This window comes from Manis pentadactyla, chromosome 13 (assembly GCF_030020395.1).
Source record: "Manis pentadactyla isolate mManPen7 chromosome 13, mManPen7.hap1, whole genome shotgun sequence".
NCBI lineage: Eukaryota > Metazoa > Chordata > Mammalia > Pholidota > Manidae > Manis > Manis pentadactyla.
In genome coordinates this window covers 91,182,948-91,255,036 of record NC_080031.1, presented here as the reverse complement: position 1 = coordinate 91,255,036, position 72,089 = coordinate 91,182,948, and the positions used below count along the sequence as shown (strand labels likewise).

At 41.6% G+C, this 72,089-nt stretch overlaps 1 protein-coding gene across 4 annotated transcripts; it reads right to left on the bottom strand.

Moving 5' to 3' along the window:
• Window positions 1-30,726: 30,726 nt before the first annotated feature.
• Window positions 30,727-71,044, bottom strand: TRIM36 (tripartite motif containing 36). 4 transcript variants are annotated; one of them, XM_057490762.1, is made up of 12 exons: window positions 70,698-71,044; window positions 59,683-59,917; window positions 55,477-55,506; window positions 51,087-51,412; window positions 48,774-48,920; window positions 42,865-42,960; window positions 39,899-40,152; window positions 39,556-39,680; window positions 36,421-36,711; window positions 33,823-34,120; window positions 32,141-32,528; window positions 30,727-31,923 (listed from the first exon to the last, which is right to left on the bottom strand). In XM_057490762.1, the coding sequence occupies exons 1-11, from the start codon at window positions 70,758-70,760 to the stop codon at window positions 32,174-32,176; spliced, it is 2,220 nt and encodes a 739-aa protein (XP_057346745.1). In that variant the 5' UTR covers window positions 70,761-71,044; the 3' UTR covers window positions 30,727-31,923; window positions 32,141-32,173. The 4 variants fall into 4 exon arrangements, with proteins under 4 accessions (XP_057346745.1, XP_036788415.1, XP_036788417.1 ...); XM_036932520.2 differs by having other exon boundaries at window positions 30,727-32,528; XM_036932522.2 differs by lacking the exon at window positions 70,698-71,044 and adding an exon at window positions 61,797-62,723 and having other exon boundaries at window positions 30,727-32,528.
• Window positions 71,045-72,089: the final 1,045 nt, after the last annotated feature.

The following is a 72,089-nucleotide window of genomic DNA, read 5'->3' as shown; positions in this document are numbered from 1 at the left end:
CATCATAACAAGAAAGTCAAAAGCTAAACACTAAACTGGAAAAAACTGTACTATAGATGGCAAAGGGTTAATATCCTTAATAAAGAAAAATAGGAGACAGATGGTGAATAATCTTTATTCATAAGCTTCATCAACATATTTGCCCCAAAGAGATTGTCAGCTCACAGCAGCAATTTGAAATTGCATGCTGATTTAAGAGAAAAATTTAAATGTTTTACGGATAAAAAAGAAGTCAGTATTTATCAATGGCAGTGGAATTGCTAGAAATTGTGGTGGAATCCGGGAAAAGCATAGGTTCATTTCCATGGCTTTCTACTGAGCAAAATAAGGAAAGGGAAGTATTATGTTGAGCCTGAAGTAGCATATTTAACTCCAGAACAATGCACACCCTGTGATCTAGGGCTTCCTATGAGGTCACAAGGACCTAGCAAGCTAGGGAGAAAACAAATAATGAGGGAATCATTCAACAGCAGCTCTATTTTTAATGAGCTAATTTGTTTTGACAATTCTATAGGTTTGCTTGTTTGTTTTGTCAAGCTTGGAAATAAATAATCACCAAATAAAATATGAGACCATTATTCTGATACAAATAAAATACTGATGACAGACGGTAGCTAGACTTCCTGTGGTAACTATTTCATAATGCACATACATATTGAATCACTGTGTTGTATACCTGAAACAAATACTATGTTGAATGCCAGTTATTCAATTTTAAAAAATTTAAGAAGTAAAATTAAAAACAATAAAACCCAAAATTCCACATGGAACAAAGGAAATCAATGATCTTGCATTGCTCAGGGACTGAGACCCACACAGAATCAGATTACTCAAACTGTCCCTTGAGGGACCCTTGAAAGGTTCCAGCAGAGATCATCTCCCCAGTTTCCTCCACTGAAATTTAACCTTTGAAACCGAATTCACTGAGCTGGCAAAGGCCATCGGTTTCTTATGCAAATAGCAACAAAGCTATCAGTCCAAGTCATTCCCAACTACCACCTTTTTGAGGAGGGTGTTCTTCTTAGAGTCAGGCCCCAAGGGAAGGAAAATTGAGACTGGAGGGGGAGGTGAGACCCCTAAAAAGGGAAGGCTGGCCGGGGCACCAGTGAGCCTTCCTGCTGGGGATGTGCACGCAGAGGCATACAGCCAGGAAGCGTCCCAAAAAAGCTGGTTGCCAGTGTGTGACTCACTGGCTTGGATGAAGGCCACGTAATGGGCAGAATGTCTTCATAGCCCTTGTCCCTCACCCTCTGAGCATTCGGGGCCTCTCCAGAATTTCTCAAACCTGCCCTTTTTTCTTTCTTTCTTTCTTTCTTTTTTTTTTTATGTTTTGGTATCATTAATCTACAATTACATGAAGGACATTATGTTCACTAGGCTCCCCCCCTCGCCAAGTCCCCCCGACATACCCGTTCACAGTCACTGTCCATCAACATAGTAAGATGCTGTAAAATCACTACTTGTCTTCGCTGTGTTGCACAGCCCTCCCCATGCACCCCCCACACTTGACATGCTAATCGTAATGCCCCCTTTCTTTTTTCCCGCCCTTATCCCTCCCTTCCCACCCGTCCTCCCCAGTCCCTTTCCCTTTGGTAACTGTTAGTCCATTCTTGGGTTCTGTGCTTCTGCTGCTGTTTTGTTCCTTCAGTTTTCTTTTGTTCTTATACTCCACATATGAGTGAAATCATTTGGTACTTGTGTTTCTCTGCCTGGCTTATTTCACTGAGCACAATACCCTCTAGCTCCATCCATGTTGTTGCAAATGGTAGGATCTGTTTTTTTCTTATAGCTGCGTAATATTCCATTGTGTATATGTACCACCTCTTCTTTATCCATTTATCTACTGATGGACACTTAGGTTGCTTCCATATCTTGGCTATTGTAAATAGTGCAGCGATAAACATAGGGGTGCATCTGTCTTTTTCAAACCGGGCTGCTGCATTCTTAGGGTAAATTCCTAGAAGTGGAATTCCTGGGTCAAATGGTATTTCTATTATCAAACCTGCCCTTTTAAGGAAGATGAATAAACTTCCCCAGGGTGGGTTTCCATCCCCACCAGAGCCACTGCATGCCCTTCTCTGCACCATACTTTCCTGGGTTTTAACAGCAAAACAGTCGGTCACAGATGAGTTAACACTTCAGGAAAGGCAAGAAAGCTTTTCTAAGAAAAAGAGATGCTTGAGACCCTCCAGCTGCTGAACACCTGCTTTGAACTGAGCATTCTCAGATAAGAACCTGCCTCATCTAAGCCACCTTCCCCCAGCCCTGGGCCTTCTGGGGATATCACCATTGCTCAGGAAAACAAGAACACAGAATTTGAAAGAAGACATTCTTTCACATCTGCCAGGGTCACGCATGGGAACTTACATGTATTTAATCTTCAATTGCCCTCTTTTTTGGGGAGTAGGTATAATGGCCCATTTCACCAGAAAAGGAACTGGTACTCATCTGGTCAAACTTCTGCCCAAAGTCAGCAACTGGGGCAAAGCCAGAGAGTAAAGGAAAAAAAAGCTACTACATTAAAGCTGGGGCCTTGTCCACTTTATCAGTCGACTCTTAGGTTCATAGATGGTGAAAACAAACTGCTCATAAACTGGGAAAAGGTCCACAAAGATCAGCTTAGTAGAAGAACTAGGTGTATGTGTGTGAGAGAGAGAGACTTGAGAAGTGGCTCTTCCAGTGATTCAATATGATCAGTACATGCACGCATTCAACACGTACTCACCAAGCTCCTACTACAAATATCTGGGTGCTGGTATAGCCCAGATAAGGAAAGACAAAAACCCCTACCCTCATAGAGCTTATATATTTTACTAGGACAGAGAGTAAATACATAAAATACATCATGACAGGTGACAAGGGCTATGAAGAAAATAAGCAATGCTAGGGAAGGGGGAGAGGGAGAGGGATTTGGGAAAGGGTGGCCAGGAAAGCCCTCCGACTGATGCCGGGCAGTCCCATGTGAGGAGGTCCCCCAGGGCACTAGGTGAGACCTCAACCCAGGACAGGGTTCTTGAATCAGATTGAAAAACTACTCGCGAGAAAGAGAGAGAGGTCTGGAGATGCCACCCCACTGTCTGTGACAGAGGAGGAGAGGGCTCTGAGCTAAGGAGTGCGTGGATAAAATGAAGGTTCCTGTGGCCAGGAGTCTCACCTGGCCTTGGTCAGCTAGCTCACGACACACAAGTGGCAATATGTTGCTATTGACTCTATATAAAGAGCTCTGTCCTGTACTCTGAGCGTGACACGGTGGCACGGCTGCAAGGCTGCAGGAGAGCAGAGCAGAGGCTGGAGTGGTGTCAGCACTGAAGACAGAGGCCCAGAGGATGGCTATGCGGGCAGAGGGGCCCAGAGGCAGAGCCTGGCTTGCTGCATGCAGACTCACTCTGAGTGGATGGGATGTTAGTGATTGACCTGCCACCATGGAAATACAGTTGGGTATACCTTTTTCATGCCCCCCCAAAAAATAAAGAAAAAGAAAAAGAACTCATGAGCAGGTCTAACAAGTACAGCGAGATGGATTTTAAAGCAGATAGTACACATTGAAGGTGAGGTGGGTGTGGAGCAGGCACCTCAGAGAAAAAGTGCCAAGTAGGTTTTAAAGAGAAAGTAAGGTTTTATTTAAAGGGACAGTACACAGGAGGGCAGGCAACCTTGGAGAGAGAAGAGGTGTGTTTAAAGGGTTTAGGGTTTGAGTTTTCATGGAGTCTTTTGGGTAAGTGTGAGTATAAGGTATGACATATTTAGGTCTTTATCTTAAGAATAGGGTTGTCCAGGTAACCATGTTGATGTGTGTCCTGATATTCTTTATCTAACAAAGTTGACAATTTCATGTTGTCAGGAAATGCTCTGGAGGCCTGTTCCTTGTCTTGGACACAGACATTATTTAATGGAAGTAAGTTGAGAGAAAAATAAAGTTAAAGGTTACGTTTAAGAAAGACCTGGCCTTTGTTTAGAAGCTAAACGTATTTTATAATGGCATGATGCTTATCCCATGTCCCTGCTCTACCCTGTCACTCCCTAACAGATTTCCACTCCCAGTTCTTCAGGGATGCTGAAGGGACATGGTCAGTCTTCTGCAGCTTCTTCTGGCTGTGGAGGGGTTGTTGATCTCCTATACCACTATGGGGATAGAAATCTCTGGCCATCTGATCCAGGAAGCCCAGGGATAAGTCGTGCGTTTGAATAGTGGTGTTGATTCTCCTACTAGCATAAGGATGAAGTTTTATTTTAGAAGTGCAGCAAGAACAGCAAAGGCATATTAATTTGATAATGAAACACAGTCCTAGTATTATTAATAAGATTGTCAGTCCCATCTTTAATAATCCTGTTAATACTGAACAAATTCCCAAAGGAATCCACACAAACAAGGTAGTGAACCAATCCCAACCTTTCTGTCCAAAAAGAGAGGTGTGATGCTTGAGAGTTTACTGAAGCCAAGTGGCCTGTTGGCGGATTTTACTGACATTGGTTTCTACTTGTCAAGAGATGTTGCTATAAGCACAGCAATGATACAGACTCCACCCTGTTCAGCCAGAAGGTAGTCTAAGGCCATTTGGTTATCCAACACCACTTTGGTGAGAGAGTCCAGAGACCTTTGTAAAGTTGCCATGCCTTGCGCAGTTTCACGGGCTATGATGATAAGAGTGTGATAAATTTCTCAGCACACACTCATGTCCCCACCAGGGTGGTAGGGTGTAACCAAAGTAAAAATACTCATCACCAGCTGGAAAGCCCCCTAGAAGATCTCCGGGGAGTCTGGGGAAAAGCTGCAGTGAACTAACTCAGAGATAAGTTTCAGGCTTATGATGAATAGACACAGGTATGACCAATTGTCCTAAGAGGCATGTACCACTTAAACACCAACTGTCCATGCAGTCATAGGCCCAGGAAGTTCCCTGGCTGCCTCCACAAACAAAAAGATACCCTGATGGGGCACATAATACTCCACCAGCAGTATGTACATTTATATCAGGACCTAGAGGCAGACTAAGCAAGGCTGATTCATACCATGGGTCTGAATAGGCTGTTTGCCTTGGTTTTGGAATAATGGGTGATTTTAATATCTGGTCAGCCTGTTCTTGTAAGTGTTTCCATAATTCACATGATATGGGGGATATGGGAGTAGGAGGTGTATATGGGACAGTAACCCGTGGTCTTCAGACAGACTTAAGAAGTAGCTCAATTTGTTGAGGTTCTAAATAAAAAGAAGTAATAGTGTCATTTACAGAACATATTTTAAGAGCTGAAGCAAATGGGTTATAAGAGCCTTTTGTCATGATGTAAGTAAACATTTGGCATATGGCAGGATTGGTATTTGGATCTCAACACAAGTGGAGGGAGATATATTCCAAAGCCAATGGGTTCTTAAACTAGAAAAGCGTTTTTGCACACCATAAATCATTAGGATTAAAATACGTGGGCAGTCCTGTTAAGACAACAACTACAGTTCCAGTAATAGGATGGGAGCAATTGCCCCCATGGATAAGAATTTTGATTCTTATCTAATCATTCTTATCTAATCATGGACCATGATTTTGATTGTTGGTGGGCTTATAAAAAACAAGGTAAGGAAGAATAAAATGGGGGGGATTCCACTCCCCAACTTCAAGCTCTACTACAAAGCCACACTAATCAAGACAATTTGGTACTGGCACAAGAACTGAGCCACAGACCAGTGGAACAGAATAGAGACTCCAAACATGAACCCAAACATATATGGCCAATTAATATTCGATAAAGGAGCCATGGACATACAATGGCGAAATGACAGTCTCTTCAACAGATGGTGTGGGCAAAACTGGACAACTACATGTAAGAGAATGGAACTGGATCACTGTCTGACCCCATACACAAAAGTAAATTCAAAATGGATCAAAGACCTAAATGTAAGTCATGAAACTATAAAACTCTTAGAGAAAAACATAGGCAAACATCTCTTAGACATAAACATGAGTGACTTCTTCATGAACATATCTCCCTGGGCAAGGGAAACAAAAGCAAAAATGAACAGGTGGGCCTATATCAAGCTGAAAAGCTTCTTTCTATACAGCAAAGGACACCATCAATAGAACAAAAAGGTACCCTACAGTGTGGGAGAATATATTCATAAATGACAGATCCGATAAAGGGTTGACATCCAAGATATATAAAGAGCTCACACGCCTCAACAAACAAAAAACAAATAATCCAATTAAAAAATGGGCAGAGGAGCTGAATAGACAGTTCTCTAAAGAAGAAATTCAGGTGGCCAACAGACACATGAAAAGATGCTCCACATTGCTTGTCATCAGAGATATGCAAATTAAAACCACAATGAGATATCACCTTACACCAGTAAGGATCGCCACCATCCAAAAGACAAACAATAACAAATGTTGGCAAGGTTGTGGAGAAAGGGGAACCCTCCTACACTGTTGGTGGGAATGTAAATTAGTTCAACCATTGTGGAAAGAAGTATGGAGGTTCCTCAAAATGCTTAAAATAGAAATACCATTTGACCCAGGAATTCCACTTCTAGGAATTTACCCTAAGAATGCAGCAGCCCAGTTTGAAAAAGACTATGTTTATCGCAGAACTATTTACAATAGCCAAGATATGGAAGCAACCTAAATGTCCGTCAGTAGATGAATGGATAAAGAAGATGTGGTACATATACTCAATGGAATATTATTCAGCCATAAGAAGAAAACAAATCCTACCATTTGCAACAACATGGGTGGAGCTAGAGGGGATTATGCTCAGTGAAACAAGCCAGGTAGAGAAAGACAAGTATCAAATGATTTTACTCATATGTGGAATATAAGAATAAAGAAAAACTGAAGGGACAAAACAGCAGCAGAATCACAGAACCCAAGAATGGACTAACAGTTACTAAAGGGAAAGGACTGGGGAGGATGGGTGGAAAGGGAGGGATAAAGGGGGGAGGAAAGAAAGGGGGTATTAGGATTAGCATGTATAATTAGCATGTAGGGGCGGCATGGGAAGGGCTGTGCAACACAGGGAAGACAAGTAGTGATTCTACACTGATGGACAGTGACTGTAATGGGGTGTGGGGGGGTACTTGGTGAAGGGGGGAGCCTAGTAAACAGAATGCTCTTCATGTAATTGTAGATTAATGATAACAAAAAAATAGCATATCCATTGTGAAATTACATATACATATAATTAATACAACAAAATGTTAACCTTAAAAAAATAAAATAAACTGAAAAAAAAACAAGGAACACAGAGGATTAAAGATGGTGGTATGAGACAAGAGACAGAGGCGGCCTCCTCCCAAAACCACATATAATATGAAAATATAATTAATACAACTAATCCTGAAAGAGCAACAGGAAAGAAGGCTGCACCAGACTCCATACACCTGGAGAACAGAGCAGACCTCACAGAACAGGGTAACATAACAAAACTGATCCAGCAGGACCCAAGCCCTTCCTGCACCCCAGCTCACCAGCAAAAGGAAGAGAAACAGAGCAGGGAGGGAGTGGAGGCCTGGGACTGCTGGACACCCAGCCCTGGAGATCTGCTCTGGGAGCATGGACCTAATTGCATGGTGCTCTGGAGACTAGTGGGGTTGGAAAGTTAAGACAGGTGGAATACGTGAAAACACTGAGACTCTAGCTGATTGTGGAAAACAGGCATCCATATCCAGCCACTCTGGGACAAAAGAAAGGCAGGCAGTCTGAGAAACTTCTAACAGTGAGAAGGCTGCTAAAGGGGCAGGGATTGCACAGAGCTTAATGCTCAAGAGAAAGGGCAGGTCAACAAAATTGTCCAGGCACATTTTGCCCAGCAAGTTGGGAACTCTCAGTATCTTCAGGCACTCCAGGCCCCTGGCTGGCTACACAGCTCCAAGGCCCCCCCACTGTGATATACAGCCTGTTGCGCCTGCCTCCTGGCCACCCCACACTGGCTTGCAAACTGGCATCCCCTGCCCTTGTGTCAGGCCAGACAGAGGCAAGCCCCACCTATAGCAGCTACAAACACAAAGCATACAGGTTTACAACCGTGTGCTCGGCCCACTGGTTCTGGCAGTGGAGACAGACATACTAGCCAGGAAGCAGGAAACAACTCTTTCCTCCCCCCAGGCATCAGCATTGCTCTCCTGAAATCCCTGACATTGATCCAGGGGCTGAGCCGATCAAGAAAGTAGAGCTTCTGGGCACTAGAAGGCACCACATACAAATATGAAACATCAAAGGAACCTGGTTCACGGGATGTAATGTATAGCATAAGGAATATAGTCAAAATATTGTAACAACTTGGTATGGCGATAGCTGGTACCTAGAATTATCATGTATATAAATGTTGAATCACTGTGTTGTACACCTGAAACTAATGTAATCTAATACTGTGTGTCAACTACCCTTCAATAAAAAATAATTATCTACAGAAAAAAAAAAGAAAAAAAAAAAAAGGAACCTGGTTCAAACCAAAATCCCACAAATACCTGAAAAAGCATCAAATGATACTGAACTTATGAATCTTACTGAAAGAGATTTCAAAATCAAAATCATAAATACACTCATGGAGGTACAGAATAATATTCAATAACTCAGGGAAGAACTCCGGATGGAGATTCAATCATTACAGAACACAGTATCAGAAAGAAAACATGCAATGGAGAGATTTAAAAGCAGATTAGATATAGGGGAGGAGATGGTAAATAGAATAGAAATTAGAGAAGAGGAATAAATGAAGCTGAGGCACAGAGAGAAAAAAGGATCTCTAGGAATGAAAGAATACTGAGAGAACTATGTGACCAATCCAAATGGAACAATATTCACATTATAGGGGCACCAGAAGAAGGAGAGAAAAAGAAATAGAAAGTGTCTTTGAGGAAGTAATTGCTGAAAACTTCCCCAATCTGGGTAAAGAGATAGTCTCTCAGGCCATAGAGGTGCACAGATCTCCCAACACAAGGGACCCAAGGAGGACAACACCAAGACATATAATAACTACAATGACAAAGATTAAGGTAAGGACAGACTTTTAAAAGCAGCTAGAGAGGGAAAAAAGATCACATACAAAGGAAAACCCATCAGGCTAACATCAGACTTCTCAGCAGAAACCTTACAGGCCAGAAAGGAGTGGCATGATGTATTTAATAGAATGAAGCAAAAGGCCCTCGAACTAAGAATATGCTACCTGGCAAGATAATCATTTAAATTTGAAGGAGGGATTAAACGATTTTCAGATAAGCAAAAGCTGAGAGAACTTACCTCCCACAAACTATCTCTACAGTGTATTTTGGAGGGACTGCTTCAGTTGGAAGTGTTCCTAAGGCTAAATAGTTGACACCAGAGGAAATAAAACCACAGGAAAGAAAGTAGAACAATTAATTACTAAGCAGATGCAAAATTAAATCAACTACCCCCAAAGTCAGTCAAGGGATAGACAAAGAGTACAGGATATGATACCTAATATATAAAGAATGGAGGAGGAAGAAAACAGAGGGAAAAAAATTAACTTTTAGCTTGTGTTTGTAATGACATACTGAGTTAAGTTAGACTGTTAGATAGTAGGGAAGTTACCCTTGAACCTTTGGTAACCATGAATCTAAAGCCTGAAATAGCAATAGGTATATACCTATCGATAATCACCCTAAATGTAAATGGACTGAATGCACCAATCAAAAGACACAGAGTCACTGAATGGATAAAAAAACAACAGCTATCTATATGCTGCTTACAAGAGACTCACTTCAAACATAAAGATATACACAAACTAAAAGTGAAGGGATGGAAAAATATATTTCATGCAACTAAAAGGGAGCAAAAAGCAGGAGTTGCAGTACTTGTGTCAGACAAAATAGACTTCAAAACAAAGAAAGTCACAAGAGACAAAGAAGGGCATTACATAACGACAAAGGGGTCAGTCCAGCAAGAGGATATAACCATTATAAATATCTATGCACCCAACACAGAAGCACGTACATATGTGAAACAAATACTAACAGAATTAAAGGGGGAAATAGAATGCAATGTATTCATTTTAGGAGACTTCAACACACCACTCACTGCAAAGGACAGATCAACCAGACAGAAAATAAGTAAGGTGATAGAGGCACTGAACAAAACATTAGAACAGATGGACCTAACAGACATCTTCAGTACACTCCACCCAAAAGCAGCAGGATACACATTCTTCTCAAGTGCACGTGGAACATTTTCAAGAATAGATCATATACTAGAGCCTCAGTAAATTCAAAAAGACTGAAATTGTACCAACCAGCTTCTCAGACCACAAAGGTATGAAACTAGAAATAAATTGCACAAAGAAAACAAAAAAGCCCACAAACTCATGGAGGCTTAACAACATGCTACTAAAAAACGAATGGATCAATGACCAAATAGCAACAGAGATCAAGCAATATATGGAGACAAATGACAACAATATTATCAACACTGCAAAATCTGTGGGACACAACAAAGGCCATGGTAAGAGGGAACTTATATTGCAATATAGCCCTACCTCAGAAAAAAGAACAATCCTATATGAACAGTCTAAAATAACAATTAATGAAACTAGAAAAAGAAGAACAAATGAGACCCAAAGTCAGTAGAAGGAGAGACATAATAAAGATTAGAGCAGAAATAAATAAAATCAAGAAGAATAAAACAAAGAGAGAGTCTACACACATAAACAGAATCAGAAATGAGAAAGGAAAAGTCACCTTGGACACCACAGGAATATAAAGAATTATTAAAGAATACTATGAAAAATTATATGGTAACAAACTGGATAACCTAGAAGAAATGGACAACTTTCTAGAAAAATACAACATCCCAAGGCTGAAACAGGAAGAAACAGAATATCTGAGCAGACCAATTACGAGCAATGAAATTGAATTGGTAATCAAAAAACTATCTAAGAACAAAATTCCTGTACCAGATGGCTTCACCACTGAATTTTATCAAACATTTAGTGAAGACCTAAAACCCATCCACCATAAAGTTTTCCAAACAGTAGAAGAGAAGGGAATACTTCCAAACTAATTCTATGAGGTCAGCATCACTCTAATACCAAAACCAGGCAAAGACAGCACAAAAAAAGAAAATTACAGACCAATATCCCTGATGAACATAGATGCAAAAATATTCAACAAAATGTCAGCAAACAGAATACAGAAATACATCAAAAAGATCATCCATCATGATCAAGCAGGATTTATTCCAGGGATGCAGGGATGGTACAGTATTAGAAAATCCATCAACATCATCCACCAAATCAACAAAAAGAAGGACAAAAACCACATGATCCTCTCCATAGATGCTGAAAAAGCATTTGACAAAATTCAACATCCATTCATGATAAAAACTCTCAACAAAATGGGTATAGAGGGCAAGTACCTCAACATAATAAAGGCCATATATGATAAACCCACAGCCAAAATCATACATAACAGGAAGAAGTTGAAAGCCTTTCCTTTGAGATCAGGAACAAGACAAGGATGCCCACTCCACTTTTATTCAACATAGTTCTGGAGGTCCTAGCCACAGCAATCGGACACCACTAAGAAATAAAAGGCATCCAGATTGGTAAAGAAGAAGTTAAATTGTCACTGTTCACAGACGACATGATATTGTACATAAAAAAACCTAAAGAATCTACCCCAAAACTACTAGATCTAATATCTGAATTCAGCAAAATTGCAGGATACAAAATTAATACACAGAAATCTGTTGCACTCCTATACACTAACAGTGAACTAACAGAAAGAGAAATCAGGAAAACAATTCCATTCACAATTGCATCAAAGAGAATAAAATACCTAAGAATAAACCTAATGAAGGAAGTGAAAAACCTATACCCTGAAAACTACAAGACACTCATGAGAGAAATTAAAGAAGATACCAATAAATGGAAACACATCCCATGCTCATGGATAGGAAGAACTGATATTGTCAAAATGGCCATCCTGCCTAAAGCAACTACAGATTCAATGCAATCCCTATCAAAATACCAACAGCATTCTTCAACGAACTAGAGCAAATAGATCTAAAATTCATATAGAATTACAAAAGACCCTGAACCATTAGTTCAACCATTGTGGAAAGCAATATGGAGGTTCCTCAAAAATCTCAAAATAGAAATACCATTTGACCCAGGAATTCCACTCCAAGGAATTTATCCAAAGAAAATAAGTTCTCAGATTCAAAAAGACATATGCACCCCTGTGTTTATTGCAGTACTATTTACAATAGCCAAGATATGGAAGCAACCTAAGTGTCCATCAGTAGATGAATGGATAAAGAAAAGGTAGTACATATACACAATGGAATACTATTCAGCCATAAGAAAAAAACAAATCCTACCATTTGCAACAACATGGGTGAGCTAGAGGGTATTATGCCCAGTGAAATAATCCAGGCAGAGAAAGACAAGTACTAAATGATTTCCCTCATTTGTGGAGTATAACAATGAAGCAAAACTGAAGGAACAAAACAGCAGCAGGCTCCCAGACTCCCAGAAGGGACTAGCGGTTACCAAAGGGAAGGGGGTGTAAAGGATGAATGGGGAGGGAGGGAGAAGGGGATTGAAGGGTATTATGATTAGTATAGGTGGTATGGGGGGTCACAGGAAAGACAGTGTAGCACGGAGAAGGCAAATAGTGACTCTGTGGCATCTTACTGATGGACTGTGACTACAATAGGGTATGGGGGAGTTGATAATATGGGTGAATTTAATAACTACATTGTTTACCATGTGAAACCTTCATAGGAGTGTATATCAATGATACCTTAATAAAAAAATAATAGACTAAAAAAAAAACAAAACAAGGAACACTAGGTGTACAAAGAAGTTGGACCCAATATATAACTTGTGGAGGTTTTCTATCATAGCTTATCTGACATCTCAGAAGTCCAGAAAAATCCTGGATGAGCATTACCAGCGGATGTGAGTGGTCTGACACAGATGGTAGTTTGGGGTGACATACCCAGCAATCAGTGACATTGCTACTAGAGGCCGAGATCTGAGTTACTCTAACCGAAGCATTATCCCTCCATCCCTAGCCTAGTATTTATGGGCTCCTTAGTATTCTCTGGCTCCTGAGCAAGAGTTTCCTTAAGAATTTGAGTCCCTCCAGTGGGTCTCAGGAGTAGGCTGCTGAGGGCAGCAGTGTTGACCTCAGATAGATGAGCTTCTCGGTCCTGTAGAGACTCAAAGGAAAACAGGCTTTAAGTGTGCTGCAAGGACATAATGAGGGGCTAAGCCTTTGGCTCTAATGGTCATTGCGTCTTGTGGGGAAATTGGGTGGGGTCTTTAAGAAAAACAACCAAAGCTAGCATTACTTGGCCCTTCTAGGAATGCCTTGATCCCAGACCTCAGGCTAACCTGAGCCGAGACGCTGGCCAGAGTCTGAGGGGGTGGTCTTCACTCACTCCTGGAGGCCAATGTCAGCAGTAAGTGTTTGGGGGGGCCCTTGAAGGTGTAAGTTTGCCCAAAGAGGCTAGGAAGACTTGTCCCAGTGAGGGAGTGGGGCACTGAGGTGTGATAAGGAACTGATGGGTAAAAATTTGGTCTAAAAACTGACAATTAAGAGGGAGTATAAAAAATCGAGTAGCTGGTGTTCCATTTATTCCAGTTACCATATTGGCTGAGGAGGACAAAGTGACTCTTGTATAGTCAAAAAATCAATGTCTACCTGCAACATCTAGGACTACCCATGGCTCCTCCGAGGTGATGAGTACTGTCCTATGGGAGCTGTCAGACGCCCCGGGCTCCTTCACTAGTCAAGGGTTTGCACCATTCCCTTCAGAACAGGGGATAGTCCCTCCTCCAGTGCCCTTCATGCTTGCAGTTAGGACATGGTCCGGGTGGTGCAAACAGAGGCTATTCCAACAGGGATGTGGGCATTTGCTCCTTCAATGCTGTGTCTCCCCAGTTAAAGCAGGACTTGACTGATAGCCCGGGATATTGCCTCTTTGGGTAACCCTGAGGCTGTAGGGCATTACTGAGAGTGACAGCTATCACTGGGGCCTGTTCCCTATTATTTCACCTACCATGCTGGGTCCTTTCATCTTCCTCAGTCTGATCCCTATTGAAGACCTTAAAAACCTCATTCAATTCATTCATGGGGGTCTGTGGACCAACAGCTAGTTTTGTAATCTGCGTGGCATCTCGAGCCGACTGACTGAGGAAGTATGTTCCCAACAACACAGAAGACTTAGTTTTTATGTTGGTGTATTTTTTAAGGGCTTCAACCAACCTCTCTTGAAAAAGGGCAGGGTTTTCAACCTCTGAGATTGCCTGCACCACCCCACCTTGAGTGTGTATTTTTGCTTTAATGAATATTTCCTTGCTTGTACTTTTCACCCTGCTTGTGAATTCATTCTCTATCAGAGTCAAGAGTCGTGTCCTGGGCTGAGGTCTCACCTAGCATGCAGGGAGACCTCCCCAGGTGGGACCGCCCGACAACAGGATGACATTTAAGCAGAGGTCTGAAGTGAGCACTGGGCCATCCACATAGCTGGGGGAAGAGGGTGTAGGCTGAGGGAATGCAATGCCAAATCTCAAAGGATCTCACATGTCCTGTTCCATGAGCAGCCAGGCCGGTGAGACAGGAGGTGAGCAGGGACAGTGCCAGGAGACGAGGCCAGAGAGCCAGCCAAGGGCCACCCGTACAGACCATGGAGCCTGTCTCAGAATCACCCAGACGATGAGAGTACAGGTTACTCCACCCAGAGTCACTGCTTCAATAGGTGCGGCCTACCAAGTTCCTTGAGTATTAAATACTGTTATTTTTCTGGATTCTGTAATGCTTGTGGATATTTATCAGCTTTTTAAAATGTGTAATTTGTTGTGACTTATTTTCTCAGTCCATATATTTATTTCATGCCGAGTGTTGTATTCTTAATTTGATGCTCTTCTTTTACAGAGGCTTCCCCACCAACAGATTTTATAAACTTCACATCCACAAAACCTTCATCCATCTACAAACGCGGTGATGAAAGCCAGAATGGAGTATGTTCCAGAAATAGTACAAAGAAAAGAAGTCAAGAGAGTAGTACAAAGCTCTTTAGCAGTATATATGCTAGGAGTCAGAGTGGGGAAACGGAGGAGGGAGATTAAAGAAAAGTTCAAAGAGGGCAAATAGAAAATGATACCGATAGAATGTTTCATGCCATTTATCCAGAGATCCTTGGCTATCACATCTTCTAGAATTTTCAGTGGTGGATAATAAGGGCATGGGGAGGTTGCAAAATACACCAAATGTAATGGAGCCGCACAGAAGAGCCTGTACCTTCCCTTAAGAGTCTCTCCTGGTGCTAGTTGTACCCTGACCTCATGTGGGCACCAGACCGAAAGGAAGGGTCACCAGGGGTTGCATTTTAATCACTCAGGGCACAATTGTAATGGTTTCTTAGCCATTAAACGTTAAATAGCATTTGTTTTTTAAGTGGACGAGCCCGTTCAATCAAAATCTTATAGGCAAACCCACTGGATACCAGAGATGGAAACACGCAGATCAGGGAGCTGCCAGGTTCGGCGCCTAGCCCGGGCGGCCATCCTCGTGCTGTGTTCTCGCCTGGTGGGGGCGCTGCGGGAGCGCTCCGGGGCCTTTCTCATAAGGTCACTGATCCCATTCGTGGGGGCTTTGTCCTCATAGCCTAATCACTTCTCAAAGGCCCCACCTGCGCGTTAGGATTTCAACGTATGGATGGGGGTGGGGAGTGGACACAGATGTTCAGACAGAACATCCCTTTCAGGCGTCATGCCTTCCAGCCTGAGTGAAGTACTGGTCATTCTCCTGGTCAATTTAACCTCCTCACTTTCACGTGTCGTTCCCACTGGCCAGGTTTCCCAGACCTCATTCCTGCCAGTGGACATGCCAAGGCCCAGATTAGTTACTCACTGAGGGGCTGTTCTCCCCGAGGCACCTGAGGCCCAAGTCAGGGAATGCTTTATTCTTGTTGAAGACTGAGTGCCCCACCCCAGTGCTATAGCTGGGGCAATGGGGCAAAGGGAGGGTGTGATGATACTGCAAGGACAGGGATCCCTCCGAATGCTTTCTAACACTGGGCAGTGTAGGAAATGCCACTTACCAGTGTATTGGCTCTGAGGTGCAGAGCCACGCTTCAATGCCTGCTCCATGAGAAGGCAGAAGGAACCTGCACCCGTCCTTTGCCCGCTGGCGCAATGTGCAGCTTCCGCACTAGATGGCGCGGGAGGAACACAGGAGGCGGGGAGTTTCCTTCCTGCTTCAGTTCTGCTACTCTCAGCAACCTCGGGTATGTGCTCACCCAGCCAGCAGCCTACAGCACCTGCCAGCTTCCACTGACACCCCCTTGGAACCCAAGGCAGGGCACCTCCTCTGAACAGCTTCCCTGAAGCTCCCCGGTCTCCACCTGGGAGCGGGTCATGGCTGCACACACTCCAGCGAGGGCGGCCTCTCGGCCCAGAGACCCAACAAGGGGGTACGTTTGCCAGAGGGGGCTCTTTCTCAGCCCTAGGGGCAATAGCTTCTCTACAGTTGCCAGGCCTGTTTACTGCTCCCAAGTAGAAGCCAGTCTCTTTACTCCTGGCTGGCCAGTCCTGTTACCTCAATCCCTGGTAATAGTTAATATTTATGCTTAACTTTTCCTCTTCAAATTGCTGTGTGGTTTTGTCTCCTGGTTGGACCCTGACCGACACAAATGGTCAGAGGGAGGAGCCATTTTAACACAATTGCTCCCACTGATAACAAAACCCAGATAAACCTTTTGTCTGGCTTGCTTATTGAATTAGAGAACTGAATCCAATAAACTGACATTGTATACAGAATTTAACAGCAGCAATATTTAACACAAAGTACATGAGAAGTGTCAGAAGATTATCTTCTGGGAAGGGCAGTGTTCCATATCCTAGTGGCAAGATTCATACAGCAAAGCAAGACACCCCTTACCACAAATGCAAAAGAAAACTAACAAGCCAAAACACCACTGAAATGAGCTGCTGCCATGCCTGGGCATGACACTTACAGATCTCCATCCCTGGAAACGCCCACATTTCTCTCCCAAGCAGTACCCAAAAGGGCAATTGTTGCTGGTAATTGCAGGTTTCTCTGACACTGTGCAACTATCATTAATTTCTTAAGCACCCACAAATAAATCACAATTCAGGGCAATAATTGGGGTCTTTTGGGCACACATGAAAAGCTGAAGGGCTTAGATGTGCTGTGAAGTGGTGGTGCCCCTGGCGGGGCCACCATTTCACACAGGGGGACAATATCCTTCTTTAGAATCTACTTGCACGCACCTGACAAATTGTTTATTCTTCCCAATCACAGGATCTGTCCAATTAAAGGGAAGAATCGAAAGGGTACATAAAAGAAAAAGCTACCCAGAATTCACTTGGGAGTTAGAGACTTGCTCTCAAACTATTTTGAAAACCCCCAGAAGTAGTCCCTTAAATCTGATTTTTACTTGGGCCACTAGAACTTCATTTAAATGGGATTTCCAGTGTGCCTGACCATAAGCAAAGCCCAAGCCCCCCGTCACCCTTATCTGCCTATCAACCAGCCATCAAAACAAAATGTTGTTTCAAGAGCGAATTTCACCCAGTGTGAATTTAAAAGCAGAGCGGTAAAGTGTGTGAGGAACACTCTCACTGGTCTGACCAAGAGAACGGCGGAGAGGGGCTTTAATGGTGGTCTTGCAGGACCACGTGTCTGGGGAGCAGGCACACTCGGGGGCGACAACAAGCTATTTATTCCTTAGCACGCGAGTCCCACCCCTGGTTTCTCACTGGCTGAGTACTATGGGGTTCACATTCCCTCCCAGACGTTGCCTAAGCAGGTTATGTCCATATTAGGCTTTCTTTACATTTGTCTTAATTTTATTGGCTGGCTTAAAACTTCTTCTTTCTCCCCCACCCCACTGCACAGCCTATTCCTCCTCAATTTCCTTCCCCCTTCCAGGCTGAGACTTCCAGGCTTGTATTTCACCATGTGGGCTTTTTGTCAATACCTTATTGTTTGAACATTTAAACCCCCTGGTGGGAATAAATCACATTTAGGTGTTACGCTTTTTCTAACAAGTGAAATTTCTCCCAAAATGATTCTCCCAGAACCATCCTGTGGAACGGAAGCTGGAGGTCAGGGGGTTTGCTAATTAATTCGTTAATGTTAATTAACCATTACAGGAATCACAGGAAAAGTCTTCCAGTTTCCCAATGATTAAGAACATATTGCCATTTTTCAAGGGTAGCCGGCCGTTCTCTGTCGAAAACGGCCTAAGGTACAGGTCACCTGGCACATCACTGAACGAGACCAGATTGCTCTTTAGGAAACCTCTATCTTGGGAGAATAAGTACAAGGTTTATGGAAAATCAAAATTTTTGATGCAAGGATCTATACAATGCTCCATTAAAATTAACCCTTCCTGCACATTTCTTTTCCTGCTAAACATTTTACATATTTTACCTTCACAGCAACACTAAATTCCAGGAGGTAGTAACTTGCTCAAGTCATTCAGTTGGAGCAGAGAAGTGTGTAGTGCTGTCTGACACCCCAATGCACCTGTTTTCTCTATGCAGTGCTGCCTTCCAGGTGCCTGAAGAGTCAGAGAATGTTAGAGGAAGAGGGGCTTTTAAGCGCCTCATCCAGCCCAATGAAACCTTGTCTTCAAATTGTTCTTATGCAGAATTTCAAATTTTAGAAACAATTAAAGGGTATTGTCTTTAGTTGGCTGGGGTAAGAGAGAGACCACCAGGTCTGCCCCGTTCAGCACCCCCACCCTAAATCCGTCCTTCTCTTCTCACCTTAGAGCACCCTGAATTCCCCCCAACAGCGGACATGAAGCAGTTCCAGGGCAGCTCCCATTTTGAAGAGGAAACTGAAATGTGGAAAATTACTGGTCAGATCTAGATCCAGCTGGAGACCAGAGCCAGGGGTCTGAAGGGTCCCAGAACATGGCTCTTCCCAGAGGAGCTGTATTTTAAAAACATGGTAGGATCAGAAGAAAGTGACTCCTCTTGGTGATATTAAAAAAAATCCAACAGGAAGCACTGCAGACCCATTTCCACCACAGAAGTCCAGCAGATTCCTAGCACACAGCTTGCCTTCTGAGTAAATAAGAATTTGGGCCGGTATCAGGCAGGTAAACATTTCCATGGCCAACCACCAGGGCTGCTGCATAGGTTTCTGTAGTTTATTCACTGCCCAGTTCTCAGCTTGGGGGTGGAGGCCAAAACCCCACCATTGAAGTGAAGTTGACAGTATTACTCTGGTCTTAGGTGTCCAACAGAGCAATTCATCATTTGTATACATTACCAAGTGATTAGCATGCTAAGCAGACTTCCCACCTGTCCCCATATAAAGTTGTTACAATGTCAAACCACATTCCCTATTCAGCACATTGCATCCCCAACCTGTTATTTTGTAACTGGAAGCTTGTTAATGTTTAATCCCCTTCCCCTATTATTTCATCCACACCCATCCCTGGGGTCCCTTTTTCTAGCTGACACAATAGCATCATCTGCTCACCAAACTGCACCCCCTCTCCCCGGCTCCCCCCGCACCAAGGGACTGGCAGAGGGTGCCTTTTCTAATTCACACAAAAGCACCCCAGGCACTGAAAATGCCTACATGGTTTACTTTGGTTTATCTTGTTTAATCCTCCTGCAGCCACTGCAACACGCTGAGGCGGCTCCCATCATGCCCTTTTCACAGCTGAGAAAACTAGATCCTCCTAGATCTCCCAGGTCACACAACCTGTAGGTGGTAAAGGAGGAGCCGAACACAGGTCCCTGGTGCCTAAGCCGCTACCAAGACGTCCTGGTGCAAACAAATGAAGAGCTCTATGGTCATCCCACTGTATTCACAGTCCCCATGAGAACAGCTGCATGGGATGGTCCCAAAGCCCCCATCTGCACTTTTCTCTCACCTAAGCTCCCAATTGAGTACATAAAAATGAAAACAGACTAGAAGGCTGTTGCGTTTGCTATTTCACTGAGAGTATTGTGTACAAGAAAGCACACAGATGTATAGTGTCAGAAATAAAAAGAACACCCCCTATAACCAATCACTGCCCGGGTCAAGGAATCACCAGCACTTCAGAAGACACCTCCCTGTTAGTTGCTTCCCAGTCATAACTTCCTTCCTCATCCTTAGAGGTAACTTTATCCTGACCTTGATAATAATGGCTTGTCTTTATATTGTGACACCTAGGCATACAGCCCTCAACAGTATGGTTAAGGTCCCTCAGGATCCACTGAGCATCTAAAATGTGGCAGGCTTTGTTCTAGGCATTTGAAATAATAGTAATAATGATCCTTCCCCTCATGGGCTTACTGTTGTTGTAAATTTGTGTCTGTTTTTGAATTTGATATAGTATCATACAGATCACAGCACCCTACTTCTTCTTTACCACATTGTAAGATTCATTCACTTTGCTGTATGTTGTAACCTGTAGTACTCTCTATAGTGCCCCACTGTACAAACATTTCATCCCTTATTTCTTCCTTCTATTAATGATGGACCTCTGGGTTGTTTCCAGATTGAGACTGAGCATTTTCATAGTTCACATGGATAGGAGCAGATCTCTAAGACATACACCTGCAGAATTGCTAGATCGTTGGGTTTGCAAATCTTCAAATTTACTACAAAATACACTATTATCCAAAAATGGGTGTACCAAGCTACCCTTTCACCAGCAATGTATGACTTCTCATTGATATATATAGCCTTGCAAATACTTTAGTGTCAGACTTTAAAATGTTTGACAATCTGATGAGTTCGTGACATCCCAATGTGATTATTTTGCAGTGTCGAAACCTGTACTGATCCTTTGCATCTCCTCTTTTGTAACGTGTGTCTATCCAAGTCTGTTGCTGACAATGGATCGGTTAGGGTCATTAGTGGAAGCATGCAAGCCACCCTGGTCCTCAGTGTACATCTGACACCTCTGGGGACAGCCAGTCTACAGCTTAGGAGCCATTTTAATTTGAACTCAAGTCTCCCTCACCCCAAAGTTCTTTACAACGTACCACAGTCCCCAGGAAGTGGATCCGTAAGAGCACGCCAGATGCACACCTTGCCAGCAAAACCCCGGAGGGTGCCTGAGCCAAAATTTAAGTGACATTAACAGGAGCGAGGGAGGTGGGGAGAATTTACCATTGAAGCCTTTATTCTTTGTGACTTATAAGGCTTTCATAAGGGGTGTGGAGAATTGCTGGATTTTCTGGTGCACTTTGATGAGTCATGGAGGATACCAAAAGGATCCACCATCTAAATTATCTCAGACCCACTATTTTATGTTTCAAAACATTTTCAGTAGCTCATTTTAACTGCCTATTTGGGAAGAGCAAGGGTTGAGTGCCCTGGGAAATTACAGTTTAGTTTCACAGTACCATTGAGACGCCCAAGTGTCCGTGTAAGGGTTCTATGCCCAGTACCAATGTGCAGGGAGGGGCTTTTCCCACATCCAAACAATTCTCCAGTTACCAGCTGGGTGTCTTACAACTTGACTCAATTTGGACACTGTCTACCCAGAGAGCATCAGATTCTACAGTTTAAGAGCTTAGCCCTACAAGACTGCCTCCTCCCCATTTCAGAGGCCAAGGCAAGTCCAGATTATCACGTGTGCTTCTGACTGACTGGCTCTTAATCAGATGTTCCTTGGTTTGATTAGTTTGGTGGAGCAACTCCAGAGAGCTCAAAGAAACATTCTACTTACTGGATCACTGGTTTATTTTAAAAGAATATAACTAAGGAACAGCCAGATGGAAGAGATGTCTAGAGCCACGTACAGGGAAAGGGGCTACCTAATCCTTTAGTCTGACTGGTCATACTGCACCTGTCTCTTCTATTGAAACAGGTATAGATTCCTCAGATGTTTAGATACAAATCAAGTCATCCAAATGCCAAAGGCTATCTAATATCCTTTTCACGTGGAACCTAGATTGGAAAGACTTATATCCCTTTAAATGTGGCCAGTTGGGAAAAGGGGTCAAACTCATAGATCACCACAATCTAAGAACATTGAAGTCCAAAAATGAAATTGAGGTCAATTCCTAGATTAATTAGGAATTGACATATTGATTCAGATAATTACACTATTTCATTTACCTTCTTCAACAGAATATTTACAACCATATTTAATGTGAATTCCTTTAAATCAATGTTTTTGTTTCTATTGTCCCTAAATCAAGCTATACGTAAGTGGAATGCTGAGATATGGGGAAGAGGAGGTCAGTATAGCCTGGAAATCTTTCTAGTTCCACAAATAATCTTTTAAAGACAAAGTAATGTTAGTTCTCAAACTACATACAAGTGAGCTGTAGATGGGTTGAAAAACTGGAGAGATTGTCCTGGCTCTTGGGTGAATTAAAACTAATGAAGAAAAAAAAAAAACTCTGGGGGCAATAAGGCAAAGTATCTCACATGGAACTCAACTGAGATGATTCACACATCTAAAGTGTGTTCTGAAGCAACTTATATTTGAGGGTAAAGGATAAAGGTGAAGGGTTCTATGGATTATGAATAAGGACAGATATAGGGGCACTGTCCCCAAAGGACACACATCTCTACTCCTAACTGGACAAGGTGCTACCCAGAATAATTCTAGGCAATGGGATTTTCCATACCTGAAATCTGATAATTCCATCCATTTTAGAATCCATCACCTAGATCTGAAAATTGCTTATGAACATGCTCTTACTACCAGAATCCTTGTCAAACCATTTGCATTACCAACTTTAGAGTTTATACTTTCCACTGAAAATACTTAAAAGCTGAGTCCAGTAGGTGAGACAAGGACTGTGGGTTTAGACAGAGTAGAGTGAGGGGCTCCGGAAAAAGCAAGGCAAGATAATTACAGTCAGAGCAATGTAACAATACACAAGGAAACCCCCTACCAGAACTCCGTGTTAAACATTAAGCTCTAGAGTCATTCTTCAGTGAGATCAGTTAATATGTCCCAGATAAAGGAAAGTATCTCAGCACAGTCCATGTTTTTATTATGCTAATCATTTGTGATCATGTGTACGATTCACTTTAGCATGCTAAAAGGCCCAGGTCTATGTGCTATTTTTCCTCCTTCAAGCCTGATCAGGTGATTTGCAATCTGGGCTATTAATAATGGCAAGCAAGCCCAGACATAAAGAACAGAGTAAAAGCAAGAAAGATTCCATCTTAGATTACCTTTTAAACTCTTTAGCAAACAGACAATAACTCAGTCCACCTTGAGGGCAGGGCAGGCAGTCTTGATTGATGATTCATATACTCCCAGACCAAGAAGCTGCTATTCTGGGAAAGAAATCTGCAGTAAATTTCTTACGTTAATTTTGCAGAATTATCTGGAAGACTGATGAGAAAAGAGACTTAATGTCTCATCCAGAATGAACATTCTAGGACCACTTAACAGGTCCACACTCCTAGCCCTTTATCACATTCCTAAAAATCCTCATCCACCAGTAAATCCCCTAGACAAAGCACAGCTATGGATTTTCTTGTCCCCTCCTGGCAGGAGTCAGGAGCTCTGTCCTCTTACTTATCTCTAAATAAAAGCCTCTCCCTGGCTCTTCTACCTTGAGTGTTCGCTAAACTCATTCTTCGACTCTGGGAACAAAAACCCAGGTGGGTAAAATTGCAATATTTCCAGAATCTCTTGCCTGGCTTTACTGCATCTGCATATCAATAGGTGTTTCCAAGGGGTGGAGATAAGTAGCCATCTACATATCAACAGGTAATTACAAGGGTGTGGGAGAGTTATCCAGACCCAAGAGGTTGGTGGAGCTCTCTTCTGCTGCAGCCTGGTCAAGAGAGAGATGAGACAACTGCTTGTAAGAAATAAATGGGTTTCTTATCTTTATTTCTCCTTTTGACTGATTTCAGTTTTTGAGGTATTTTGCCCTGGGACTTTCCCCTGGAGTTACACCCAGCATCATAGGTACTGATAACAGAGAATTTCTCAGTTTCCCAATTCATAATACATCTCTCCAAAACTCTAGGTGAGCCTGAAAAACTCAAAACGCTTTTAGAAGCAGGACAAATAGCAAAGGTATGAAGTGACTCAGAAACAGAAAAGGGCATACTCTGCCCCAAAGCAGAAAGGCGTTCAACTTTTGGGAGGGGCTGTGTTTTTATAAGATAGGTATTTTTCCCATTTACAGATGAGGAAACAGAACATACACAGGCACATTCCTCCCAGGGTGACCACTTTTAAACTGTTATTCCAAGGACATTTTTTGAAGCATTATTTGTAAGAGCAAAGATAAGAAAACCTAACTGTCCAACAATGAAATTCTGTGTAGCCATTAAAAGCTTGTTTACTAAGAACTATGATATAAACAGTATTTTCAATTACTGTCATTGTATATCGCAAACACTCCTCAATATTTAAATGGGTTTAAATGGAAAAGTAGTTCAACATTTAAATTTTGGATAAATTTTGAGCTCAAATCCCAGCTCTGCTGATGATGAACTTTGAGTCCCTGAGCAGGTTATTTAATCTCATCGATCCTCAAGTTTCCTCACCTGCAAAATAGGTAAAATGACACACTCCCCTTGGGAATGCTGTATTAAAATAAGACCTACATAAAGCTGTATAGTTCCTGAAATACAGCAGTCAACAAATGGTAAGCTATTGGAAAAAAATTAATGCTATGTAACAAGTCTTTTGGCTAATTGTGAAGTATTTTGCAATTCACTCATTCCATTGTCATCAAGGATCAAGGGTCAGAATCGAGCAAATTATACTCTGACACATTTTGCAAGATACATACTGAGAATGCTTGGTTTTAAATGGTTGAGGTACCCAAAAACTCCTGCACATAACTTGGGACACCCAAACTCTCTCTCTCTCTTATCATATGCACAGTATCTTACGAGTTTCCATTAAATGTAAGCCAAAGGGCTGTGGGTAAAATTGCAATATTTCCAGAATATCTCACCTGGCTTTAGTGCATCTCGTTATCAACAGGCATTCCTAAGGGGTGGAGAGGAGTAGTCCATCTCCAGATCACCTGGGCTACTGAGGGCTTATCTGAACCTGAGAGGTTGTGGGGAGGATTCACTTGCTTCTGCTGGAGCAGATGAGAAAGACAGCCCCTGGATTGCTGTTTGTAGCAATGAACAGGTTTTAAACTTTATTTATCTCTTTGACTATTTTAAACTTTATTTTCTCTCTTTCAGCTATTTTGCCCCAGGATTTCCTCTCCCCAAGTTACAGGGCCCATGCTGATTCAAAGGTCCTTTGAAAGATAATTTTGGCCTTACCTGTTGTGGATAAAGTGAAGGTTCCTGTAGCCAGGATTCTCACCTGGCCCTGGTTGGCTAGCTCACTACATACATGTGGGCCATACGTTGTTATTGACTCTATATAAAGAGCTCTGCCCAGTTCTCTGGGCTGTACGGCTTCAGGAGAGCAGAGGCTGGAGCGGTGGCAGCACCGAGGACAGAGTCTGAGACGGCTTCAGGGACGGAGAGGCCCAGAGGCAGAAACTGGCTTGCTGCATGCAGACTCGCTCTGAGTGGACGGGATTAGTGATTGACTTGCCACCGTGGCAATAAAGTTGGGTATAACCCTTTCACCTCAAGAACATTCTACTCTCATTTCTTCACTCACATTGAGTCCATAGGGAACTTGCCCAGGGCTGAAACCCATTGGCAAGACACCTGTAAATCTCAGGACGGCCACCTCAAAACATGGTTCCCAACCCAGTTAAGCCTGCTGTATTTTCACTGCAAAATAATGTATGCCCTCCTGCCTCTTACCCCAGCTCTGTTCTCTGAAGCTGACTACTCAGCCTGAGGTCCAGGGATCAGCGCCATTGACTTCACCTGCTGCTGGTTGGAAAAGACAATACTTAAGCTTCAACTCAGCCCTATTGAATCAAAATCTGCATAATAAGGAGATGTCCCAGGTGTTCTGTGTGCCTTTAACACCCAAAAAGTACTGCTCCAGAGCACGTGGGCTTTTTCATTAACAAGCCCAGCAGCAGGTCCAGGAGGCACAGAGAAACTATTGGAAAGAAGTGTGCTTGACACTCATACTGGACACAGACTCCTGAAGTCATTTTCATTTTCATTTTATGAGCTTGTTGTTATGTAATAACACAGAAGCCCTGCTGAGCCACCTTACCTGGACTTCACAGAAAACTGGATTTAATTTTTATCTGACTGGCTGAATTACACTTCAAGTCAGTTATTTATAAACCTCCCAGTTTGGCTTTGGGTATTACTAGCAAATAAAAGCAGTGAATATACTACTTATGACTCCCCAGATGCAACTTTGTATTCAAATGTATTCCCATCATTCATAAAAGGTATCTTATGGGGTTAAATACAGGCATTCCTTGTTTTATTGTGCTTCTCAGGTACTGGGTTTTTTACAAATGTAAGGTTTGTGGCAACAGCATTTGCTCCCTTTGTGTCTCTGCAGCATGTTTTGGTAATTCCTCAGTATTTCCAACTTTCAGGCTGGCTTCCAATGGGGTTTGGTCAATAGGCAGCCACAGCAGGCCCGGTGGACGATCCTTCTGCCACTCCGTGCGGTGGCACCACACCTCTGGGATTAGCGGCCTTCGTGGCTACCAAGCTCCCACCACGCAAGACTGCCGAAGGCTCTCCCCAAGCTCTGGCTACACTTTTTCCCCTCGTCCGTGCTGGAGAGGCAAGAACGGCTTCAGGCTGAGGCCAGCTCGCTTCTTCAGGGTGCCCCAACCGCTAAACCACCCTTCCATGAACTTTCCAGTAGAACTCTTAAGGTGAGTTCTACTTCTGGACTATCTCAAAACCTCTCTGTGCTTCTTCACCCTTACCTAGCATGCACTGCACTTAGCTTTTTTTTTTATTATGCAAGTATTATTAATATATACTCTTATGAAGGTTTCACATGATAAACAATGTGGTTACTACATTCACCCATATTATCGAGTCCCCCCCCCACACCCCATTGCAGTCACTGGCCATCAGTGTAGTAAGATGCCACAGAGTCACTATTTGCCTTCTCTGTGCTGCACTGTCTTCCCCGTGATCCCACACACACAATGTGTGCCAATCATAATACCCCTTAATCTCCTTCTCCCTCCCTCCCCACCCACCCTTCCCCACCCCACCCCTTTGGTAACCACAGGTCCCTTCTTGGAGTCTGTAAGTCTGCTGCTGTTTTGTTCCTTCAGTTTTGCTTCGTTGTTATACTCCACAAATGAGGGAAATCATTTGGTGCTTGTCCTTCTCTGCCTGGCTTATTTCACTGAGCATAATATCCTTCAGCTCCATCCATGTTGTTGCAAATGGTAGGATTTGTTTCTTTCTTATGGCTGAATGGTATTCCATTGTGTATATGTACCACATCTTCTTTATCCATTCATCTACTGAGGGACACTTAGGTTGCTTCCATATCTTGGCTATTGTAAACAGTACTGCCATAAACATAGGGGAGCATATGTCTTTTTGAATCTGAGAACTTGTATTCTTTGGATAAATTCCTAGGAGTGGAATTCCTGGGTCAAATGATATTTCTATATTGAGTTTTTTGAGGAACCTCCATATTGCTTTCCACAATGGTTGAACTAGCTGACATTCCCACCAGCAGTGTAGGAGGGTTCCTCTTTCTCTGCATCCTCGTCAGCATTTGTTGTTCTTATTCTTTTCATTGCTGGCCATCCTAACTGGAGATTAAGATCATTCTTAATATCCTTGTCAGGTTTGTTTCCTCCAGAACAAAAAATCCAACTCTAGATGTTGCTCAGACGAGGATTTCAGTCCACCCTAATGCTGATGAAGATGCACATCAGCAACCCCGCAACTTAGCTGCACCTCCTTTCATGTGCCCTTGTCCATGTCTGTTTCTGCTAAAAAGACTCCATGACCCCTCCTCTCCCTGACAGACAGCAAGGAACTGCTGGACCCACAGGCAGGGACAACACCCCTACTCAGCAGGAAGCAGTTACAGAAGAGTGACCAACACCCACTTTTCTTTGAAAGATTTCAGGGGCCCACATTCCTTGAGGGGTGAATGAGGTGAGGCAGAGACATGGGACAAGTACATGATGAACTTTTCCTGCCTATGCTGAAAAATGCCGAGATACAAACAGCATAGTAGGAACAGGAGGGACTCCTTCTTGAGGCTAAGATTCCATTTTAAAAAGCAGAGATTTGAGAGGCAAGATTCCTAGCATATTCTCTGGTAGTCAGACAATAGCCCAACAGCCTGTCTTAAGGCAGAGCAGGCAGTCTTAACTGGTATGTCCCCACTTCTTTGGCCAAGCTGTACAGAAGGACCTCCAATCTCTCAGCCTTGCCCCTAGCCGCCTGCTCCAGTATGTCGACTTCTTGCTTTGCAGCCTTCAAATAATGATTCTGTATCCCACACTATCTCCCTCTTTAGATTCCTGGGGAAAAAGAGATACTGTGTCTCAGGCCCCTCATGGCCTCGAAGCAGCCTTTTATCTCAAGGAGGGCTAATTCTGCAGCTTCCTGTGTCTCCACCCCCCATCCCTGTAGGAGGTGCTTTACTCTAGAACCAGTTTCCACTAGGTGCTCGAAAATTGGAAGCCCCTCAGGTAGGGGGCTCCCAGGTGAAGCTGCACCCTCTGCTGCTCCCCGCTATCCACAGGGGGGTTCCAGGCATCTCCCCACCATCTCTAAGGGCAGCCCAGCCAAAGGTCACACCCATTTAGACAGATTTTGGGTTCAGAGGTCCACCAGATGTAACCCCAGGGAGAGGAAATCCCAGGGCAAATAATTAGCTGAAACTGAAATCAGTCAAAGGGAGAAATAAAGTTTAAAACCCATTTATTGCTTACAAAAAAGCCATCCAGAGTCTCTCCCTCTCTCCTGCCACGGCAGAAGCAAGTGAATCCTCCCCTCAACCTCTCAGGTTCAGATAAGCCTTTGGTCGCTTGGGTAATTACCCACTGATATGGAGATGGACTGCTTCTCTCCACCCCTTAGGAATGCCTGTTGATAAGGAGATGCACTAAAGCCAGGCGAGATATTCTAGAAATACTGCAATTTACACACCGAGGCCTCCCACGGGGATCCCCAAGAAAGGGTGCCAGAGACTTTGTTCCTGCTTCTTTCTGGGCCCTTAAGCGAGTGCTCCTCAAGGCACCTGCTCTGACTCTACCTAACCCCAACAACACCTTCTTTTCTTAACCAGCAAGAAGGGACAAGCGTTAGGACTACTCGCACAATCAGCTGGGGACTCCCTCCAGCCTGTTGCCTATCTGTCCAAACAGCCTGACGCTGTGATGAAAAGGCTGGCCTCGCTGCTTACGGGTCCTGGTGTCAGCTGTGCTCCTTATCCCTGAAGCGACTCCGCGAAAAAATAAAAATTGCCCTCCGCCAGCCGCTACAGGTACACACCTCGCAGAACCTCTCCGACCTTCTCAGCCACCGGGCTTTGACCCTTGTCTCCCCGGCCCGAGTCCAAGTCTTACACTCTCAGCTTCTACAAGCCTCAGTCACCTTCTGCCTCTCCTGGCCCTATTCGCCTTTATCACCCTCCTCCTCCTTTTCCTTCCCTGCTTAAGTAACCTATTCCAGAGATTTTTACAGGATCAAATGGCAGCCATCTCCCGGGCAACTTCTCAAGAACACCTCCAGAGGGCCTTCCTGCTCCAAAATATCAGAAAACCCGCCCCCTCTCAGCAGGAAGTAGCCAAGAACAGAACAGCAATCCCTCTCCTTATACCCTTTTAGAGCAGCAGAGTAACACCTTTCGAATAAGCCCAGCCACCATCTCAGAGACCTGAGTGTCCTCCGACCTAGGCTACAAGCATCCTCCAGGACACGTCCGCAGGACACAAGCCCACCTTTTCCGACCCCCTCCCCTCAAAAGGCCCGCCGAAAAACCTGGCCAAAGAAAGCCTCTGAGCCTGTAAGAGATGCCGTCTTCGTTCTGCTGGCCAGGACAGGGGGTCCCTCTCAGGTTCAGCAATAAGCCTGCCTGCACTGTTGAGTTCGCATCCCCCTTTTGCCTTTCACCATCAAACATCTGTTTGTCAAACATTTACTCTGTCATATTCTTGTGAATTGCTTCCCTTTTCCTTTGAAATCTCAGACTGCTACCCACTTCTCCTTGGTTCAGGAAGACATATATACCTCAGTCTCCCTGTCTTTGAATCCATGTCTAAGGCTTCCCCATACAATAGGTGAACTTGGTTTTTTTTCCTCCTGTTAATACGTCTCATATCAATTTGATTCTTAGACCAGCTAGAAGAACCTTGAGGGGCTGAGGAAATTCCTTCCTCCCCCAAAATACCACAGGGATGGCGCTGAATCTATATTTTAAGACTTTCTGTAGTGACCCACAACTACAGAGCCCCATAGTACAAGAGTGTGAATGTGACAAAGGATCATTCATCCGATCAACTCTGACCTATTATGGATCAGAAAAGCAGCAAACTGATCAATTAATTGAAGTCAGTTTCATGTTCCACTTTCCTAATGATCACTTCCATAGGAATTAAAGATAACAAATGCCCCCAAATAATTCTATATAAAACTTCAGCTCTAAGTGAATATACTCTAACTAAATAAATATCTTTTCATAAACACTTTATTTCCACTTTCCACATAAACGTATTGAAAATTCCTGGAATGCAGATTTCAATAATTACACTTGTCATTTTAATTTTTATTAAAAATTAAAGAAATCCAGGGGAACAATTTATAGACAACTGTACAATGTTTTAAACAGCTTTCCTATTCCTATTAAAGCTTTACATTTAAACTGTCTACATGATATGTGCTTACACAGGCTTGGGAATCTCAAATTTTAACCACATATGTGACATCAGCAGCTTTATTGCACAATGATCCACATAACACTGCATATTGGGTTCAGCCTAAGTCAAAAAGTGCTATTCATAGGTGGGAGAGTAACAAAGCCTACCTACCACTGAAATCCTCTATGACAGTCCTACTGGGTTAGGGGAGGGAGAAGGGGAGGGTTAGTTAAGGGCTATTAGCCTGAAAACAAATTTCCATTAAAAAATAAATAACAAAAAACAATGGAAACAAACCTAACAGTTTTGATTAATCTATTAAAATATGAAAAAAACATTTCAAAATGATTGGTTATAAAGTGTAATAACTGTAGTTTCTGAGCATTTTAACTTCAAAACAATAAGCAGTTAAAAACCAAGAAAGAACATCTTTCAGAAGTGAATGTAAAATTTCAATGAAATGTAATTCTTAAAGAATTTTTAACTTTTAAAGGGGTAAACAGTCATTATGGTTTTACTATACCTGAACAATTAAAATTGTATTTTTACTTGTTTATATTACAATGATTATTATTCAACAATGCACCATAGAAAATGTCATACAATCAGTTACTTCATAGTTTGATATATTTAACGACACTAAAAATATATCAACTTTTCAAACATGTAAACATAACCAAGATAATCTGATATGTAAGATTTGTGCCAAAAAATGAAAATCACAAGACACAATAAATAAGAGGGCAAAAAGAACAAACATATCCAATATCAGTGTATCTTCACTAATATTTGTGAAAAATAGTTACTTGATATAAGCATAAATATTTTCATAAAGAAAAATTGAAGACAATTTTTCTGCAAAAAGTTACATAGAATGGAAAGTTTCATCATGTGTTAGCCAAGAACTTTTTGTTTCCTGCAAGAAACCATGTTTGCTACACATGCATGTAGACATTATACCTGAGGGAACTCTTAAAAATGTCCTCAAGAATACAATTTGTGGTCTTGGGGAAAAAAAAAACAGTATTCATTTTACAGGCAATTCATTCTTCATATTAGTTATACACCTTAAAATAGATAATTTTCCACATAAATATACTGGCCTTTTTATCTTCTCTTAGGACATAACCATGATATCAAAATGAAAAACCAAACACAAAAGCAGCATAATAAATATTTTTGTATCCCATCCGCACCTGAAGAAAAGGAATTTAAGTATCAGCAACACCAGCCGACATAAAGAAATTAGACTTCCTGTTCCTAAAAAAAGAAAGACAATCCAGTTGCAAAGTTAACCATTTCAGAGTTGCTTAGGAGAGTGTCTTTACTCCTAGAGTTTCAAAGGCGGAACAATGACATGGAGGCAACACGACTGTTTTAAGAAGAAACATACACAAAAAACAAGCCCAGCGACATGATATGTAGATGGTATGTAATTAGTTACGAAAGTTAACATGAAGGCATTAACCTTGCTCACATTTTTCATCCTAAATCACATCAGATGCTTAAACTACAGGTTCTCTTGGTATTGTAGGTATTTTGCTGTGATGGGCTCTTCAAGCTGAATTCCCCCACTGCCCATTAATGCGAAAGCGGGATACATTGTGTGCGAGCAGTCCACCTGGCGCTCATAGAGGCATTTCATGTGATCCGTGTCATAGAAACTCACTTTGCCTTTATCACAGTCAAGGAAAACCCCTATACTTGTTGGCATAGGAAGAACTCTATTTTCTGGTTCGTTAGAAGAATTAGGTGACTTGGGTATAAAAAATTTCTTCATGCCTATGGTAACTAATGTAAACGGCTGCGAAGAATCAAAACCGGCATCTTCACTTCCGCTGTCATGCCCGCTGTCTTGCTCATACCTAAAACACAACACAGACGAAGGCCTTCAAGTACAGTGACTGAACATTAAATTGTACATCAAAACCTTCTATTAAAACAATCAGTTAAAAGCATAAGAATACACTGCCATTTAGAATTACACCACAGACCCAGACCCAAATCCTGTCATAAATCATCCACTTGTACCTAGATAAATACACGGATGATGAGAATCTAAAACATAACAACTCTGGTCTATCAAAACTAAAGTGGGGGAAGGAGGACTGAAGGGACTTATCAAAGATTTAATATTTATAGTATACAATTATACTTAAGAAAATACAAAACCAAGATGTGCACCCTAATCCAAGGAATTATCAAACTAAGTAAAATAAATGGACACAGTAAAATAATGCAGGAGTTTAAAAAGCATGTTCAATGCTCCTCCTAAGAACTTTATTTGCTGACTGGGATTCCTACATGCAACAATGACATAAGAAGCAAGTATTATGAAGACTTTTTCCCCTCTAGTATCAAACAGTAACAGCTTATAGAAAATTTTGATACAAAGCTCCTTCCATTTTTCTTCCTATGCATTTTACATATTTGTGATCATACTACATCAACAATTTTAATCAGGTTTTCTCAATTCTAATATTTCTCACATTACAAATTTTTCAAACATTATTAACACCAATATTTTATCAAGTGGAAATGCCCCTATGTTTAAGTAATCATTTCCCTATTACAATTTTCATTGTTAGGTCAATTTCTCTTCTTTATGCAAAAAGTTTTCCTATCACTCAGATTAGCATGGATTCATCTGCTTCACGTAAGTGGTCAAAAATTGTTTGGACTCGCTCGTCCTCACAACGTCTATAACCAGTCTCTTCAGAAATAGAATTCTTTGCTGTGGAAACATGTTTGTCAGGATGCAATTTTGTAAAGTAATTAGGGGGAGTTCACAGAAACTGTCCCGTAACAAAAGAACTACTTACCATCAGTGGTGTAGTATGGCAGTTAGAGGCACTGAGCTATACATGTGAGCAACTTTTCCACACAATTAAGGTAACTAATGTGAGAGACAAAATTTAAAACTACAAAAGCTATACCATAATCAAAGAAATCATCCATTTTCTCATAGAATTAGAAATTAACTGCTAACTCTCATGATTCGCTGTGAAGACAAGACTGACTCCTTTCTTAGCTAGCCACATAAGCGCAGCCAAACACCCAAGTCTAAGAAATGTATTCTGCATGAAATAAGTACCCTGTTTAACAAGGATGTTTACTTTTAAAAGAATTACCAAGTTCTAGATCAATAAGACAATCTACCTTGGACTCACTGCATCCCGGGGAGAACGGAGCCATTCTTGCAGTTTATCACTGGAAGCAACTCCTGCTTTTACCAGGTACGAATACGGTTCTACTTGGAATGCCCAAAAGTGTTTCCCTTTTGTGATCCCAACGTCTCCAACGATGTAGTCTAAGCTTGTGTAATAACCCACTTGGATACGTTCGGCCGCGAGCAGAAGACTGAATCCAGCTCTACTCTCCACACGGTCTCTCTTCAAGTTCAGCAAGAGATGTTCATTATTATATCCACATTTCTCATCAAAGAGGAAACTGAAAACTGTAAATAGAGCTAAAAATTAGTCTGAAAATAATAAGCATTTTTATAATTTATGGCTAAATATGGTGGGTTTTTCAAATAGAAGTGACTGAAATGACACATATCATATTATCCTAGACAGACTGTAATAAATGATTAGAAATAACTTCCAGTAAATTCTTTAGACCTGAAAACCTTCAGAAATGTCAAAGGCAGAAGAAAATATTTTAATTGTATGACAAAACATGAATGCAGTTTCTTGGGACACAGAAAATCCATCCCAAATATTTTGTACTAATGGATCTGCCCTTTTAATCCCTGAAATAGTGGGCTGTATGTTTTCATAATTATCTAAATATTTTATTTCAAAATTTTTAAGCTTGCAAACAATTAGCAACTTTAATGTCTTCCTTATCAGTCGACATGAAAGACATGAGCAAGTGCAGTGTTTCCAAAAAAAAAAGGACAGGCTTTTGGTTAAGAGAGACCTGATTTTGAACCCGATTCAAGCATTTAAACTAGAGTTTACCCTGAACCTTAATTTCCTCATCTACAAAATGTAGGTAACACCACTAAGTCTCTGTCAACTCAAATCCATTACGCATACCACTGGCTGCTAGTCCAAAAAGTGGGAACAATCCACATGTCCATCAACAGATGAAAGAATAAAGAAGATGTGATGTATACACACAATGGAGCATTATTCAGCCTAAGAAGTGAAGAAAAAAATTCTGATACATGGTACAACATGGATGGACCTTGAAATACGCCAGTCATAAAACGATTACACAAATCCACTTATATCAGGTATCTAGAATAGGCAAATTCATCTAAGAAACAAGTAGAAACGACCAGGCTCTGTGGAGAGGGAGAATGCAGTTAGTGTTTAATGGGCACAGGGTTTCAATTTTGGGAAAAAAGAAGAAGTCCTAGAGATGTGAATGATGATGGTTGCACGACACTGTGAATGCACTTGATGCCACTAAACTGTACTTTTAAAAGTGGTTATAATTTACAATTTTTACTATATCATACCACAATTTTTAAAAAATGTCTGCTAGCAAGCTAAAATCATTCTCCGTTTGCAGGCTGACCATTTTTCCTGGTAAAGCCTATTGTCCTGACAGGATAATTCCTGCTTGCTTTTAATCTCAAAAGTCTCCCAATGTGCAATTTAAACAGTCACCCTATTCAAATGGCTTCTCTAACAGAAAGGAAGACAGCGTTTAAGGCGTCCTGTCCTCCCTCCCCCTCCGCTATGTTACTGCAAACAGTAGCCACCTCCACACTTCTTGTTTGTTCCACGTTCAGTCAGCGAGGCCAGAAAAGAAAGTGGAAAGTGCACGAACTATTTACTTAAGACTTGTAAATCCATCCTAAAACTCTCTTTTGGATTTCACTGAAATTCAAATAAAGTAATTTTAGCCAACCTTATTTGTTTGCTTGTTTTAAATAGACACAATGGACATGAAAAACAAATAATGGATAGTAAACAGGACAAAAGGGGAAAGAAGGGCAGAGCGCACAAAACATGGGTACATAAGCCGCTAAAAATGGATGGGCACAATGGTATCTGAAACTGAGGGAAGGAATCTCTACAGCAGTGACCAAGAGGGCAAAACGGATGGGCACAATGTTTTCCTGCCAATCAGACTGTGCACGACTTTGATCCTGTGTGTCCCTTGTTCATGGAGACACTGGAGTGAATATCAACTAACCTGTAAGTCACTCGCAATCTATAAAAATTTACAGGTGCTCTGTGAGGTGTCAGTGGTTTTTAACTTGGAAGGGGGAAGGCGGGTGGCTGAGCAAGAGCTGCTTTACAGTACGGAGGAAAAGCCACCCACCAGCGGAGTTCTAATACACACCTTCCATCCCCAAGTGCTGGAAGTTGCCAAACGAAAAAGCAAATCCAGACAAGCCAGAATTAGATTAATCAAAGTTATATTTCAAATTATACCAACAATTTTTTAAATGCCTACCTAGATCCTATGTTATAGAGATTTCTATCAACTGATCAAACAATGTAGAATTACACTATTTATGACCTGTAAGGTAGCATGTATGTGACCTTAAACCCAATTTAAAAGCCCTGCTCCCTCAAATGTCTTCTTTCACGTTCTTCTGTATCTGACTAATCCTCTTCTCAGCCTACATGGTGAAATTCAAGTATGCAGTCTATTTCTAAATCATAGGTATAGAATTATCTTTTCTAGGATCTTTTACAAATGAGAGCTGCCTTCAACGTCTCATGGACACACTAGTTTTTATCAAAGTCTCTTCCAACTCTATGCTTTTCTTATTCCCAACATTCACAATACCTGGGGCTGGAGGCGTATGAAGAATCAATTCCTTGCTGGAAGGACTACAGATTGAGCCCTTGTAGGCTCTTACTCTGAAAGCATAGTTACAGTTGCTCTCGAGATCTGAAATAACTTTACTTGTGCCACACACTTCTATCTCATTCCAAGACATCATTTCGTCATCTCTATTAATCTTCCGATATTCAAGGACATAGCTATCAGCTTTATCCTTCTCTGGATGGTGCCAGTTTATCAAAGCACTGTTATAGACTTTGCTCTGTTCCTCATTGATCTCTGGCACATCTATTCCTAAAAGAATTATGAAATAGAAAACAATGTTAAAATATTGTTATTTCAGGACTTTTTTTTCCTCAGTAAAAATGATGTACTGACAGTACCGCAGTGCTTTCTGTACTGTCCAAGAATTTTCTGAACATACAATACTATGCCTAAGAAAAGGAGAAATTCCTGCGATTTGCAACACCATGGATGGACCTTGGGGACATGGTAAGTGAAATGAGCCAGACACAGAAAGGCACATACTCATTGCATGATTCCCATCATGTGAGGGGTCTAAGGTAGTCAGATTCATAAAATCAAAGCCTGGAGAAATGAGCAGTTACTAATCAGCAGGCGTAAGGCTTCAGTTAAGCAAGACACTCAAAGAGGTGCTAGAGATCTACAGTACAGCAGGTGTCTACAGGCGACAATACCGTCTCGTACACTTGGAATTTGTTACAAGGATAGGTCTCATGGCAAGTGTTCCTGCCACAAAACTAAAAAAAAAAAGAGATAATAAACAATAAAACAGATTTTAAAAGGTTTATCTGTGTTTACAAAAGGGGAAAGAACAAAAAAATAAGACATTCAAAAATTAAAAGACCCTATTTTACTTTAAGGTTGTATTAAATCTGAAACACCATAAAATTAAATTTTTTATGCCTTCAATGTCCACCTACTGAATAATAACCCTGGACCTTAAGATTTTTAAAATCTATGTCCTCCTATAAATATTTTAATAAAAAATTTAAAATCTAAGTGTGGTGAATATAACAAATAAACTTCAATGAAACATAACACAATTTTCTTTCACATTTTCTTCCAGAGTTGCAAAGCACATCAAAACGAATACTTCTCATCTAAACATGATAACTTTTTTGTTAAGAAAATCAGAAAACTTAGTAAAACACACACAAAAATCTTAAGAATTCAAAGGTAATCACTACAGTAACTTTGCGCAGATCTTGCCTGTTAGTTTTTTCCCAGTAACATTCCAGAGCATGGATGTATCAACATTTAATTGCTTTCAGAAATGTGTTTCTAATTTTTCCTAGACATACAATAATTAAAATATCACAGCTAAATTTTTGTGCACATCCATAATCCTTTCCCTAGAATAAGTCCAAAAAGCTTAGCTGCTCAGATTGCACACACACATTTGCACCGAATCACAGAAAATATGAAGTTAGTCTCCCTCTTTTCCTATCCCTCAGCTGTATGTAAGCAACATGTAAGCACAACATGTACGTACATTTATGCAACTAGATGTTACCCAGCCACAGTGAGATCTGGAAAGTCATTCGAAATACATTTTAAAGTGAAAAAAAAAAACTTAAAAGTTTAAAAAGCTAGTTACAAAATAACATGACTAGTATAATGCCCCATCTCCAACCCCTTTCTTTCTCTTCTTGAAACACAAGTTACTGAAAAAATATGCATGCAGGGAAAATGAGACCATCCATCAGTCGCAAGCTGGGTGACTTCTTTCCATTCTCACCCAACTGTTTTGCTGGCTTTGTTACTTGCTGGGATAACCCAAGGTTACCCACCCTCAAACTCATCTTCCCAAACAAAGAGACCTTTTGCTCCTAAGAAAACTAGATGTATATGAAAAACAATTCAAGTACATCTTTTACAAAAAGGGGAGTGAGTATATGAAGTAAAATCAGCATTTGAAAGAAAAATATACTTGAAAAAATAAGATCACCACAATAAATGATTTGAAAATGAAGAAGGTCATAGTAATAATCCTTCAGAGCTTTTCACAGAACAAATTTCCTTTGAATGCACAAATCCAAACATCTAATTTGGGGATTGGGGTGCAGAACCCTGTGTAACTGAAAACTTTGGACTCCCCAGAAACTTATACTAATACCTACTGTTGATTGGAAGCCTTGTGATAACATAGCAGTCTATTATAACACATTTTGTATGTTTATGTATTACATATTGTATTCTTATAATAAACCAAGCAAGGGAAAACTTTTTTCAAATTGTCACAGATCTCCAAAAAACTGTCCACTATTGATAAAAACTCACATCTAAGTGGGTCCTCACAGTTCAAACCACGTTGTAATGAGACTGTAAGTATGCCTTTCTAAGAACTGTAACTGATCACCAACACTAGAAGAGAAATCTGAGAAGCAACCAGAAGAACAGACAGAGACAGGAAGGACTCCCCATTGGAGCAGCAGGGAAACGTGTGCTGTGGTGGGGGGACTAGGTCCGCCAAATTCCTGTGTTAAGTTCCAACCCCCTGGTACCTCAGAATGACTGTATTCCGAGACAGGGTCTTAAAATTGAAGTGAGGTCCTTAGGGTGGGCCCTCATCCAGTCTGTCTAATACGACTGGCGTCATTTTGCTTTGGCAGCCCTAGCTAACTAATAATACAGCAAGGTAAACACTTAAACATCTTAGGAGTCAGCGTTAGCCTGCAGACACCATATCTAGGTTTCTGCCTAGAGAAACTCACATACATGTGCACAGAGAAACGCTGATGAAGATGTCCAGAGCCACTGACAATAGAGAAAAAGTAGAAACAAATCATCTCTCAGGAGGGAAATGATTTACATGTAAAATACAGCTTCAACCAGAATTTTGTGTATTAACATTTAAACTTAAATTCTGTTAAAAAGCAATACCAATACATAAATGTGATGCCATTTACACAATGTTTAAATACACCCAAACCGAAAGATTATAGTCTGTGTGCATCGAAACATAAAAACATAAATGAGATGTGATTTTTAGGACATCATGGTTCTGGACAACTAAGATGCTGCTTCATAATGTCAAACTAAAGGGCGCTGTGGTTTTTCTACACAATACAAATTCAGACTAGAGAGTGAGGTTTTGCCACTACTAACACTTACCGCTAGAGAAAAAGGACAATTCTCCCAGAAGTTCTGTTTGCTTAGCCGTATTAACAACATAGTCTTCAAAAGAAGTCTGAGCCGCAGGTCTAAAGCTCTTCAAGGATTCTGTCGCTTTCTGTATTCTGCAGACAGACATGTTTTATATAAACGTGATTATTTAAAAAGGCACATCAGACTAAATATCTGCAATATGATTAACAAAAGACAACCTCACTCAACGTCCAAGTTAACAGCGCGCCGAGAGGCACTGCGCACAACACAGCACTGGGAACCGCTCAGACTGAAGTGTCAGCAGTTTTAATGACATCGCTGCGGAGGCTCCAGGTAAATAGCACAATACCTGGAGTGGAGCTGCTTTGCAGTCTGTACAAAGCAGGGCTGATCCGTCTCCTTAAGCACTTCCTGAGCGTATCCCACAAGTCCATTGTTCTCTAGAAGCCCCTGATATTCTTCCATTTGAATCTGAAATTTGTCTAATCTTAGTTTCTTAGATGCATCGATTGCTTTCAAAACAGATGATTTTCTCTCTTCCAGAATTTCAAAGAGCTCTTCAAAATGTGTAACTGCCTCTTCTTTAGCCCTCTCTCCATTACACTATAAAACAAGCAAAGCGTTACCTCACCTGCCTAATAAATCCCAATCTTTCCATAAAATAACCACAATTCATCAAAACAAACCCAACTGTTGTAAAGAAGATAGATTTTGTCTCACTCTGAAATTTTTGGAACAATAATTTGGCATCAGATGCACTTACCAAGGAATGATTGTCAACTTTCATTTAGATATACTTTGTAATTTTATAATATCATATTTTCCTTAAGCTTTCAATCTCCAAAGTCTAGCAATAAACAACTCATTTGGTGAAATACAAAACAACCTCCTTGTGTGCAAAGAAACTTGAAGCACAAATTAATTTAATCAAAGACAGGAAAATAGAATTTTGGAGTTTTTAATTCATTTCTAAGTAAGGAAATATTTGACCTTTTCCACCCTATTTCAATTTTTTTTAGAAATTAAACCATAGCCATGAAACTTAGTAAAATGATGCCCCCTTTTACTAAGATATTTAGAAATGTAATTCTTCTCTTTGAATACAATTTAATTATAATTAAATCCTATGTGGCTTTATGTAAATTACTTAATATCTTTATGCCTAAGTTTTTTCTTCTGAAAACTGGGTTTAAGAGAAACCATATAGGTTTTTGTCAAAGAGCAAAAAAGATTATTTACATAAAATGCCCACCACAATGTCATATATTCTTGAAACACACTATTTTCATACACACACAGCTATTCCTCTAGTCTAAAATGATCCTATCTGTAGTGCTTATTAACCATTTTGAGTATCTACAATATCAGAGATCAACTTGATTTGCAAATAAGACCAGCAAAACATTTCATCATCACAGACCATAAGCAGCAGCCAACGGAAAAAAAGTCTCCAAGAATATTCTTCAAAGCTAATAAACATATGGCTGAAGTGCACTGTGCATTTTCCAATGGCTTCCAGCCGACATTTATAATGAAAGGAAATTTTTTCCAGATTCCCTTCTTGGTTTCCTAAGTCCCAAGAGCCAATTTTTTTTTAAGAGTTGGGGTGGGTGTGTGGTAGCATCACAGAGGTTGGTGACATTTTGGTAGTATTTCAATGACATATCATATCATTAAATTCAGAAATATCATTATACATAGGTAAAAAAGGAGACTTTTCCCCCAGCTAAGTGTATTATAGATAAAAAGACAGTTTCACAATCATCACTGAGTTAAGAATGGAGACAATTCTCTAGTGTCTTACTCATTAGCCCATAAATGCAGCATAGGTCAAAGGTACACAAAGAAGTGAAACAATTTCTCCAGGATCCCAAGGAATCAGTGTTCACATGAACACTTGATGCCTCGGTTCCTCAATTCTCAGCCTACTGAGCGACAAACTCAGAAATAGGTAGTGGGTTCCCTGTATTTCCACATCACTGAGAGAAGCAACAGAGTAAAACAAGCCTAAAATGACGGAGAATCAACCCCTGCAGCAGCTGCTCCCTTGGGGGTAGTTTGCTGTGGGGAGGGGGGGGTTTACACCAAACAGACAGAGCCCATAAATCAGACAAAAGTATGAAAAATAAAATCCCACTTGTAAATTACAGGGAAACACAACTTCATTAGGCAAGTGAATGCAATCAGTGAATATTAGAAAGAGAACAGTAAAAACAAAAAAGCAATAGTAAAAACAACAGCAAATTCGCATAGATTCTCAATAATTTTAACCCATTTTTGGAAAAAAAAAGTACACAAAATAACAATCTCAGACTAGCCAGGATACTTTCACATTTAACTGAAACTTTTAAAATTCTCAGGAATAATGGTTCTTTGGTTTATATCAAATAGAGAAAAGAAACAGGCATCAAAAGCCAGTGAAACGTATTTGGAATTATAATAACCCAGTCCTATCCTCTTTTATTATATTTTTTTAATGTTACCAATTTTTCTTTTTTTTACTGAAGTATAATATATTAACAGAAACATACATGTAAATGTAGAAATTGATGAATCTTTGTGAACATACCCATGTAACCAGCATGCAGATTAATTAAAAGCTTTACCAGTCCCAGAAGCCACCCTTACAACCTTTCCATGCACTAATCTGTCCCCTCTTAAGCACATTCTTGTCCTGAATTCTAACACAATCCACTGTCACCTTTTCTGATACTTAAATAAATGGGATCACATGGGATGTACTCCTTTGTATCTGGCATCTTTCTTTCAATGTTACTGAAAAATTTTTTCTACACTGTTGCACAGAGTTGGAGATCATCATTCTTACTGCTATTTACATTCCTCTGTTGATGGACATATTTGTCATTTCCACTTTGCAGCTATTAGGATAACAGAGAGATGAACATTCTCATCATGTCTTTTGGCAAGTGTATGTCAGGTATGTACTTAGGAATATCTGGAATTTTAAATAAACAGGGTCTCATCTACAGATAGTACATTTTTCAGATGTGATGTCAATTTCTGTAAAATATAGGTAATTGCAAAAGCTATCATTTCCTCTACATTTCTAATTTTGAGACCTTAACTGCCATGTAGAGTCATTCTCCATTCTGTGCTCCAGGCCCATCTCAGTTCTACCTGTACCACAGCACTCTTCACACAGCTTTGTATTTTTACCCTGGTTTTCCTCCCACAAAAACAGGTGAAATGTAACACAACTGTGGATTCCAGCTCATATAATACACAGGATTTGATGAATGAACAAATATCTAGGCAACAAATGAAAAACACACAAACCAGTTTATTAACACTTACCTCCGTTTCTTTCATTAACAAATTTAGTTCAGAAATTTGACTCTTCACCTGGCTCTCCTTGCCAATAAGGTAATCAATATCCTTTGAAAGCTTTTCCTGTTGGAACATGTTAGTAACACAAGTAAGCAGAAACAGAAGTTAAACAAAGGCCTTTCAGGGTTAGGGTTTTCTGTACACAGTACTCATCCTCTTCTGCAGCCTAAGATGAACAGACTGTAAAATCAACCTCATTGGTTGTCATTACCCTGGGTTGAATGGCCTTGAGCACAGAGGCCCAAGGGCAGAGGAGCAATTAGAAGCAGGATGGGAAGAAGAACAAGGCAGTGATGCTCAGATGAGTCACACAGAGTCAGATGGAGGTGGTCTGTCAACAAAGGGCCGATGACAACTAAACACACAAATGGCACGTTTCTGTTGTCTCATCATCACTCCAAAAAGGAATTGGGAAGGGCAGCATTCAGTCTCTTGTCTTCCATTAGATTTTTTAATTCACTCTCACACACATACACACACACACATACACACACACACACACACACACACAAAACGAATAGCATCAAAGACAGGCTCTTACCAAATAATCTTCAGAGCCCAACGCAGCCTAGATATGCATTAAACAATTATACAACACACGATAATGAAAATATACATTTATAAAAGTGGAGCTCATTAAGCTTCCAGAACTTACTGAATAACTTGTTTCTCAAGTAGGCATTTTGAAATTAGTGTAGTTTACCATAGAGATGTCATAATTTTGATGCAACCCCTAGTCTAGCTCAGAATAAATAGTATGTAATATGCCTGAAGTGTTTTAAAAAACAAAAACCCCTGATGGACTGTGGGATACAAAGTTATAACAGACAAATTGATTACAAGTCTAAAATAAAATAAGAACCTCTAGAAAACATCTCCTATGCCACAGCCCTAATAGGAGGATCTGAGCATTTCTTGGTCACCTGCTGATGATCTGAATGAAAAGGGTGGGTAAGAAATGAGCAGCAGGAATTGAAGAAGTAAGTTTCCCAACTCTAGCATCTTTCTCTTCGTTAACTTAGACCATGTAACAGGGTAAGAAAACCTATGCAGAAACCAAAGTGACAGTCTCTGGCAGGACGCATCTCTAAGTCTTTGGACACACAGCCATCAGCATAGAAACACAGCACATTTTCTTGATGGCTCACTGAAGGGACAGAGGAAGGACCCATTACACAGAGGAAACAAGATTTCTGAGTACTAAATGCACAACAGGACCAAGAAAGAAACTGTCAGATGTTAAGGATAGGAAGAGACAAAATCTCATCTCTTAACCTAGCACTTTACAGATGAGGAAACCAACATTCACTGACGAGTACAAATATCACAGAGTCAGTAGCTGAACTAGAGCCCTCCTCAATGCAGAGCACACTCACAATACTCCACAGGCTGGGAGGTCCTTCCTCAGTACCAAGCTGCAAGAGGGGGACGTTCCCCAGTACTGTCCCTGGTAGGCCCCTGCTGGGACCAGAAATATGGGGTGCAGGTGGTGGTACTCTTTTTAGCTACAGTAGAAAAAAGAATTTGACCATTTAAACTGAAGTGGGCTTCGGTTCTTGCCGGAGTCCAGCTCCAGCGGGGGAGTGTGACGCCCCAAAGGATGAGACGGAGTCGGTGCACGGAGAGACAGGACACAGAGTCAGATGGAGGTGGTCTCTCAACAAAGGGCTGATGACAGCTTTATTTACACCATTTTGCACAAGGATATGATTATTTTTTATTTGTTCTTTTGATTAACAAGCATAGGCAAGCTTTTTTCTTTCTGTTTCTTTCTAATCTATACATGGTTAGCCAAGTGTTAGGTGATTTTTTGTCTGTTCCTTGACCTAAACTTTTCTGAGCAACATGTACTCTATTGTGTTTCTTGTTTCTATGCAAAGCAGTTTCTAAGTAATGCATGTGACCACAGAAACGTGCAGCATGTAGCAGTGACTATGGAGTCTATCAGCTCAGGGTGAAATACAGGTCACTCACTACTACAGTTAGCTAGGCAGGTATCATCATCTATATTTTTAATGCAATGGGTACATTTTATCTCCTCATAATATTTATTCTATTGTAGGTAGATGCAAGATAAAGACAGAAAGCATGATTTAGTGCTGTAAGAAGGCAAGTGTAGATGATCAGGTCTGTGCCTATAGACTAGGTATTAATCCAAGTTAGACAAGGGCAACAAAACATCTACAGGTGTAGAAGATTTCTCTCAAAACTAGGGGGGGTGAGGTTCTAAGCCTCACCTCTGTTGGCCCCCATTTTCTCACCTGATGGCCCCCCTGTGACTGTGCCTGTCTTAGGTTGTTCCTCCCTTGAGGAATCTTACCCGTCTCTGGCTAACCAGCCATCTTCCAGGGCCATACAGGGAGATGTAAAGCTGGTGAGAGAGAAGCAATGTTCTTTGAAAAGCTTCTTTTTTGTTGTTTTACTTTTTTGCAGATTTATGCCCTGTGGCTTCTATGCCCAGCACTTGTCTTGAGGTATCTTTACCACTTGGAAGAATTATGATACTTGGTAATTTCACGTATGAGGCACAAATTCTAGTTAAGGGCTGTAATTAGGAAGGAAGAAGAGAAGCTATAGAAGTAGCAAATAGAGGAAAACATGAGAAGATGGATTAAGTGTCAGACAGGGTTATTCTATTCAATATTCCCTCATAACTCTATTTCTCTAATTTTCCTATAAAACTCTTCATCACTAATTCCACTAGCATTGCAAACAAGGGGGGCATTCCCACTTAGTGGAGATGGGGCGGTCAGTGTCTGACTAGCTCCCTGCAGGTCTGGTATTCCACGCCAAGATCGCGATCTGGCCCCTGCATGTTCCATCCTTCAGGAGCACTGGCCTGAAAAGCTTCTGGGAAGTTTATGTTCTCCTCCTTTCCGTGCTGCTTATCAAAGTTTAGCTTAGTCTTTGGCAAAAACGCAAGCAAAAGCAAAGCCAATAGTATAATGGAGAAAAACCAAATCCAGGCGGGTAATAGGGGGAGCCAGCTGCGAAGGCCCCTGCTTTGGGGGGGTCTTCCTCCAGCCTGAGCTTCGCTACACAGCTTGAGTAGCATGGCTCCCGGCAGGTTCTAAAACATCTGAAGTTGTTAAGTGTGAAACAGGCTAGAGAACAACAGGAGAAGGAATTCAGAAACAAGGTCCAGAGTCTAAGAGCAGGTCCACCCCCAGTGAGCTGTAATGCTCAGCCAAAGTCTCTGACCAGCCACCACCTCAAGCTGAGCCGGCTCCAGGCTTCCCGCCCCCCTCAGACCTAGCAACCTGTGTCAAGACTAGATGCGCTTTAACCAAGAATCGGTGTGTCCATTTACGCACACCCCTCCAAAATGCATGAGCACCAGACACCAGGCACTGAGGATAAAAGTAAAATGTAAAACGCCAAGGCTCCCACCTTCACAAGGCTCACCTAACAGGGCACGCAGTTTTAATCCTTTAGATCTGTTACAGCCCCAGTTCTCTGGGAATGGCTCAGAGGCTAACTGCTCAAGGACCCCAAAGTAGCTCGAAAGCATTCCTCTAGAAAACCCACCAACACCCAAAAGTGGAGAGGCAGAGTGTCTTGAGGTATAGCTGGTCTGAGGGGAGCTAGCAAATACCCAACTGCAGCCCCCTTTCAGGGTAAAACAGAATTCCAAAGCCTTACCAGTACCAGCTGGTCAAGGGGGAAAGAGTACACTGGGGTTTCCTATGGAGGCAGGTGGGCAGGACTCCACTGAGTCCCTAACAGAGACTGCCAGCAGCAGGACCATTCTCTTAGCTCTTCACTGTTTAGGCCAGTTCACCCCAAAGTGCTCGCACCTTCCAGAATTGAAAGGGAGCCCTCCACTCAACAACCTGGTAGGAGTGCCAATGAGAACAGCACGGCTTTCCTGTTAGCAGCCAGATGCTAACGAGGCAGACCGGAACCCAGCCCCTGCCCCAGCAGTCCCGCAAGCAGCAGGCAGAACCTCTGTGAGGCCCACTTCCCTGCTCCCTGCAACACTCAGGAGTGGAGACAAACTGGTAATATAAACCTGCACCACGTAGTCCTCCAGCTTAAAATGTGAAGATCTTAAAAAGGAGATCTAAGGAGATCTGTTTGCTACTTTTGGCAAACAGGCACATCTAAATAATTGTCATTACTAGAAAATGAAAAAAATAGAAAAATCCATTATGGAGTCTATTAAAAAGAAAAGTTTAGCACATAAATGAGAGAAATTAACAACAGATGTAAAAGATAACGTAAGTAAATTTAAGTGTTTACTATTGTCAAAGATTTACTCCAGGTAACAGAAAAAAATGTTGAGCAGCTTGTGTCGTACCAAACCAGTAAGCAAGAGAAAGGCTATCAGAGTTCAATTTAATTAACAAACAGTGGTACTGCCACTGGAGAGCATAAATGAGTAAAAAAGACAGTATTAACTCTCCTATTTGAAAAAAATTGAAAAACCTAACAAAATATAAGAAATAGTTTTCAGGGTACTGGACATCAAGAAACAGAAAACCCCAAGAGATGAGAAACGAGATGAGCATCTGACTACCTCCAGCTTCCTGTCTGGAGAAGTTTTCCACAGCTGGGATAGTGGGCAGCTCAGACGGAGCCGGGGTGCCCCATGAGTAGGGGTGATGAAGCTGAGCCCAGGGAGGCCAGAGTCTGTAAAGCATAATAACTAACAGACAGCTATGGAAAGAACTCCAGAGATTACTCAGCAGAGTACTGATCAATTCACATGTGTAAGCAAACTGCCAGAGGCCAAGGAAAGAACCACCAGAAAGGATCAGAGGGGAATCATTCTAGGAGCTCACGTGAGGCTGGTAATAATCCCTGTTCCCCACCACTCAGACAGAGAGAGGGGGGGAAAAAAAACCCTCAAAATTCACAGGGCTCCAGGAAGAGTAAACAAAAGGTTTCACTTCAATAGTCCAGAAAAATTAGCCCTAGAACTAAATGCTGCTCTGTCCTGCCTAACAAAGCTTAAAAGTAGGACCAAAAAGGAACTGTTTGCAAGTAACAATCACATACCAGAAGAAACTCAAGAATGTCTATCTGCAGCATATAAAAAATCCAGTGCCCACAAAGGTAAAATTTGTAATACCTGGCAACCGATCAAAGCTTGCCAGGTATGCAAAGGAGCAGGGGAATACAAATCATGATGAAAAGAAACATCAGTCAGAACTGACCTAGGAATGACAGATGACAGAATTAGTAAACAGGAACAGAACGATTAACCCTGTAATCCACACATTCAACATAGATGGAAAACTAAGCATGACAGACATGCAAAATGTAAAATGTAAAACTGCATATATAAATGAAAATTAGATACAGAACAAAAAACTGAAGTAAATTGTTAGACAGAAACAAATATAAAATGGGTGGTAGATATATGGATGAATTAATTCATTTTTAAAATAACTTTAAAAAGCAAAAAAATGCCATTATACCACTACCTACTTTGCAGATTATCAATCAAGTTTGAAAGTTTTAAAAGGAAACAACTCATTGTATTTGGTAAGAGTCCCACCAGAATACACTAAAAAGTTGATCTAATTCTACAGGCGAGCAACAAGAATCCAGTGTTTTAAAATAGCCACTGTCCTTCAAAGTGGGTCACTCCCAAACACACAAGCAACATCACAGGCATTGGGGTCACTCGGGGACCGTAAGGAAGTATCCTTCATCCCTCTTTCCTCACAGCTCTGACTAGCACATCAGTATGACAAAGTAGTGCCTGGTCAGAAATACTGGCAACCCAATATTTGTAGATCAAACTGACACTTTACATTGTTAACTCATCTCAATACAACAACAAGGTACAATTTTATAAAGTTAAAGGCATAAAGTAAAATAAAGGTATAAAGAATCAAAATTTACCTCCAAAAATGAACAAGTCCTACCTTTAAGGTTTTGTAGGCACTGCTCATAGTGGTCATGTGGTGATTGGCATGATTACCACCCAACTTACAGAGATGACAAACCGGTCTCCTACATAATTCACAGTACATGTTTATTCTCTCGGTTTCATGTTCTGGGCACATTAAAACCTATTGAGTGAAAAATAAAAGTGTGATTAAGAATCGCCACAGCTGCTGAGTATTCAAGGTCCCCAAATACAAAAATTCCCTTTATAAAAGCATTAAATCCATTTAAATGAATATGAGTATAAAAAGAAATAAAAGCATTTGGCCTATCATATGAAAATTCCCTATAGTAAAATTACTATTTTTCAATTTGAGGGTTCAAATGGTTAATTAAAATATGTCGATATTAATCTTCCTAAACTTGGTGATAAGAAGGTGAAAGCCTCATTCCTATCAGACTTAAAGGGAATGCTTACCTAAGCCTAGAAAGGCCTCCTGCTCACATTGACTAGGCAGTTCTTAATGATCCTGATCAATATTTCTATAGGACACCAGATAACAAATAACTTATAAGAACCCATGGCCTCACTATCCTCGCAAAAAATTTGCTGTTAAGAGAATCTTGGTACACTTTATGACAGAAGCTTCCAGATGTTTGCCTTTACATATTAACTGCACACATACTGACCACATTTAGAATGGTTTTGCTGATTTAAGTTTGTACCTTTTTATTTAACTCTCTAGACTATCATAAGTACATTCGATATTTTGTGTAAAATAACCCTTTTCATTTGGAAGGGGAGATTCTTTTAGACTCGGTGTTAATGAAATCAAGAAGTTGTCCATGATTCCAACAGTTTAGATTTTAAGCAAGTATAACTGGTCTGATAATTTAGAGACAGTCCATCAATAAATAAGTAAATAAATAAGTAAAGAAGTCTGGTATGAAAAGTTCTAATACCAGTGTGCAGGTCCAGAGTAAAACAAATGGAAAAGATTTCAATTTTTTCAGCATGCCCAAGTTCCTAGATTCTCAAAGCCATGACATAAAATAAAATACTAAGTTTAGTTTTCTGCATGTAATGATCACAAGAACTCAAAATTATAGGCAAATGTTCTAAAGAATAAGGGACACCCTTTTAGGATTTTACTATATTGAATAACACTAATGAACTGAAGGAAAAACACGTTTTTTTTCTCAACGTAACTTAGTCCCATTTTTTTGGTTCTCCTTTATCCATCTTTTTAATTGTATTGTAAATAAAAATAATGGGACTGCTAAACACTCAGAAGTTTTACTCACAATTTCATGAATTCTTAACTCACAAAAACCCAAGCCTAACATGTTCATTTAGTAATAGATTCTTTCATGATGGAACAGTATTAGTCAATTTGATTAATCTTTTAAAGAAACATTAAAGCAACCAGGTTGAAGTCATAAATTTTTTAAAATCCGTGACCTTGAACATTTAAAAGGAGACAGGAAGCATAAAAATGGATTCTAGACTATTTACTGCCATACTGCATAATTTAAAGAAAGAGTCATTCAAAATGTGGAAGTGTAGATTGTTTTGTTTTAATCTACTGGTCCTACACTATTTAATATGATACAAGAAATAGTTCATAGTTTTAAGGTAACTTTGGGACATTTTTTTCCATTTTTCTATTACAAATTGGAGGTTTTATGCTAAAAATAGATTTTTATACACAAGTTACTAAGTTGCAATCTTATTTAATTAAAAGAATTAGTTTTTAAAAACCTATATCAATCAGAAAGTAGTCTAAGTGAAGACATCCAAAAACCACTCAGCTTTTTGGTCACATTGAAAACAATATATAAGGTTCTTTTGAGCACAATTATAAATATTACCCAGAAAATTTAAGAAATGCAAGTTTTACTTCAGATATTATGTAACAGTATATCACAAGCTTCAAAGTATTAGGCTGCCATTACTCTTAGTTATCCAGAATAGAATTCTAGAATCACACATGTCAGAGAAATGTTTCCCAATCAAATCTTTTAGACAATTACGGGTTTATCACACTAAAGCATAAAAACTTTTTAACTGTAACCATTTCAAACTCGGAGAGTTCTGTCTGCCATAACCCAACCTTTCTTGTTACTCAGTTATCATTACAAACATTCATGTACTATGTGCTTGTGCCGTAACAGAGTGAACCATAATGTTGCCTCCTAAGCTGTGGGGAGCTTTAGCAACATACTAAAAGCTCCAACTACTGGTTCTTAATTTCTTATACAGGCTTCTGAAGCTATTTCTTGCCATACTACCATCAAGTTCAAGACTTGTAATGATTCCTTTTACAATATTAACTTAAAACTTCACTTACCTTGGGTCTAAAATTAGTGGTTGGGCCCACATACTCATGCTGAGCTTTTATAGTTCCCCAGGGATGATAAATTTTGAAGCACTCATTGCAATAGCTTGCACTACAGTCCATGCAACTTTTTGTGGATTCCTGAGGTGGCGGCTTACAAAGATCACACATAATGGCGGTGGCTGCCCTGGCTGCCTGCCGGTATCTTTCAACGATAGTTTCCAAAGTGAAATTTCGGAATAGGCCATTGATTCCTCGCTCTCCAAGATCCACACCGTGCTCACAGCCAGGGCAAGGAAAAATAGTTGTTCTAGGGGTCAAGGAATTGCGTTTCCAGCCTGTGTAATCAATAAGCCCTTGTTTAGTTACATCAGTAGGAAAATGAATAGAATGAAGAAAAAGGAATGATGCTTTGGAAAGATATGTATCTAAAAGTATATTCCAAAAATGTAATACTCAAAGTGATTCCATTTGAATCAATTTGTATTCTGAAAATGCTTTTTTAAAAACTGTTTTTCCATGGTATAAAAAAGACAAACCCAAGTTATTAAACAAATCAAAGAGGAAAGGAAAATATTCTAAAGGGAATCTCATTTAAACCATATTAAATCAAACAGATATGTGGACAAAACATACAACACAAGACTACACAGGGTCAGGATCTTTTGAAATTATATAATTAACACTTATAGTTACTTATATATATAATATCCAAAGGAATGTAGCTTCCATTTAAATGAACACAGCTTTGGCTGACTGATAGGAAATGAGTTCATACATAAAAAGCACAAGAGCCCTTAATCCAGGCTCCATGGATAGGCTCCAGAAAGATCCAAACAGTTTTGCTAAATATTTGAAATCATTTTAAATTGTATTATGTATATATTGCAAAATTTTAAATCTGTATACTTAATGCATACATTCTGGTTAAACAATCCACAGGTTTTATGAGATTCTCAAAGGAATATGTGACCACAAACTTGTTAAGAACTACTGTATAGAGGGCTTCCCAATGCAGTATTGTTTTATCTGGAAAATACAGTAGGCAAAATCATTAGTTAGTGGAGTAAAATCTATAAGAGTGAAAAGCTCATTCAAAGACCTAGAACCTAGTAACTTTAAAGAGGAATCAACCATTTAGCATCTTCTTATGACCTGGAAAAAAGAATCATTAAGGTTATTTAATTCAATAAGCCAAAAGCTACAAAGCATTACAAATAATTTTACAATATATACATAATACAATGAATGACCTTAAACACTACAGTTTTGTCGAGCATCATCCTGAGTTTAATACATCAACCAATCAAAAAATCAAACCATGGCAGTCCTTACCCACAGGCTTACAAGAATCCCGGGTGTCCGTTTTAACACAGGGGCATGCATACCATCTTCCCTCCCCTCATTTATAAACCTATTTAGTCTTGGCTGCACACAAAAGAATCAGCTATATATCATCATAAACTTCTTAACCTATGGCCTTCTTTCAGACTGCCATGTATCCAGTACCAAAAACAAATGGTTAAACTCAGGATAGTGTATTTAGAAAAGGTCTTCAAGCAGCTGTACTAATATTGCCCTGGCACATTACTATCATCACTGAAAAGACTATTTTAAAAGATACCTGGCATGATATCACTACAGGTAAAATGTAGCAATCAGCCCCCAACATTATTTACTTGAAGTGACTTCACAGCGTGCTAAACAGCATTAGGTCCTGAAAGCTCCTTATCAACATACATGCAGAATATTTTCAGTATCTTCATTTAATGGTATTTTTTAACTCTTATATTTTTCAACATACAGAAAATGCATACCAAAGAAAGCCCCATAAAAATTTGAAAATCTTGCATAAGACAGATTCTTATAATTCAAAAAACATGCAACACAGTCCAAGATGTTCCACAATTCCACAACACAGCAGGCACATAATGAGTCAGCAGCAAAGCTGCTTCCAGAACACATGCAAATGAAAACGTTGTTTAGGGAAATACCAAGTTAGGTAATTCTGGAAGTGCTAAAGTGCAGTGGTCAAGTTTAAACAAATGGAAATTCACATTTAATTGCATGCTTCCATACATGACCTACGTGATAGAAATTAAAATGGATAACTGATGTCAACAGTCAATGTTTTCAAAAATGTATTTATGAATTGAAAGGTGTGGCCAATTAAGTAACAGGATAAAGCAAAATTAAACCATGACAACAAAATCCCACTTCAACATGTATGCTGGTGAAACCCAAATTTTGGTCATCATGTTTAGAAACCTTAAGCTGTTTAATCCCTTTTCTGTAAACCTCGCTTAACTTATTTTTACAACAAAAATAAGGGGTAAAACATCACACTAAAAAAGGTGTCAGTACAACTTAGCTGTTTTTCTAAACAGAGTGCTAAAGAATTTACATCTTATTTCATGTGTCTTGTACTCTACAACTGTTTTCATAAAAGCAAACAAGAATACACGTTCAGGACAATAAAGCAGGCCAGACCTAAGGATATTCTCGGGAGGTAAATATAATGGAAAAAAGTCAAGATACTAGAACTAAGAATAAAATCTAACAGTCAACTTCGTATTCTCTATAGCCGTGCTGTCTGACACAATAACCACCAGCCAAATATGACTACTGAAATTTAATTAAAATTAAATTTAAAAGTCAGTTCCTTGGTTGTACCAGCTCCATTTCAAATTCTCAAGAGCCACATGTGGCTAGTGGCTAACATACCGTACGGCACAGGGTCAAACATGTCCATGACCAGAGGAAGTTCCTTTGGAAAACAGTGCTCAACATGGCACAAAGAAACAGAAAGTAATGATGGCTCAGAAAGGTAAGGAAGGAAGCAATGTAAGCCAAGCAATGCGATACTATATGTGGAGCTGCATTTGTGGAGCTAATAATATATGCAAATTATTTGAATACAGTTGCCTTGCTGAATCCATTCTTTTCCCCATATATCTTTATTTACTTTACTCTCTATAAACCAAAGACAAGTTAAACAAGTATAAATCATGACACAATTTTAAAATGAAGACTCCAAATAATCTTCATATTAGTTTAGAGCAAATCCTCCCAAAAAAGTCAGTTTTCAGTCATATGTTTTACCATTTAAATATCAAAAAGATCAAGTATTGTAAAATAAACATCAAAGAGAAAATTTTAAAAATAAGTAGAAGTCAGTCAATTCATAACAGGTTCAAAACCTCTGCTAGCTGCATCCTTTCTTATATTCTGCAAACAACTTCTCTCCTGTCCCCACCTGGCCAGTTAGTGCACCACCTCTCCCCATGCTGGGCATTCATGCTGGGGCTTCTAGGTGTTCAGCAATGGGCTGATGCATATGGCCACCTTCGCGTTTCCTTCAGCACATTCTGACCTCCTAATGCCCCTGAGTTAAATTTACCCTTTGAGTATTATTATAAAACCTGAAAAATCTTTTCCTCAACTACTATCTGAATCAAAACCAGGTGATACGCAATTCACTTTTTTAAGCATACTACTCCTACCTTGCCTCCTAAGTTTCAACACTTAAAATTCTCAGACTCACTAAAACCTGTAAGACAAAGGTATACAGGTGGCTTCTAGAAGTGACTCTTAAGTTTTGTATAAGGGAGCATGCAGAGAAAGGTGAGGGGGACAGAAAAGGGATAACATTTCTGGCATTCATTTCCTCCAATAAAGTATAAGGTACCACCAGCATTCCACAAAAAAAAGCAGCCAATTTTACTTTAAAGGTCAACTGGAGTAAAAAAATAAATAAATTAGTATGATAGGCTGGCCCATCTTTCATACAGAATCAAATATTTCAGAAAGCCTAAAAGAGCAGTACACATTATTTACCCACATATGGGAAGGACCTCGATGTTAAAACTCAAATACTTTAAAACCAGTAACAAAGACAAGACACCGTAGAGCATAAAAAAAATTATTAACTACAAAAATTATCAATACCTTTAAGCAAAATTTTAAATCCAGAAGAAAGTACTGGCTTATTTAACCCTCTCAAAGTAGCGATATGGCTGTAACGTGAGCTTTGTTCCATTAAGTAAATGTAAAGGACTTTTAAGGATACTTACATACAAGAGCTACAATAGGGATATGTCATTTTCTTCAAAAATAGTGTGTCATATTGCATACTGTGTATCACACTGTATATTGTATTATACATTGTGTATCATAATTGACAAAATGCAAGCACTAATAATCAGTGTTCCTTTTAAAAGTCTCAGAACTTCCTCAGTAATTTAATCCTGTTGACCTTTAAGTCATTTCAGCCCAATTTGTTCACTTTGTACAAAATTGTGAAGACTTGACCACTGATGTTTTAAAAACCTCATTTAGACAAGGTTGTTTACATCTAACACTACACTGCCTGCAGCCACACAAGCAATAAAGCATTTTCTACCTCTCCACCCCAAAGACCTCCGCTGGGATGCTGTGAACAATGAACAGAAAGTTGGATTTAGAATTTCATTTCAAAGAGAAGATTCACAACTTGTTAACAAAAGATAAGGCTGTAACTGTGTCTTGCACATAACACAATTATTGAATTAACAGTAAAAAAAGGGGTTGTCCTGGTACACACGGTATTTATGAAGCCATCACTGTGAAACACTCATCAAGCTTGGCACTGAGAATTAATCACTGTTGGCGTAGCACTTATGAGACCTACACTATACCTTATAGGTTTGTATCTTTAAACATCAAATTATTGGTGACTTGAAAAAACACAGGAAAGCATCTTTTCATTTTTTTTACTGATGTAAACCAACACTGTATACAAACATTACTAAAACTGTCTTCCTGACAAAAGGAAATACAAAATAGGAGCAAAGCTTGCATATAGTGAACAAAAATGCACAATAGAGCTCTTTATTTTTACATAATTTAAATGCTACTGTGTTATACAGACAAACCCTATTCTTTCAAGGCACCCTCTCATTTTTAAAAATCTGTCAAATGGTCAACGTAATGCCATCCAAAAGGAACATGTGAGCCAGAAAGTGTAAGCCACATATGCGGTTTTAAATTTTACAGCAGCCAGATTAAAACAAAAAAACAAGTGAAATTTTAGTAATACATGTTATTTAAAACAATATATTCAAAATACTATCACTTCAAAATGTAATCAGTATAAGAATTATTAAAGAGCTTTCTTCTTCATTCTAAGTGTTCAAAATCCAATGTGTATTTTACATGTACAGCACATCTCAAGACTGGCACATTCCAAGCCCTCAATAGCCACGTGGCTAGTGGCTACTGTACTGGACAGTCCAGGTCTAATTAGTCCCTTTATTAAACCACTGGGAAAACTAATTTTTAGAATCCTATTCCTCCCACATCAAAGGCTCAGAATAGTTTCTGGCTTCCTGCTCAAGTATGTCTAAATGAAGAAAAATAAAAATAAAAAAGTCTGCCAGAAAGAAAAGCAAACATTACTTCTCTATAAATTTATTTCTGAATCTACCCAAAGGAAAATTATAGGCAAGTGACCCATAAATGGAGGGTAAGTAGCATTGTATTTGTAATACAATGAATTCTACTACTTGAAAATTGTCAGGAGAAGGAGACCCCCACTAAAAGTTGCATGCATTTGGTAAAAACCTGCAGGAGTGATTGCCCTCCAAGCAGCATTCTCACCCTCTCAGTGTTTTACCTTATTTGTTATCTTGCTCTGTGTGTTCTTCTAGATGAAGGACTGTGTTCTAATTGTTGCATCTTTTATGAAGCTCTGCACAATGGGAGGCTAAACGCCTCTTAAAAAGAGGAGGGGTGGGTCTATCTTGTTCACTACTCTTCAGTCATGTTTGGTAACTTCAGTATTTTATTGAAAGAACAAATGCAAATAGTACTCAAAAAGGCACAGAACTTCAGGGCTGGAGAAGATAACAGCAACTCACATATCAACCAGCCCAATATACCACCCAAGGCAGAAATCCCCTCCACAATATCTGTAAACCATGGTCACTTATTCATTGTTTAAAACAAAGGCTCCAAACACTGACGGTCCGAACTCTGGATAGGTCAGAGTCAAAGATGTATTTGGGCTGCCCTGCCCTATGTTGAGCTAGCGTGGTCTTTTTAAATTCAAATGGAATTAACTGCTAACATTTAAAAAACTCAAAATTATCAAGTTTTGGGCGGAGGGGGTGCAAAACGGTAAGTCTGACAATGTGGTACACCCAAAGCCACATAATAATGCACTAGTGCCAAGTGGCAGTAGCCCCCTGACACAAGGCGTTCATTCTAGTGTCCAGTCCCAAATCATGCCCCGCTGTCTCCAACAGCAGAGGCCCGGAGTCAGCTGGCTGCTGACACTTGGGCTGCTGGTCTTTTTATAGCAGTTGCATTAAAGGGAAAATGAAATATTTACTGTCTTTATATCAAAGAAGTAAAATGAAAAGAGGGTCCTTTATTTGTGATGCCCAGGACCTGTTGCATTAATGTACCTATTTGGCCCCTATAGCATCTAAATTTGACCCCAAATTTAACTACTTCTAATGACAAGAATCTGACAAATTTGGTTGCACATTTCATTTTTGGACAGCAACGGGTGATCTTCTCTCATGCTAAATTGGAATCTGCCTTCCTGTTTCATCTACTCATTGATCTGGAACCTCTGTCAAGAAGACACCCAGTATGTTCTTTCTCCCACAAGACAGCCAGCACGTTCTGCAACCGTCCCTTCTCCAGCTTAAATATTCTTATTTCCTTTTCACAGAAAGGTTTTCTAACTTTGCTCCTCAGACAAAATCTAACTTTAATGGGGTTCCTCGCTAAAGAGGGAGGAACATCTCAGTAATTCTATTTTCTGACTGGCACAGCATCAAGTAGGGTGGGGAATGGAACTCTTGTTCTGGGGGGAAAATGCCATTGTTATTGAATATAAGCCATTGTGGCCTGCTTTGTACAAATCTTGCAGCAGAGGTCTGCCATTCACTATCCACTCAGCAAATATTTATTAAACATCTACCAAGTACTGTTTGTACCAAGTACAAACAGCAACAGTTAACTGTATCTAGTTAAATATATTTCATCTATGTTTCATTCATACTGCACATAAACCACATATAAAAACTAACCAAATATTAAGATTAGAATCCTACATAAAACACAGGACTTTATAAAAGCTCAATTTAAGTAGAAATCCTAGAACATAACAAAACTCCTTTCAATGGTCTGTGCTAAACATTAATACACAAAAAGCATATTTTCCTGGGTCAATAAAGCAGGGGTTCCTACTTAGCCAATGAGGGTCTACCAACAAAATCTCCAGTTTTATCCAGCAGGATGACTTTAGCTATCACTGTCTTTCCTTCCTGCTCACTGAGCCAGTTTCCTAGCAAGGAGGGAATCTTGAAGGGATGACTTCACAATGAGCATGACCCCCTCCCACCTCATGCCCCCTGCACTCCCAGTTACCTAATGCTCCTTTTTTGTATATATGTACAATTTTTATGTGTCCAAAATAACTTTTAAGGAGTGATTACCATTTAAAGAAAACTACATATCTCTAAATGGCACACCACTACTCTCAGAGCAAATATCCTCTCCTCCATGTCCTGAGGGAGCACAGAAAGACAGAAACATTACCCAAGGCGACTCCCTATGACAGTGGGGACCAAAACGGACCACGTTCCCAAAAGTGCAGATAGATTATTTCCTAATAAGAAAGGTATTTTTACAAGATTAAGAGTTATTCCTATAGAGCAAAAGGGAGAAATGGACAAAGTGGACCAAAGGATTAAACTGAAGACCTCAAAGCCCAAACTGGGCAGAGGCGAAGCCCTGGGCTGGTGCTAATGGCCACTCTCCACTTACGAAGAATGTGCCTAACATGATATTGTGGTTTTTCTACCCAAACCTGACCACGTTCAGTCCTCAGTGCTGACTTTTGGCTCTTAATTTCCCAGTGACCCTGCTCCCAGTGATTTCAAATTAATATTGATACATTTTAATCAAGCACTGATATCCAGAAGAAAGTAACACTATCCCAAATAGAAAATAATTTAAACATTGGCTATAGGGGAAAAGTACAAATGAATGTGCTATACATCTAATTAGATCTATTTCTATCATTTCTATAGAATTCCACTACTACTTACTTAATGTTCAAAGTCCTTATTTTAGCAAATGGATTTAAAATGGGTGGATAAAATAAAATCCTCAGGTGGAACAAAATGATGCCAAATAATTCATCCAAAAAGTTTCTTAGGACTAGTCATTCAGTATGTCCTATGACTATGAATAGAATTATTTAATAAATTATTCTGCATATTTATTCACATGCTACCATACATAGATGTTCCCCTAGGAAGTACTTCAGTAGTCCATTATTTCATCCCTCATATAAATGACATCACCTGGTCAGAACATCCCAAAATACAGACGCAGCTACTAAGGAGTTTAACACAAAGTTGGTGTTCAATAGCTGCCTCTAAGGACATATCGAAAGACAGAGCTAATTTTGACATTTTAAAAAGGTGAGGCATCCCTTTATAATACAGTTTTAATCTATTCATCTGGAAAGATTAACCCTCAAAATGACAAAACTAACTTCCCTTCCCCAGTAAGCACTGCAACACCCTGACCCCAAGGTTCCACCACATACCTGGTCTGTTAATTCTGTCAATTTTATCCACGCTAGGGGAGGGCAGCCAAAGTCGAGGACTGCTCTGATTGGAGTTGTCTGATCCCACGTCATTGAATGAGTCATCAAGTGTCAGTAAGAGTTCTTTTACACATTTATGACAGATGCTATGTTGACAAGGGAGAATCAACGGATGGGTAAACAGCTCCTTGCATGCAGGACAAATGAGCTCTCTTTCGATATTCTTAATGGCAACCTTAAAGTGAGAAAAAGAAACCAGAATCAAAGGTTCTTTGTGCATAAATATATTAAAATGTTTGTATAAATACATGAGTTTTCCTTTCTGAAAAAAATTAAGACACAGATTTTTTTTTTTTAATCTGAAGATCCTTTTTGGCTTTGACATTCTATACCATCAATCCCCCCTCAACATCCATAACCTACAACTGAAGGGACAGGACACTGTAAAAACTTAAGTATGAACAAAAAATTAGCATGAAATGTCAGGGGGACATAATTTCACCAATTATGAAGTTAGTCAAATCATCTACTTCAGTGAAATCCTAAAAGTAGACTACATCAATAAGAAGACAGCACTAACAATGAGACTCTATTCCCATTTGGCACAGTAAGTCTATGACTGGCAAACAACAAGCCCTGGGAAAAATTGGGTTAGCCAGTATGTGCATGAAGCCAAGTTGAAATTTATTTACCAGCTTTATTATCAGCAATTTTCTACATTAAATGTGGCCATTTCTCAGATGCTGCATTGGCAATGTAGCTGGAGGTTAAAATGCTGGAGGTTCACATGCTGCATATCGAAGCAGTTATCTTAGAAGCAAAACGAGTATGGAAAGGGTGTAGATGATTTGAAAGCATTGTGAAGTGCTCTCAGGTACTAAAGCTTGGTTATTTTCATTGAGAAACATTTAGACTCTATCTCAACTAAAAGGTCTGATAACCTCATAACCAGTTTTCCCATCCTTTCCCTATGCAGTTTTTCCCCATGTATCCCAAACTTCGGGTGCTATGAATCTATATCCAGCATCCCTGCAATCTTAAAGTGCTCATAACCTTGTACAATCATTTCAACCACCGGAAATACACATTAAAATTAATTCACTTATTTTAATTAAATAAAAATGTATGCTGTTCTATTCCCTCTAAAGTGACGCGAAGCACGTTTGACCAGAGGCCTACAGCCAACTGGCTTTACCGCTTACCAACGGGTCTTTGCAGTGTTTCTTGCTGCATCATTCAATAAATATTTTATGAAAGCCCACATGTCACAAGTTTAGTAAGTCTGGAAGACAGCCACGCCTCAAAATTCACATCAAAGAATACAGAATATTCATATTCTCTCTCATTTCACAAAGGATTTGACACCTAATTCAAAGGAAACTGTTATCCGTCTAAAATAGGTTCTCACACCTTCTTTTATGTGAGAGGTTCTACCTCCCACTAGAAAATCTAAAATTATTTGCATTTTTCTTTTCCATAAAACAGTACATGAGCTTTTTAATCATGACGGATATAAAGTAACCATTACCCAAAAGAAAAACAAGTGTTCACTTTACATTCATCGAGGGGAAACAATCTGATTAAGAGAAACAGGATGCGGCGGCTCCCACAATTAAGCTGTTTTGAAAGAAATGGGGATCAGTGGGATACTAGTAAGTTCGAAAGAACTGCACAGCCGTCCTCTTCCAACAAAAACATCTGCACCCCGACAGCTGCCTGAGCGAGCCCGCTTCCCGCGAGCACCGAGGCCGGAGGGGCCTCTGCTCTTGGCGACGCCTGGCCGGTCCCACCGACTCCCCGACAAAGGGCGCTGGACACGCGCAGGGCACGAGCCACACCTCCCCAAAGTGAAGCAACGCCACAGCCCAAACCCCAGGAAAGAGCCCTGCCCGGCCTCCCCGGGGTGCTCAGGTGGGCTACGTCCACGCTCGAGAGGTGCCCTCTTCCGGGCACGGGGACCCGGAGTTGGGGCCCCCGAGGGGCAGAAAGGGGGCTCCCGGTTGCAGAACCCAGCCCCGGCGAGGAGGCTCTCTTCCGCGGAGAGCTTCCCTCCCGGTTGCGGGCGGGGGGCGCACACACCGCGGCCGGCGAGAGCGGCGCCGCTGTGCCCTCACCAGCGGGGCTGAGCCATCGCCTTCCATGCCAGCCTTCCGCCAACTGGCATCAGCAGCAGCGGTCGAACAGGCGGACGGGCAGCCGCGTCCGGTGGGTGGGTCCCTGCGGCGGACGGTGAGCCTCGGCTGGAAGCCGGAGAGCGGGCTGGTCAGCGGGCCCCGGCCAGCGAACCGAGGCGGCGAGGCGCACAGGCAGGGAGAGCCGAGCTTCGCGGCCGGCGACTGCTCCGCACTCCCGCCCGGCGGCCGGCTGCGGCGGCGGCTCCTGCAGACTGCGGCTGGGCGGGCGGCGGCGCGGAGACCGGGGCGCGGTGGCGCGAGGGGCGGGGCGGGGCGGGGCGGGGCTGCACCGTCGCCCGGGCAACAGCGCCCACCGCACAAAGCCGTCTGCCCGCCCGCCGCCGTCGCCCCCTGCCGGGCTGGGCAGCCTCCGAGCTGCGGTCCTCTGTGCAGAGCCGCCCGCCGTGGAGGCGGGCAGAGCGAGACCCCGCCTGCCGCACGCCTCCCGGGACCGGGGGTTCCCCCGGTGGGTCCCTGTGCCTGGCTCTTCCTCCTCGTGCGGCCCAACCGGTTAGGGGAACTTGGCTTTTCCCTGCTTCCTCCAGCCACTCCTTCTGCTTTCTGCTTCTGCCTTCACACTCACGGCGCGGCGCTGTCACGCAGGACAAGCACTTGCCCAGGGGCGCGGAGCAGGGGTTCCTCTCCTGGAGGCTGGCCGCGAATGGAATTCAAGAGACGGGGTCCTGGGAGCGCCCTCCCTCGCTGCGGACGGCGGGCGGGGGACATCGCGGCCGGAGACCGAGCTGCCGGGGTACCCGCGCACCCAGGCGCGGGACGCCTGCCCGGTGTTGAGGTGTGGCTTCCCCACCTTCGGGACTAGCCGTGTAAAGTGCACCTGCCACAACTTGAGCACGTTTCTTATAACTTGATTTCAAGACTAACGGATAACAAATTAACCTGGGAGGTTGGAAGCCGTATTATTAGATCACGCCTCTGCCTTCTCAGCAGGCTAAATAAGTCCATCCTTACGTCAGACTGAGAAATTAGGCGTTCTCAACAGCTGGCTAAAGAGACCACAGAGCTGTAGCGAGGTGTCCCCGTTAGGTTTTGAAATCCTTCCCACTTTTATTTCCTATTTGGAGAAGTCTCTTGCTGTGGAACGTTCCGCCGTCTTCCCACTCCACTGTCAGAGGTGGTAGCTTCTCCAACCCAGCAATTAAGCCACGGTGGGGCAGTGGGGCATTAACAGCAAGGGACCGTAGCTTTTGTGCTTAATGGAACACCCTCAGTTTACAGATGAGATGCGGAGAGCATGAACAACTGGCCTAGGAATAACTGGACTGTTCTGATCCGGATTAAGGCCGGTTCTGTGGCCCCACGTGCTGGAGTTGAGGCTGCTTCCTTCCTACAGGTTCTGATGCATCCTAACCAGGAGGGAAGTAAAAATAACAAACACCTGCAGTAATGTAGTTACCTATATCATGTAGGACACCATGTTCCCATACAGATTTTAAAGGACTCAACCAATAAAGAGCATTATTAAGTTATTTTCTGTTTTCAATACTGGTCTTTGCGTTAAATAATTCCCTTCTGGCTGGAGTCTCACCTCAGCACACGTAAATAGCATTTTGATGAAAAACTAGTTAACAGAGTAGAGATAGAAGCCTTCATTAACATGAACTAAAACTTATACAAATTTTTGGCTGTTATTTGGCTGAAAATTTTAAAAGCCCTTCCATTATGCAAATCAAACTTCCATGAGATAACATTTTTCCACCTGACTCTCAAAGTTCAAAAGATATGTTAATGCACTTGGCAACAATGTGGGAAATTAGGCACTTTCAAAGTTTTTGTGACAGTGTAGATTAGTATAGCTTAATTAAAGGGAAATTAAGTGCTTATTCTGTGAACTAAGCAACTCCTAAGAATTTTCCTACTGAAAGACTAGCATGTGTGCAAAGATCTTATTTGCACACTGAAAGACTAACACATGTACAAAGATCTTATTTGGGTCTGATCCATAGAAAGTAAATATTTATCATCCATAATGTACATCCATGCCATGGAATACTATGCAGCAGTTAAAATGAACATACTAATTAGAAAGGATTTCTAAAACACACTGTTAAAAAAAGTATAAAACCACACAGATACTGTGTACTGCCATTTTGGCAAAAAATGACAAGACAGACATATATGCAAATAAGTAAATGAAAATAAGTCTCTGAAATAGAGCACAAAATGGTAACAGTTATGGAAAAATAAGGTGTGGATGACACTTTTCACTCACATTGTATCGTTTGCACTTTATAGTGTGTGCATGTATGTGCATGTTTCACTTCTACAAACTTTATGTAATTTACCCCATAAACTTTTTAATTCATATTCATTGAAATGATGCAACCCATAAGCTTTCAGAAGCAAAAATGAGGAGGGAGAACATTGGTAAGTAGACAGAAAATATGAAAACCACCTGTTCTGAGCCTCATTCTCCCATTTTCCGAGTCATTTCTCTGCACTTGGCTGCCAAGCTTTGGGTCATCTCATCGATTTCTCTCCACCCCTATTACATTCCAGCTTCTCACTTATCAAACATACCAAGATCCTTCCCAATTCCTCAAGTTAAAATCCTGTGGAATATTTTAAGTTTTTTAAATCCTTCTCTCCCCTGCCCCTGTACCTCTCTGGTCAGCTTCGAATCCTCTAGTTTCTTCTCGGATCCTGTCCTTACACGTCTCACTGCTAATTCCTCTGCCCACCCTGCGCTGCTCCTCCCATGCCTGGATTACAGCAACCACCTAACTGGTACTTGCGGGTGACTTTCCATATGTGGATCACGTCCTTACAGCTCGTTCCGCACGAGGGCAGAATGAGCTGCAGTCCCTGGACCCCAAGCAGCTCAGTGTGGGACTGTAAATGGGGAGGGGTGTAAGTGCACGGGAATGTACTGCACGGCTGTGTTGGGGGGCAGCATTTATAGGAAGGGTGGTAAATGTGCAACAACATAAAAAAATGAGTCTAGTATAGTATGGAGGGGCTGGAATACCACGTTTCCTTTCTATAGAAAGGAAGATCTTCAGGGCTTTTAAGCAGGGATGACATGAAAGATCTATACTGTTTTGTTTTTAAGTCATCCTTCCCCTGATTTACATTGCATACGCTACCCCTTGGTGCCCACCACCCCTCAGTTTGGAGTATCCTAACACCTCCTTTTCCAGTAGTTTCTCTCTCTTTTTCTTTGCTTTACAACTTCAACATCTCTCCTTATTTTTAAACATATCTTTTTTGAGAGGACACAATTTAACCATACATCCAATAGTTTCTTTTAAAATATGGGTCAAAATTCAATACAAGGAAGCCTATTCTACCTGACCCTACCCCCGAAGGTCCACAGGCCTTGCACACTTTTCCCGGCATTATGGTATCTTGTTGGGCACTTGTTAGTGTGGCTTAATTGCTCTTCTATCACAGGAGCATAAGCTGCCTGGAATCCAAATCTACTTCATGCAATCTGAAAGGTTGTGGAAGGATATCACTTTACCACTACTCCCCAAACACACTCCATTCAGGTTTGGTAAAATAGAGGTTCAGAAAAGGTTTATTACATGACATTTAAAATATAAACTTGTTACCCTTTAGGCTGTACACTACTCACTAAAATGACCTGGTCTGTTCCCATGCTGACTTCTAATACCTGACAAGAGGTAAAATTCCTGGCCAAGTCAGGTCCTAATGACCACGGTGCATGTTTCAGCCCGTGCTGTGAGACACTACTGGCTCTTTGTCTGGTCTGAGATCAAAGAACCAGGTACCACTCTGTCAGTATGTCCTGAACAAGAAGTAGCAACAAGGAGATACGGCCACAGACTCCTAACCTTTGTCCCTTGTTGGGAATCCCTAGTCACTGAACAATCTGGAGACAAAACAGAGCCCCTGGACTCGGGCAAAACAAAGAAAATGGCAATGCAGTAAATCACAGGGCTGCACGTGGAGGGGCACCACCCCGTACATGCTGCTGGATATCAAGAGAGTCCAGCTGACAGGGCAGTGAGCAGCATATATCAGTTGTGGACCCAAGCCTCTGACAGGCCAGGCTTCCCTATCTTAAAGTGTTTCTATGGGAGCAACCTCAGGGGCAAGGAGCCCAGCTAGCCAGGAAGGTCAGATTTCCATTGCCTCGCCAGAGCCTGCCGGTCTTTCAAGCTGTGGAGCCAAGGCCTCCTTCCTCACTGGCCTACTCTTCACTGATCAGGTCACGTGGCTCTCAACTCCTTGACCACTTAGAGTCTTGCCCCTCGGTTTAACACAATTGCACACTCTAATTTTGCACACTAACATTTGATGTTTTATAAGCCTTATATCCCCAACCATTTAAACTTTTGTTTCTTTCTTTGTTTGGAGAGAAACATTTACCTACTAAATGGTGGCATCAGACCGACAACTTGAGATTTGATGAGAGGAACACAGTGCTGCTCTGGCAGACATTTTCCCACTAACGGCAGAGTGTACTGGCTGCGTAACTGGTGGGCAAAAGGTCTCTTGGCCAACTCGAAGTGAACAACACTGGTAATTTCTAGAGGTTGTTAGCAGGTTCCCTTTGACTGCATCTTATCAATGCTACTTGTAGGGTTGCTAAATTTAGCAAATAAAAAAACCCTGTTAAGTTTGAATTTCAGATTCACAGTGAAATTTTTTTAGTGTAAGTATGTCCCATGTATCCCAAATATTACATGGGACGTACTTATACTAAAAAAATGTATTTGTTGTTTATCTGAAATTCAAATGTAACTCTACAGCCTGTATTTGATCTGGCAACTCTACCTCCACTCAATGATCACTGTTTAGAAAGACAGTGTCTCAAAACTCAACTCTGTGTCACAGGAGCTAGATGTAATTAATAGCTGGCATTTGCTGAGGGCCTACTATGTGCTGTAATAGTACTAGGAATATTGCATAAAATATTCATTTAATCCTTTCAATAACCCTGTGAAATAGCTATAATTCTTTACAGAAGGGACATGTAACAATTACAACTGCTCCCCACCTGCACCCAGAGATTAGGAATACCCTCCAGGCCACATGGCTGGACTCCAAGAGCCAGGATTCAAACCTGGGTCTCATTCCAGAGTCCCTACTGCACCAAACACACGTAAGTATAAAATGTATATTTTACCATTTCATGAAAGGTATGATTTCAACATTCTTCAAAAAAGTAGTGAGAGATATTTTTTTTTCCCCAAATAACCTTTGGACAGTGTAGTCAAACATCAGAGGAAAAGTATAATATTTATGAAATTAGCTATTTTCAAATGATATCGTTAATCCAATCTTCTGATTCCTTTCCCTACCACCCCCAACACACACACTTCACCCAACCCCAAGACATAAAAAAAATATGTTAAAGAATACTTTGCAGTGGACCCAACCTTCATATTATCACCCAGTTTAGATTTCAGTTGTGTGAACAACTATCTATTGAGCCTTCTGAAACAAATCATTTGGTGGTATTCTTGTTTTGGTTCCAGGAGATGTTTAAGACTTTGCATTAGTCTAGATGTGAGGATATACTGAACTCAATTCTTTCAGAGTATAAGTATCTTCTTGTCCTAAAGGAAATTTTGTGTTTAATAAAGTTCTTGTATTTTTGTGCCTCAAAAAGGATGTTCAAAGTTAGCTGTTATAATTTGCCAAGTAATAGAATCATTGCCTATTCTCTATTAAATTTAAATGGTAAGCCCTATGAAGACTCTTTTATTTTGCTCAAATTATTGTACTCCTTAGCAGTATATGAACAGTAATTATTGCACTATGGGAAATAAGTAATATTTTCTCGCTACTATATATACAAAAATATAAATATGTCAAACAGTCTAAATATAAAGAGGTGTACTAAATTTAAATTCTTCTGTATTCCTTGTCATCAGATCTTCATTATATGATTCCAGAAGAGTGTAAAGGGAAAAGGTGTACAAAGACGATAAAAATAATAATAATGGGGAATATCCTTATAGAGACCCAAACAGTTTGAAAATACCGCTTTGAGTAATCCCTGATATAGACCACAGATATGGGAAAGTCTTTTAGTCCAAAGAAACAAGTTATGAAAGAAACAAAAAAGCAAAAAGCATCTTCCAGAGTGAAATATGTGGAAGTCCTTTACATGGCTTTTTAAACCTCTCAAGAATTATCATAGATATCAGCTATGCTTGTAGGGTGTTGTTTGATGAACAGACAGACCACAGTGGTAGAGATCACTATGTACTTTAAATATTGAAGTACTCATCACAACAGAGCAAAATAAGCTGATCAAGTCTGTCATGTGAGTTTTCAGTTACCCTAAGATGAAAGCTCATCTCCACATTCAGAGAACACACAATAAACTAATTTAATTTGAAATAGACATGCCACAAACTGCTGCGCGCATGGGGAAGCTGTGGCTTAGAGAATGAAGTTCCACTTTTTACTCTATAAAACTTTCTGTGAAATTTGAATATTTTGCAAGAAGCATGTATTAATTTTGTAAAGTTTTGAAGTCTCAGAGAAAAGTGAAAGAAATTATGATGATGGTCAACCCACTGGTCTCAACTCTGACGGAAGGGCAGGGGCAGGGAAACCAAGGGCCTCTGCTCCCCTCAGCAAACGTGGCATAAATAGACCGAGTTTCACGTTATTCTTTACATTACCAACCTGAACTGCAAAGTGGAACCTAACTGCTCAAAGGAAAATAAAGCAAGTGGGTATCAACCGTCTGCTAGTCCATGACTAACTCAGAGAGCTTTTCTGTGTTTAAATCCTGTATAATCACATGCAGAAGGAGGGGTTTAAATGCAGTTAGGACGGGGAAGGAGGAGAGCGGGAAGGGAATAAGCTTGAGCTGAACTGGTTAGGAGGCTGCTCCTGACCTCCACCCCTCCACCCCCATCATAAAATGGCAGAGGAAGGAACTGTTCTAAGTTCTTACTGGGACAGCCTGCTTTCCAGCCAGATTTCATAGGCATACCTGCCTCTCTTACTTTTGGAAGTCAGCTGAGAATGCTCACGTGGTGTGCTGCAGGCCCGTCCATGGCTGAAGCCTAGCGAAAAAGGTTTCCCTAGTCCAGAGAAATTCAGTGGAGAAAGCCGTAAGGTTATTTTGGTTTTGCTGTTTCACTACAGTTGAGCACATTGCCAACACATTGCTCACTCTGCCAGGTTTGTTTTCGGTTTTGTTTACCCGACTTTATTATAAGAAGCTTTAAGGGTTCTGTAAGGGTTCTGCCCTACTTGACCACTTAGTGGGAAGTAGGTTTATGGGAAATACACGTGTCTGCTTCATAATCACCTACGGTGTCAGCATGTAGATCCCTGGGGCCCACCCCAGAGCCATTCTCTCCAATTTCACTTTTGCCTGCTATTGAAGGAAGTACTTACTGGCCAACTAATACACTTGTGGCTTACTTTGAAGAATGTTTGAGTGCCACCGGCCTAAACTCATCTGGTAATCAATCCCCCAATTCTGGATCCCATCAGAAGTGGTCCATTTCGTTTGTAACCAACCTTCCTCTTCCTCCCCGCTCCCTCAGAGGTCCCGGGCAGCCAGACTCCCGCTGTGTGCTTTGAGCAGCCAGCCTGCTCTCCTCCCTGGGCCAGAACCTTCTGAACTTCTCCCACCAGGGTCGGCCCTCTGGAGAGTGGAACGGGCTGTGGTCTGCTCCCTAAGCCCGGAGGTGGCCAAGGGGAAGATGCTTGGGGCGACAAGGAGCTCCGTTGATATTTCTGGTCCCAGGGTATAATGGGAAGCTCAGCCCCTACCTTCAAAAAGTTCATAAAGATTCTGTTTCGGATGTGCGTATTCCGTGCTTGCAGAACAGGAGAGAGAATTCAGGGAGGAGCAGGGTTCGCCTGGGAAGCTTTAGTCTGGAGAGCACTGAACCGCATCCCAGCGCCAGGGGCCAAACCTTGCCATGCTCCATATTCGCGGGGTTATGCGAGGTGCAAAGTCTCGCATTTCAGGTGCAGAGCCACCCTTCTTTCTGATAGCGCCGCGCAGGAAGTCATTTTCTCTGCGGTGCCATCGCTTTATCTCGAAAGTCCAGGTGCAGAGAGCAAATGCAGGTGCCGAAACCCGCTCGCAAATCCGGGCCCACGCGCAGCCTTTGCATTCCCGGCACCTCCCGCCTGCAAACCACTGGGGATCCTCTCCGGGCAGTTTTTCGGATGCAGCGCGGAGGCCAGCCTCCCCGCCAGGCTTTCTGCCGGGGCGCAGAGCCAGGGGCCCGGCCAAGGCCGTGGATGCCAGGCGCCACCGACAGCGCCAGTCTGAGTTTCCAAAGGGCTCCCGGACAGGTGCGGCGCTGAAATCAGGTTCCTCAGCATCTGCCCCTTCCCACCGAAGACGGCTGCTTGAAAAGTTCCCAGGCTGGGGCGAAGCTAAGCGACCTGGGGGGAAGGGCTGAAAACAACAGCGCTGGCAAACCGGGTGCTGCCCGGTTTACTCTCCACACGGTCCGACTGCGCTCATATCGCGATCCCGCGACCCCCATTCACCCGCTAGTCTGGGCAGCGAGGTCGCCCGCTAGAAGTCACCACGCTTGGGCAGCCCTGGGTGGGTGCAGGGGCGCCCCTCCGCCAAAGCCCGACCCTCCAACCCATCTTCGCTCTCCGAGCGCTGGCCCTCGCCGTCCCGGAGCCCCCGCCGTCTCCTGGCTGGCCGACCCACCTCGGCTCATTTCAGACACGCCACGCAGAATAGAAAAGGCGGCTGCTTTGCATTCTGCAGCTGCCGGGACCCCGGGGCTGAGAGCGCGGCCCCGGGATTGCAGCCCCTGCGCCCCGGGCGCTGGACCGGCCCGGACGCCCTCAGCCCAGGCCAGGTAGCGCCCGGAGCGGGGCCCAGGCCGCGCCCCGAGCCCCTGCGCTTACCTTGCCTCTGGCTAGCAAGTCCATGATGTAGCCAAATTCACTGACGTCCCCCGACTCGGACATGGTTACGCCCTTCCACAAACTCCGGAGGCCCGGGCGGGTGCATCGAATTTGTCCTGCTCTCCCCCGCCCCTCTCCCGGTGTTTAGTCCGAGTTTCGCCCAGCGCCGCTCCAGCTGCTGTGAACCAGACAAGTGAGCGCGCGGGCGGGGGAGCACAGAGCGCGGAGGGTGGTGGTCGCATGGAGGGCTCCGCGCAGCGGCGCGGCCGGGGGCCGTAGGGGAACAAACGGCGGCGGCGGCGGCCCGCCCAGGCCCCGCCCCCCGGGGTCGCAGGCTGCCGAGACCAGACCCGCAGAGCCGCGGCGGCGCGCCCTTGGACGCCGGGCCCTCGGCTCGGGCACCGGGGAGGTTCCCCGCCGTCCTGCGCCGGGGTGCGAGGGCGGAGAGCGCGGAGCCCGGGCAAGGCGGCAACAAAGGATGGGGCCGCCAGCGCCGGAAAGCCAGCGGGGCCCGGGAAATGGCAGCGCCGCATCTCGAGGCGCCTTCCTGAAATCCAATAGGTAACAAAGACCAAGCCTAGCGCTTCGTGATGAGAACAAATACTAGGACTGTATTCCAAACACCCTAAGCGCGTGAGTTCGATTGTATCTCTGTATCCTCTTGATACTCAACTTTCCCTTAGTTAAAAAAAAAACAAGAAGAAGAAGAAAGCATTCCTTCCAGCAAGGTTGCTGGACAAACACGCTCACCCTTAGTTACGGCTGACTGATTTGCCCAATGATTCGTTTCATTAACTGAGTTAGACATGCAGGGCATGCTTCTCACATTTTATACTTCTTTTTAAAATAGCAGCTCCCCTAGGAGGCTGCCGCTGTAATGGTCTCTCAGCCTTCGCTCTGCTTCATTCATATCTGACAATCTTTGCTTCTCTTGAAAAGCAAACTTGGCCGAACAAAGTCAGTCCTCGTCTATTATTACTCTGTTCTAGGCAGTCTGTTACCTTTCCTGAAAAGGAGGAAAGTGATCAGGGCTTCAGTTTTTACACACCCACAATCTGCCAGTGATCACTAGACACAAATTAAAGATTTGTAAAATAAAAGAGTGAACCACTTTCCAGAAGTACGTTGACAGAGTTTGCACGAGGCTCAGCGTCACTGGGCAGGGCTGTGTGTGGAAATGACATAGTTCGTGGGTGTAGAGTTTTGCAGGCTTTGTGGAACATAGGAGTGTTTCTTGTTTGACTCTTTTTTGGGTTCATTTTCTAATTTCTCCTCTTTGGCCAGAAAGCCAAACATATATAACAATTTCTTTCTTTTTTTTTTTTTTCTGGCACACTTCTCCTTAAAGCTCCAATAATATTGCTCCTTGACTGTTCTACCAGGCCAGAACTC

What these genes read in the sequence shown, in the direction of transcription:
- TRIM36 (XM_036932520.2), bottom strand. Translation starts at nt 70,760, where the DNA reads ATGTCCGAGTCGGGGGACGTCAGTGAATTTGGCTACATCATGGACTTG. An exon ending in ACTTGCTAGCCAGAGGCAAG is followed by an intron (nt 59,918 to 70,697) that starts GTAAGCGCAGGG and finishes TCTCACTTTAAG; the next exon opens with GTTGCCATTAAGAATATCGA. An exon ending in GCAAAGCAGCTCCACTCCAG is followed by an intron (nt 39,681 to 39,898) that starts GTATTGTGCTAT and finishes GTCTGTCTGCAG; the next exon opens with AATACAGAAAGCGACAGAAT.